The sequence below is a fragment of the Manis pentadactyla genome, chromosome 16 (assembly GCF_030020395.1).
Source record: "Manis pentadactyla isolate mManPen7 chromosome 16, mManPen7.hap1, whole genome shotgun sequence".
Classification (NCBI taxonomy): domain Eukaryota; kingdom Metazoa; phylum Chordata; class Mammalia; order Pholidota; family Manidae; genus Manis; species Manis pentadactyla.
Window position 1 is genome coordinate 29,580,291 of NC_080034.1, and position 70,196 is coordinate 29,650,486.

Genomic DNA, 70,196 nt, shown 5'->3' on the forward strand with positions numbered 1-70,196 from the left:
ATTTGTGGTTTTCATAAATTTCGCTAGAATAATGACCACTGTTACTTCTTGTCTGTGAACTGTGGTCCTTTATATGGCAGTGAAAATTCTTGCTCCCTCCCTCCCTGCACAAAGCTAGAGTTAGAGTGTCTGACCCTTGGGAGAGGCAGCCAGAGGAGCTGAGGGAGTAAAAACTTTGCTATCAGAGACAGCAGGGCATTTCCCTTCCATGGGTATGATCCTGAGCAAGTTACCTGTATCTCTCTTGAATGTCCATTTCCTCTCTGTAGAGATGATCTGCCTCCACAACGGTGCCTTCCCCACTTCCCAACCTGTGCTCTTCTTTCCTGCCCACCCCCAGCCCCAGGGCCTGGGCTTTGCCCTCTCCCCAAAGGAAGAAGAGTCCAGGCCAACAAAAAGAAAGGTCCACAGGCTTTTTAATGGTGTGATGGCTACTTCCCTTCCGAGACCCGATCTGATGATGACAGTGGCTTCTAGGGTGTTGGGGAGGCAATGGACAGATGCAGGGTGGGTAGAGGCCATGCAGTGACTGGGAAGGCATGGGGAGGACATTACATTCTGATTGGCATGTAAACATTCTTCAGGGGCTTCGGGGGTGGGGGGCAACTTCCTCCCCCCCCACCTCATACCCACCAGGGCTAGTCCCTGGAGCTGAGAAGACTGAGCAAGCCAGGCCTCTTCAAGGAGCTGGGAATGGGGGAAGCCCACGTGCCTGGGGCATGGCCTCTCTCCTGCAGCCCCTTTGTGCACAGTGCAGCTGGGGTGGGAAGGCGTGTTCTGGAGTGAGCAGACCAACACCTGAGCCAGTGACACAGGCTGGCCTGATGGGGAAGTACTGGAGGGGTGAGGTTATGGTGTGACACTCTCTTGCAGAGAAGGGACTCAGGACTGGAAAGACTGGGTGGAGAGGAAGAAGCTGAAGCTGGGGGTGGGGGTGGGAGGGGGCCACTGGGAGGTGTGGTTTCCTCTGCCCTGGATCCTTCCTGGGGAGAGGAGCAGTCACTCCCCTAGCTCCCTCTGGCACTCACCCCTACCCCTCCTCCCCATGCCTTGGTGACATTCAGTGATGCAGAGGCCTGAGGTCAGCTGGGAGCCCTAGGGAGGTCTGGAATCCCCAGGGCAGACAGGGTTTTGCATCTCTGCCCTAGAAGCTGGAGGGTGGGATGAGCCTGGGGCTCTCTCAGGCCATCCCTTTTTCCTCCCAACACTGAACCAGGGAGTTGTTGGTCCTGGGTAAGGGGCAAGGCTGGGGGCCCTACATTCACAGTTTGGTTGGTGGCAAGGAGCAGGCCCAGGACCTGGGCACCAGAGGTCATGCCCTGGTCCCCAGCTGGCACGAGCTGATTGTCATTCAGAGAAGCTCTAGGTGGGAGGGAGTGGCCCCTCCTCCACCCCCTCTGCTGGACCCAAAGGGTGGTAGAGGCCTTACAAGGGTCTTGGGTTGACAAAGAGAGCTCTGTCTGGAGAGGTTTCCTGAGTGTTCTGGGAGCCTCTGCATCAGCATGGTTGGACTTCAAAGGCTTGTCCACCCTGGAGTCCTCCCCTGGGCTGGTCTGCAGAGAAGCCACCACCTTGGGAAGCAGCTGCCCATGCTGCTGACTCTCCATGAAAGGCTTCAGCTGGCATCACCAGGCTGCTCCCAGGGCCAGCTTTCTCGCATTGGTGGCTGAATGTTGCCAGACCACTGGGGCACACTGGGCCCTTTCTTCCTCTTCCTTTGGTGGCCTTCCCTTGCTCTCTCTAGCCCAGGGAAGAACAGAGGGGCCAAGCCAGGGGACAGAGGCTGTGGGTGCTGAGGGCAGAGGAGGGATACAGGGGCTCTGTCCCAGATAGGCCGGGTTGGCTGTCCCTTCTGCAGCCAATGGACTGCTTGACCCAGATGTAGGCAGCTGAGGCTCATGATGAGGTGGGATGAGCTATGCAACAGCCAGACCCATATCCACTCACAGAGCAGCACAGCCCTCACCTTCTGCAGGGACAGCTCAGCCACATGGTTTGGGGTTAGGACAAGAAGGGACAGGCTGAAGGGTGAGCTGGGGGAGGAGGGAACTTGGACAGACCCATCACACAAGCATACAGTCTGGAGATTAGAAGGGCCTTTCTGCCTTGCTTTGAGTCCAGGGGCCAGCTGTCTGTCGGCCTGTTTCTGCTGTCTCTGCTCACTGGGGGAGATGATGGTCTGATCCAGCCCACTCCCCAAAGCCAAAAGGATAGAAAGAGTGACCCAGCCAGAACTGAGTCCCTGAATCTCCAAAGAGCCAGTGCAGAGATGATAACCAGCCATTTTCCACCTCCACTGAACTCACGACATAGGGAAGTTGGTTGAAACTGCAGACAGGATTGAGGTTAGATGGCAGGAAGGGATTCCTGATGGTGAGAGGTCCTGAGCACTAGAACACAGGGCCAAGGGATGGGGGGGAAGTTCTTTTCTAAAGCCCCCTCCAACTTCCCACTGGGAAACACCTGCCCAGAAAGGCAGCCCACAAACACTCTATGGTTCCCACTGAGGCCCCAGCCCACAATAAGAGTGGGGGGTCTTTGCATCCTTCCCATCACCTGCCCTCTACCTTCCACAGGGGTGATCAAGATGGAGCTGACTTCGGAGCAGGTCACACCTGCCCGCTCACACCTGAGTAGACCAACCACCACTAGGCCCCACCTCCCCAACCCCAGACTGCAGCTGAGAAGAGGCCTTTGGCCTACCACTGCTCCCAGGAGACCCTGGGCTTGGCCTCTAGAGGGAGGCTGGAGCCTCCACTTCTGGAATTTGACGCTGCCTTTCTGAAAAGGGAGCTTTGGCTGGAAGAGGGTTAGGGGGAGGGAAAGGAGCCTCAGGACGTGTAAGCAGAGGTCCCTGGGGAGGCATAGAGAGCAGCAGAGGCCTGGTGGGTGCGCAGGGCGTCCCCACTGGTGGCTTCCTCATCCTTGGTGAAAAGGGGCTGAGCCTTCCCCGGGATAGAGGTTGAGCCTGCCCCCGAGGGTCGGCGGGAGAGGAGGAGGAGGGGCTGAGGGGACAGAGGGGAGGCGGGCGCTCCCCCCCCCGCGGCGCGGCGCCCGCCATTGGCCAGGCCTGCGGGCGGCGCGGCGTGTGCTGGCGCGCGTCCTCGCGGGTGCAGGCGGGAAGCTGGGGCCGCGGGTGGCGCGCGTCAGGCGCGTAAGGCTGTGCTGGGAGCTGTTCCAGTGTGGCCGGCTGCGGGTCGGGGGCCGGGGTAAGGGTTGGGGGCCGCAGAGAGCCGCGCAAGTCATTATCTGGCCCCGGCCCGGCCCTCCGCGACCCCCGCCCGGCCTTTGGTTGCTGCGCGCTGAGTCTGGAGTTTCCCTCTGGGTCCTTTCTTGGGGCCCCCTGGGGTGGGGGTGCCGTCTGGCTGGGCCCGGGACTGCGGGGCGCCCCGCGGTGAGGGGCCCCCCGCCCGGGCCTGGTGAGAGGGGGAGGGGCTCTCTTTGCGGGACAGGGACTGGCTCCTGGGGGTCGCAGGGAGGCCCGCACTGCGCGGGGCAGGGGGCCTGGGGCCTGCTTGGGCTCGCCCTGGGCCCGCGGACTGTTTGGAGCGATGGTCAGCAGCAGGGGCCGACCCTGGGGGCTTCTGCAGCTGGAGCCTGCGGGCGAGACGGAGGGCGGAAGGCAAGAGAAAAGAAGAGGCCAAAGAGAGGAGAGACATTTTCAGAATCACCTGGGCACCGAGCCTTAGCATCCTGCATCCTCAGAGCTGGATGAGACTGAGACCGTGGCTCAGATGGGTCAGTTGAGGCCTAGTGCTGCATTCTCCCAAGGCAGGACCTCTGGGGGCCACACGCTCCCAGGCTGCAGCAAAAGAGCTTACTGCGGGCTTTCTTTGACCACTCTGTTTCATCTTGAAAATTCTCATCGATTTTATACTGTGTAATATACCCATGTTTATATTAATATGAATAATGTTTTCTCAGAATTATTCCAGGCTTTATCCTTTGGCTTCAAATGTCCCATGGCACACAGAGGCTGTGTGTGGACCCCAGTAGCCCCCCTCAACCTTTCCCAAGCTTGGACTCCCTGGCACCCCTCCAGATATGCTCACTGTAGCCACTCCCGTGAGCCCAGGGACAGGGCTGGGACCTGAGTCAGAAAAGAGATTTAGTTGGGGAGGTGGTGGACAGGAAGTGTACCTGGGGGTCCTTCCTGAATCTTCAATAGCCCCTGACCTTGGCTCTGGGGAAGTCCCTGCTGGGGGAGGCCTGCGGTCAGTCACCCTCTGCCCACCAGGCATCGGCAGCAGTTCTCACCTGCTGGTGATGGCTGTGTCAGATGCTGGAGCCGCGCCATGGGGTCTGCCAGGAGGCTGCTGGGCCAAGGCAGGTGTGGGCATGCGGATGCTGATGGGGCGGGGAATCCGGCTCCGGGTGGCAGCTGCCCGCCCAGCCTTCCTGGGCGCTGCGGGCTCAGAGGCGGGTGTGTCCTCCTCGGAGCCCGTACCTGAGAGCGTCTCAGAGGCACGGCGCTGCTCCTCGCTGGAGGAGGATGAGGCCCCAGAGGCCAGCCGCAACAGCAGGCGGCCCTGCCTCTTCTCCATTACCAGCCGTGCCAGGTCCTGCTGCGGTCGGGCCCTCTTGCCCCACCGCTCTTTGGCCGACAGCGAGCCTGAGGGCTCTGAGCCTGTGTCCTCCTCAGACAGCAAGACAGGGATACGGCTCCTGGGGCACGGGCCTGGTGTGGCATGGCGGCTGGGGGAGACGGTGGCCAGTTTCTCTGGGCCTGACTCCAGTGGGGCTGGCCTGTTGGCAAGGGCTGGGCCACCGGGCAGTGGGTGTGTGACCACCTCCAAGGGGGCACCCCCAGGGGGACCGGACAGGGCACAGCTCTCCAGCCCTGATGGGGTGATGCCATTCTCCAGGGGCACAGAGTTCCCCGCCTCCACAGCCCTCCCATCAGAGGGCACCTCCAGGCCCAGCTCACCCCCAGTGCCCAGATCCTCAGGCCTCGAGGCTTGTCCACTGGAAGACATGACATTGAGGTGAGTTTTCTCTGCGATGTGCACAAAGGTCCTCTCGACTTTGGTAAAGGGTGAGGAGGTGACTGCCACGCCCCCGGCCCCCGTGGCCACTGCCCCGGCCCCTGGCCCTATCCCGGGCCCAAGGGGCTTGGGCTCAGACTTAAGGACAGAGGACAAAGTGCCTGGCTCAGACACGTCCAGCTGGCTGCCCATGGGCTGGGGCCGTTCATGCTGAGGGGTGAGTACAGCCAGAGTGCCCAGGTCGGGGTCGGGGGCCAGGTCGGCAGTGACGGGCGACTTCTTCATGTCACCAGGGGAGACGAGCACCAGCGTTTTGGAGCCCTCCTCAGGTTCCAGGTCCCCGTCAGCCATGGAGGCCCGACCCCTGGACTCCTTTTGATCGTCAGCCAGCAGTGTGGATGGGGCGCCCTCTTGGCTGCGGTCAGTGCTTCTCTCACTCCCTTCACTGCTAGAGCCACTGCGTGGCCCCAGCACCTCCCCCAGGACTACCGCCTCCTCCTCCTCCTCCTCTTCCTCCTCCTCCTCTTCTTCCTCTTCTTCCTCCTCCTCGCCCTCCTCCTCCTCTTCTTCCTCCTCCTCCTCTTCCTCCTCCTCTTCTTCCTCCTCTTCCTCCTCCTCCTCCTCCTCTTCCTCCTTCCCATTAGCTTGAGGCTGAACAGAAGGCAGCGGGGCCTGGGGGGTGGTGAGCAGCATGTGCGAGAAGCCCACCCTCCGGACCCTGTTGAGCAACCGAGCCCGTTCGCGGTAATCGGAGAGGTCTTTCTTGAAGTCCTGGTAGGGCAGGCTGAGAGGCACAGCTCGTGGGAGACCATTCATCTCAAACGGGGATGCCACGGAGAATACCTGCAAGGGGCACACACAGGGTCCGCTGAGGCCACCCAGCCTCCTGGGCCCAAGAAGACCTGGACTGCCCCCCAAGCTAGGGCGCCCACATGCCCAGGTGGTCCACCAGATTATGACTCCATAAGGGCAGACGCTGGGTCTGTTTTGTTCATTGCTATATCCCCAGGATCTACAATGGTCCCTGGCACCTAGTAAGTGCTCAGTAAATCTCTGATGAATGATTGTGTCCATGCTCCAGGCCCCCTGAGGTCCCAGGCCCTGGTCCCGGTGGCTTTTCTGTCTCCCAATCTCCTACTTCTCCAGCTCCTCTCCTTTCCACGTGCATCCCCAAACCCAAAGCCAAGTCTAGTTCAATGAGGAGAGGAAAATGACAACTACAAGGCATCATAACCACCAGGTAGACCAACCCTCTCTTTTACAGATGAGTAAACCAGGCCCAGAGAGAGGCAGCAAGTGCCTGGGTCAGCCCTCACTGCCTCCTCACAGGACTCAGTTCTTCTGCAGCCAGGGAGCTGGTCACCAGGGCCACTAGAACCTACGAGGTTCTAACAGACAAGGGCAAAGTCTGGGTTGTCCTCCACCCTGCAAAGTGCACTGGCACTCCAGCCCCCTTCCCTCCTGCTCCTTTCTGGCCTGTCAGCCAGGTATTTTCCAACCCTGTACAGATGTTTTTTGAGCTTCCAGGAATTCGCAGCCAGCCTGACAGTTCTTTTTGCTCAATTAAGTTTTCCCCTTTGAAGCTTTATACAGAATCTTTGGCAATGTTATGGGTTGTTCTTGGCTTTCTAGACTCCTGATACAACTCTCATTAACCTTGTTCCTTCCAGACGGAAAGACCTGACCACCTTATCAGACTTCAGGTACTGTGCTTTCTCCAGCTCCACCTTCATCAATCCAGACACATCGCAGTCACCCACAATGCACCGGGCCTCATAGGGCTGACATGGCTTTGTTCCAAGTGGGATGATAATGATGATATCAGCACTTGGTTAGCCTTTTTGAATACACCAAGCCTCTGTCTTCCTACACACAGCCCATCCAGACCAGAAGCCCTGGAGACATCCCGACATCAACACCTTCAGGTACCATCCAGACTCTCAGGGTGTCCTGCCAACTATTGCTCTTAAACATCCATGTCTGCTGCCCCAGCCCCATGAGCATAGCCCTGTCCTGTCTGTCTAGTGGTTCTGCAGCCACAAACCTGTTTTCTCCATCCCACACTGCCCATCTAACCTTCCCACAGCCTCTCAAGTGATCTTCCTGAACTTAAATTTGATCCTATCTCTCTCTGCTTCAAACCTGAAGAAACTTACAATGGCCACCACAGTCCTCAGAAAACAGTTCCAGTCCTTGGTTTGGCACATAACAACCCCACTCCTGCCCATGGTCAGCCTCCTACCTTCTGCTCCAGCCTCACTTCTAGCAGCACCCTCTGATGCCTGCCATTCGCTCCAGCCTTGCTGACGCCCAGCCGCTCCCAAATGCCTCATTCATCCACACTGCTGGGTCTTTCCCTAGGCAGCTTCCTCTGCCAGGGGTTCCTCTCACTGCCCCTGCCCCCCTTCATGTGACAAATTCCTGTTCTTCCTCCAGGACCCAGCTCAAACAGCTCCTCTTCCAAAAGCCTTCCTGTCCACCTGCCAAGCAGACTTCACCACTCTCCTTTCTACTTTCCCACACCCTTCCCATACAGAACCTTCCACCCTCCATTCCACACTCAGATGTTTATATGGTTCTCTCTCCTGATAAACACTGAGCCCTTTGAGGGCTTTTTATTTATTCCAAGAAAAAGTCCTTGGATATCTGTTGTCTTGGCTACCATGGTAGAGGCTTAGAATCTGTAAATTCAGTGTTGAACAAGATGCATATGGTCCTTGTTCTCATGGAATATGCAGTTTCTATATTAGGAAACGAAATGGGGATAATACACACTTTACAAAGGCTGTGGTTATAAATAAGGTCATGTAAGCAATGAGTTTGGCCTAGGGCTAGCTCTGTAAATGTTAGCTCCCTCGCACCCCCACTCTCTACCCCCTGTCCTGCGTACTCTGGTTTGGAGGTCACTGCCTTCCTCCCAACCCCAGGCTCCCAGATGCCACACCTATGGGGGACAGGGGGGTGGGAAAAAGAGGGGCTCTTCTAGCTAAGGTCTCTAGCCCAAAGGCTGGTGGAGGGGAAGGCAAGAATCCCCAAGGCCCGGGATCTGCCCAAGGCTGTGACTTCTTCCGCCCCAACTGCTATAATCTTCTTCATAATTAGACCATCCATGAGGACTTGATGGGAGTGGATGGCAGTGAGGCAAGAAGGGTAGCATCAGTCCCTGGACGGGACCCCAGCACACCCTGTTTGAGCTAGGCAGGGAACTTTTTTAGAGCTTTGTCCCCTTCACATCCAGTCTGGAAGTCCCCAGCAATTGTTTTCTTTTTCTACACCACATTCACTCTTCATTTATGCACTCATTCACTGAACAAACATTAAGTGCTGGTTCTGCGCCAGGCCTTGTGCTAGGGCCCTTTGCCATGATTAGTTACGGTAAGGCTGGAGAACATGACTACACAGAGGCGGGGGTTCTGGCAGCTCCTGGGTGAGTGGGGAACACAGGGAGGTTGCTGGCCCTCAGAGCCTGGGACAGGCAGACACACAGCTCAGAGCATGTCTGCCTCCGTTCTGGCTCATAACTCAACCACCTAGTACCAGACACATCCCATCCAGCAGAAACTCCCATTTTCCCGTCCCACTGCTAACACTTTCAGGCATCCATGGCAGAACCGCCTGTTCCTCGGACCAAGCTGTGGATACCTCTAAGCCCCATCCACAGGATGGAGCCTCTGCTCACAGTGCTCAGGTTCGATGATCAGAGCTGGACCCCTCTCTCCTTCCATTGCAAAGCCTTCCTCTTCTATTACATGGAAGGGAAGAGGAATGAAAACTAAAGGTCAGACATTGGTGATAGTATCAGACTGGAAAATGGAAGCCTGGAGAGAGCCACTGACATGCCCTAGTCACAGAGCACATCAACCAGATTGGCCTAAATGCAGAACTCCTTCCATTGCCTCACTGGCCCCCCACCCTCCCATGAGGGGAAACTGGGGACCCTCTGGCCTTTAGCAAGAAGGGCTATGAACCTCTGAGTGGGAACAGCTTTGTCCTAAGGATCACTGCCAAGCCCATGTTGGCCTGGGCATGCTGGGCTTTCTGTTTTCAAGTCCCTCCACACACACCCCTGCCCCCACTCTGGCTCTGCGCTGGAGAGGGCCAGGCCTGGGCTCAGATTCCTCCATTCCTCAATGATTGGAAGTCCGTCTTCACCCTCTCCCTTTTTTCCTGGATGCCTGAGCCCAATAAGTATCATCCAGTTGTCCACCAGTCCTGTGCTCATTCACTCAGCCCGCGATCACCAGACAGCTGCTGTGTGCTTGGCCCTCTAGCCTGAGGACACCGTGGGAGGGGGACAGCAGTGACACCCTTCCATTCCAGCTCAGAGAGAAGCAACAGCGCCGACTGCCAATGAGGGGAAGTTGGGGCCTGGGGATGCTCACATCTTCCTGCCCCCTTCCCAGGGCAGCAACCCTTTGATTCCATTTTGCTTATTTTGGTTCTCCAGACTGGCTTGGCAGAGCCTCTGGGTGATTTTTAAAAACAAAGAGCCCTGAGTCCTACCTCCCAGATTCAATAGGAAAGACGTGAGGCCCAGAAATCTGTTTTAAGCTCCCTGGTGATTCTGATGGGAGTATGGCAAAAGGTGGATGTGGTGGGAGAGAACTGTGGGGGTAGGGGACGCAAGCCACTGGAGTTGAGCCATTCAGAGAGAATGAAAGTCCCAGCCCTCTGCTTGCCTCCACTGAGCCCAGCTTCACCAGCTTCAGAGCCCAGCCCAAGTCCCTCGTGACGTAAATGAGCAGGAAAGTGAGAGGGGTAGATAGCCAAGACTGATCTTCCCCCGCCACCAGCAAAATGGCTCTCCTCAACCTCGACTTCTCTGACAGAGACACCAGGGGCAGGTTAATTCACATTCCCCCATCCTCACATAGTCCACAGAGCAGCTTTTCTGCCTGAACGCAGGCCAAGCTAGACACTGCACACCACACATCAGCCCACAGTCCCAAGGTCAAAGAAGCGGACTGCCAAGCAACAAAAGCAGGAGGGTGAGCCCTGACACCCCACCCCACTGGGCAGGGGGTCCCCACCCTCTCATGCCTTTATGCATCTCATCTCCCCACCCCTTATGCCTCTCACAGTGACCCCCTTCCTCTTACCTCAGTAGCCACCTGTGCTCACCTCCCATCTCCCCTCCTCCCCAGGGGAACTCCCCCATTGCCATGATTGCTGAGCCTGAAAACTGGAGATGAGAAGTTGACTAGGTAAGTGGCTCCTCCACCCACCACAGCCTTTCCCAGATCTGTCACCTGTCCGTCTAGGTCTCCACTCTCAAACATCTACCAGGTCACGAGCCCCCCCTCTGCTCCTTCACCCCTGTGCAGGAGTGCTACCATCCCCAGGCACAGTGACCTGGGATGGCCATCTGGGTGGAAAGGACAAGATAACCTGGGAGGGTGACTGCCTCCCCTAGGCCACAGATCCTCACACACTCGACCCCAGGCCTCAGTGTCCCCAACCCATCCCTCCTGCCCCAGACAAGGGAGCTGACAGCCTAGGGGCATTCTAAATGTTGATCCTCAAGAAGTGGAGCTATAGTTTGCCCTTGTGCCCCCAAACTTGCTCTAGGCCCCAAAGAGAAAAGTGTCTTCCTCCTTTGGCCTAGTGGAGAAGGCTTGCAGAAGTGGATGGGGGACAGAGAGAAGGAGACAGAGGGAACCTCAGAAGTCTCTTCAGTCCTCTTCGCGTCCCAGCCCTCACTGAGGTGGTCCTTCCTCAACCCACATTCTATCCTTGCACCCCAGTCCCAGGCTCCGCACAATTCACACTCCCTCAACAGACCATTCTTCCCCCAGACCAGGGCTACCTCAGGCCCATCACAGAGGATTGGCCAGGGAAGCCTGCGCTCGTGGCATCCTGGCTTCCCATCCCCACCATAAAATTGGCTTCAATAGTCTGAGCCACAGAGAACTAACCGATGGGTGGGCTCACACCCCTACTCCCATCCCCCTCCACAAATTGGCAATTTGGAGTAGGGCCCTGGAGATCAGAGTCCACCCCAAGCCCTTCCTCCTGGTGAAAGGTGACTGCCAACAGGATGAGGTTTGTTCAAGTTCAAGGCGGCTGAAGCCTCCTGCCTCCTCCCCCCACCCCCTGACCCTCTATCTCTCCACCTGCCTAGGTCTTAGCTGCGGGGGTGGGGTGGGGGGGTGGGGGGTGGGAGTACAGGTAGGCTCTATCCGTTGATCTGGAATTTGTTCCTCACCCCATCCCTGAGCCAGCAGAAGACTAGCCCCAGGCCCCTGCCCAACTAGACGTCCACTGCCTCCAATGATGGGTTAAGAAAGAGGAGGGTGAAAGAAAGCAGGCGAGGCGCAGGTTCCTGGAAGGCGTCTTTAATCAGGATTTGGTAGTACACAAGCTCTCCGGATTGTCTGCATAAACATAAAGGGACTTAAAAAGGCACAAGATCCCTCGCACAGCGACGCACGACGGCAGGGCGCCTCCCCATTCCCGCCGGCGTGCGGCCTTGTGCGCGTGGGTGCGTGTCCGTGTCCCCCCCCCCGTGGCGGCGTCGCGCGTGTCCGTGTCGGATTCAAGTGTTGGATTTGTACAGTACTCACAGTCTAGGGGCGGGTACTCAGTGCATGCTTTTCCACCCGGGCCGGGGCTTCCCAACCTGCTCTGTACACTGAGGACGCACCCCCGGAGAGAAAGGGAGGGAAAACAAAGCGTCCCATCTTAGTGTGTGTGGTTTTGACTTTTTCGTGCATGTTTATGCTGGCCGGGGTCGGGGAATAGTGCAAGCTTATAATACAGTATTATTGCAGTACAAAACGGGGTGGGGGAGTGACAAGACGGGGGAGGCTCAGGAATAAACCGGCTGGGATTCGGGACCTCCCGGAGGGTCCTCTCACCAACCCCTTCCCATCCCTTGCTCTCCTCAACTCCATGGTTTGGAAGGGTCTCCCGCTGAGAGGGGGATCCTCAGAGTAAAGGAGCTCAGATGGGCCCCGGGGCTGACCTTCCCCAGTCCCACAAGCCTCATCGCTCAGGGGTCAGGGGAAAGCCAATACTGTCAGCCACAAAGGCCCTGAACCCTGCTTCCTCCCCCCACAGAAGCCCCTCCGAGGTCGGGGGTAGGGGTCGACGGAGCAAGTGCAAAGGAAGCAGATGTTGGTCCCTGAGTTTTATTTTCGGGAGTGGGGAGGAAGAAAACCTGGAAGAGGGGGCAGGCTTGGGGACCCCCAGGGCTCTCAGTAGTGGAGTGGGGTAGAGCATAAGATACCAACGATGGGGTGTGGGCAAAAAAGGGGTGTTGGTGGCTCTGAGAGACTTAGACTCAAAGCTTGGCTCCCCCTCACTCTGGGCTCTTTGGCATCCAAGTGCAAGGCCAATTTTGGGGGGGCGCGGGGTGGCAGCCCTGTGGGCGGTGAGGTAACAGGAATCAGGGGTGGGGCGACGGGGGCTCTTCGAGCCTGGAGATTTGGCCAGCTTCCCCTCCCAGCCCCTCGCCTGCACCCCCGTCCTGGAAGCACTGAGGGAGTGTCCCTACAGCAGTCCGCGGCCCTCCGGGGCCAGGGTCCCAGTGGCCGCGAGCTGCCGGAGGGGGAAAGCAAACAAAGTTGGCGCGGAGGCGGGGCGGCGGGTAGTGCTGACCCAGGGCAGTCCTTCGGTAGCGGGCAGCTCGGCGCGGGGGCAGGGCGCCGGGGCTGAAGTCCCTCCGGCCGCGCACGGAGGCGGGGCGCCCGGGCGGGAAGCTCAGGGGACGCGTGGGGCGGGGCCCTCGGAGGCCAGGGGATACCCTGCTCACGCCGCATAGCAGCTAGTTAAAAAGACGGAAGGTACATTCGTGGTGCGACGGCCGCTGGGGCAGGGGTTTGGGGGCGGGGCCCGGGGGCGGGATGGAGTGGAAAGTAGTGGTTGGGGGTCCCGTTACAGTTTTAAACTTGTGCGAGGTGGCCGGAAACGTGATCCCTGCGCTCCCCTGAGCTGGGAGCTGCTAGTTTACTGTCCGGAGAGTGGATGAAGTGTGCGCGCAGCTACGAAGTGTGTGTGCGCGCGCGCGCGGCTAATCGTGGCAGGATGAACCCCAGCCCCCTCACCCCTACAGCCAGTACAGGTAGAAGGGAGGGTGCATGGTGGGACTGACGGCAGAACCAAGTGGAAGGAGAGGTCTAGGAAGGTTCCCATAGTCCTTTGGGTTTCATTACCCCTCCTCCTCCACTGTTCTTAACTCTACTTGGAGAAGGAGGGGCCACGCTTAGGCTCAGGGGCTTCCTGAGCTGGGAAGCCCACTGGGGTGGTGTGGAGAACGATTTGGGGTATTTGAGGGATGTGGCAGGCTGGGAGCCTCTCCCTTAGGGAGAAGGATGCTTTAAAAATTTCAGAGGTTGACCCCAACAGTCCCAGGGGCTCCTCTGTTCCTAATGAGAATAATGCAAACTTTGGAGGCATGTCCCCCAACTTCAGGAGAGTGATTTGCCACACTCCTTGGTACCAAGGATGCCCATGGGGGTGGAATCTCAGTGAAGTTTGGGGTAGGGTGGGGTGGTATTCAGGCCCTAGAGGTCTATGCTTCCATCCGCAGGCAATAAATCAGCCCAAGGACAGCATAGTATACAGCATTCCCTGTGATCCCCCAGCCAGGGGCCTCACACCCTCCCTAAGCATGGTCCCCTCCCCTGGTCACCCAACACAGACACATCCCAACAGCTTCTTCTGCCCACCCCAGCGGCCCAGGCTTCACTAACTACTGCCTGGCCAGACAGCACCACCCACCCCAGAAAAAGGGACCTAGGCAGAGCAGAGGAGAGAAATAGTAAAGGGTCCTGGGACCCAACCCAGTGAGAGGACCCCTGGCTTTTCCTGGGATTGGAAGGGCATGCCCACCCCAACCTAGCCTGGGAAGCAAGGGTTCATGTGCCAGCATGGCTCAGAAGTACCATCATTCCCCCTCATGCTGGATAGGGCTATGCTTTTTTTTCCCAAGACTGGAAATCCAAAAGGAGATTGCAAGGTTCAGGGTGCTAGTGGTTGGGATGGGTGTTGAATGGTTATTGCTGTGACCTAAGCTGTCTTCAGTGCGTGGGGGTATTTGTTCATTTCTGAGGACTACTAAAGCATTTTACGCTGTCCTAGAGTCCTGTCCCACAGAGAAAACACTGGTCTTATGAGGAGGACCCCACTCACCACAAACAAGTCCACTGGCCCACACACACATTCAGTCACACATACCGTATGGTCACCAACATGTACACACAGCACTCACCACACATCTCCACTGGCTGTGAGCTGCCTCTTCTAAGAAGCCCACCTGGTTTGAGTTCCCAGGGAAGAACACTGCTGCCCTTTCAGCACTGCAGCCTTGAACAGAAAGAGCGATGGGGAGGCCTCAGGCTCACAGAGGTTGCAAACTGAGTTCAAGTTCTGCCAGAAACCGATTTTGTTTTGCTCACATGGTGATTTTTTTTAAAAGTTGTTTTTAAAAATTAAGTGCCAATAATTAAAAATCGGGAGATTTCACATAAAAATTGGAAGACAGTGGCAACAACTGGCTGAGCTGAGGATGATGGGGGAGGGGGCCTTCTGCCCCAAACCTGCCCACTTCCTGACACTGCTCGGCTCCTGTTGATGTATGAGTTGGTAACACCTAGCTCAAATTCCCTGGCCCAACTCATCAATGCCACTACTTGCCCCATCTGTGAGCCCAACTCCCAGGACCCCATCAATACAACTGAGGTCAGGGTTTTGAGCAGCTATTTTTTCACCATAACTCTTACTTCACCCACTAATCTCCAGAGCTGCTATGAGATGCTTTGGGGCCATGTGGGATTGAGAAGCTGGGTCCCTGGAGAGACAGAACCTACCATTTCACTCTGGAGTGACCCCCCCATTGGAACACCATCCCACACCAACATGGGAATGGAAAAGGAAGGAGAATCTGGCTCATAGAAAATTCCCTTCTTTTTTTAGATAGAATGAGGAGAGCCAACCAGAAAGGACAGTAAATAGAACAATACACAGACTAAAATACTCTAAAACTTCTATCAAACAAGACCTCAATTATTTGGCATTGGCAGGGGTTTTTATATGTAGTTGTAAATTAAATAATCTGGTTACTCCACTAAATGCACATAATAGTGGGATCTACCTCATAGCTATCATGAGGATTAAATGAGTTAATGTTATAAAGTGCTTAGATCACTGCCTAGCACATAATGAGCACTGTGTGCCAGTGACTGTTAAATAAAAGAAAAAATAAATAACTAGAAGCCACCTCTATGTGCAGCGTGTGCCTACAAAGTACAAAAACATCATTTTCAAAGTACAACAAAGAGTGCTGCCGCCTTTCAAAGCTGACCTTGGGAAAGCCATGCACTTTTTCCAGGCAGGGTATCATGTCTTGGAACATTCTGGTTTCCACTTTGACAAACCCTGCAGGAGAAAGAGCCTGACTACACTGCAGGCTCACACCTTCCCTACCTGGCCTGGGAACTAGAGACAGGCAACTCAGCTCCAATCCGTGCAGGATGCTGAAGAGCTTCACGTGAACTTGATCCAACACATGTGGCTTCAAATGGCCTTAGCTGTTTCCAAAAGTGAAAGCCACCCTCAAAAGATAATACCAAGATCACCTCCTGCTAGCTCAGAGCTTTATGGCTTACAAGACACTCCTCCACCATGGTGGGGTGCAGAAGGATGTTCCCAAAGAACAAAATATTTTGAATCATGAGCTTACTTTAAAGGACACACCCTCTCCCACAGGTATCAGTTCTGGAGTATGTGTGTGTGTGTGTGTTTGAAAATTCAGCTACCTTTAGAATGCTTAACAGGATTCCTTACCTCCAAAGGCTTGGGAAACAGAAATACGTATTTAATGCTAAAATGAGTCTGAAGCTAGTGCCATCATCTTTGATAAGTCACAAGGCACTTTTGGATCTTAGAATACTTCAGGGTCTGGTCACTGAGTGGGAGCTGTGCTCAGGGTTGCGCAGTGGAACCTCGGAAAGGGAATGCTGGATAACAGAGTACTCGGTTTCATCTAACCCAGATGCAGGGGCCTTCTCCCACTGCTGCTGACTTTTGGAGTGGCTGATGCACAGACTCCCCTTCACTTTACCCCCTGCCACTAGCTGGGAAGGATGGGAAGAGGGCCTGAGGGTAGGGAGGAGAATGTGGGGCAGTACCAGAAGGCAGGGAGTGGGGCTACTGTTCATTCCCCATCCCCACCTTTGTGCTTTGTGTTTTCTGTCCCTTCTCCTCAAAGGATCTACCCTGACCCCCTCTCTGCCTTCTGCCATGGCAGTATATGGAGCCACCCAAAACAGCCTGGAGGGCAACACAGACTTGAACTTGGGGAGGTTCAAAAGTGAACAGCCAGGATGGGGTTGGGGGAGGGGCTTGAGTACTGGCCCAGTAACTGGTCTGGCTTTCATTTCCAGATTGGGAGGGTGCTCTTGGCCCAGATATCCTCAAAAAGAAAGAGATTTTGGAGAAAGGAGTGTAGTGGGTGTGGGCATAACTCAAGTGAATGAACCATACCACATTGCTGGCCATGCATGAAGACAGTTCAGCTGAAGGACACTGCTCACCCACTTATGGCACCCCCACCCCCGGCTGGGGCAGGGGCTGTGAGGCCTCTACTTCAGCCAGAGATAGCTGAGGATTGAAAGGAGTTGAGTTGGGAGGGAGGCAGAGATCAAAAAGAGAAAAGGGTAGAGAGAGGAGCCAGAATGAGAGTAGGTACATAGGAAACTACCAAGAACTGCACAAATAATCTTTCTGACTTCCTAACACACGCACACACACATGCACACTCATGCACACCCACACATAAGGCTGCAGCACTGCAACTTTAGTGGGTACCATTCACATTAGAGTCTACGTAAATGGCATGCCCTGAAATTGTGCAGTGCACAGCCTGAGCATCCATCCATCGCAGCCCTGCCACATGCACAAATGTTCATACAAAAGCACACTCATAATCACAAGATGCACACAAGCACATACAAAGATACAGTCTCATGGTAATAAAAGTTTTGCAAACCTTCAGGCCTCCTCCCTTCCTATATAGGCACTGCCCTCCCTGGTGCCCTCTTCACCACTACCCCATTACCCAGGAGAACAGAAGTGCTGGCTGACATGGACAGGAGGGAGGAAATGAACCGTGGTGATCCCTACAGTGACAGGTTGGGGGCTGAGAAGTGGACATTCTGGCATCCTGACCCCCTACCCATCTCCAGATCCCCATCTGATCTGCCTATACTGTGTTCTGCCTTCACCACAGTCCCTGGCCCAGCTGGCTTGGCTGAGCACCTATAGGAAGGAGTAATCCTCTGAGAAGGGCAGTGGTGGGGCTGCTGCTGGCAGGAATTTATGCTGAGCTCTCAGGTCCTGCAGCATTCTTGACAACCACCCTTTCTGCCACTGCTTCTAGACTAGCTCCCGTCACCCGTAGGTTCCAGAGCCCTCTCAGCAGTAGATCTGAGGCCCCTCTTCATCCATCCTCAGCTCCAATCCCACTAGTGGGTGATGGCCCATGTGCCTTTGGAGAAGGGCAGCACTCAGTGGACTGAGATGCAAGAGTCAGGAACTCTGTCCTCTGTGGCAACGGCATGGCAAAGGCCCAGTGGGCCACAGGGCTGCTTCCCCCATATCTTCAAGTATAGAGGCACTCCCCTCCAAACCTTGAACCTGGCTGGCCAGGCTCCCATCTCATACACAGGACCACGCGCCTTGCACCACAAGACAGACAGACACTCACATCCCAAGGAGAGGGTCCTAGTCTTCTGCCACTCCCTTCAGGGATGGGCCAAGCCCAGACATGCCAAGAGATTGCAGATTAAACAGAATAAACCCTATGCCAGACTGACTCTGACCCAGCATGCCTCATTTCCCTAACACCTTGGTTTCCACTGGCCTCTAGAGCCACAGGTGGCCCCAGCTGATGCCCCTGTCCTGTCCTGGAAACTGCACCAACAGCCCCACCCCTCCCGCACCACGTGGCTGGCACCAAGCAAAGGGACAGATGTGGGGTGGGGATATTACAGTACCTTGGGCCAACGTTAATGGGGGCCGTATTGCCTGATGCGGTGGAGTGGGGTGTGTGAGTGAATGATTATTGCGTCCTGGGAAGGAACCATGGTCTCTGCTTGCTCCCCACCCCCCCCACCTGCCCCCTCCAGGAGGGGGGGGGCCCAGCCTAGGTCTTGTGGGTGAAGCGGGCCCACACCTGCTGTAGCTGGGACCGCGAGATGCGGAGCACCGAGGGCACGAGTCTGTGGTTGCCAGCGGCGAGGGGCGCGTGGCGCCGGTGGGGCGCCCGCACGGGGCTGCTCTCCGCCGAGCGGCTGCGCTGAATGAGGGAACCGGAGGAGCCCGAGGAGCCGCCGCCGCCGGGGTGAGGGTAATGCTCGGTCTCCAGCGTGGAGGAGGAGAACACGGAGGACGCCAGTCGTCGCAGGGGGCTGTACCGCGGGAGGGAGTGCCCCGAGAGTCTGTCCTCCTCCAACTGAAAGAGACCAAGAGAGTGGAGGGAAAAGAGGCGTCAGGCACAGACTCGACAGCTCCATCTCGGGGACCACCCACCGCTCACAGCCCCTGCGGCGCTGGCGTCCTAGGCAGGTGGGCAGGGTCGGGCAGGGTGTGTGTGGGGGTGCACAGCGCCCCCCCCCGTCCAGCTGCAGAACCTAGGCTCCGGCCTCCAGCGCCCTTCCCCCTCCTTGTCCTCTCTGGCACTTCTCACACCACGGCCTCCTTGCAGAGACCTTGGTCACTCACCTCCTCAGGGAAGCCTTCCTGGCTTAGCCCCACCTAGCTCAGCGTTCCCTCTGGGGGGCGGTGGGGGGAGATCCTCCCCCTCAGGAAGGCCCCTCTGCGACTGTTACCTGCCATGTGTTGGCAGCTGATTGCCATCTGCTTTCCAGCTGGACTGCATTCTCCTGAATTCTGGAGAACATTCCCTGCACACCCCCTGCCTGGGCACTCCCGCCCCCATCACCTGGTGGGGCCACAGGGTCTTAACAACAGAGTGTAGTAGACGGGTAGGACTCTGGAGCCCCACCACTCATATTTGAACCTCAACTCCACCACTTACTACCTCAAACAAGCTACCTCACTTCTCCATGCCTCAACTTCCTCACCTGTGAAATGGGGGCAACAGTGGTCCCCAGCCATAGGTTGTTGTGAGGATTACATGTTATTAGAACAGTACCTGCCGTGGAGTAAATGCTGTGCCAGGTAAGCTGTGTGGTTACCCTTCAAATCAAATCACTCTTGGGAATGAGGAACGGGATAGAGGAATGGAGGGCGGTGGCAAATTAAAATCATTTCTCCACAAAGTGTTTTTCTCCCCATCCTCTCCAAGGCTGAGCCACAAGGCAGCCCATGGGAGGGGATTGGCCACCTCGCTGCCATCAGGAAGAATCCCACCTTGTGCCCTCCTGCCTCATGCCCTCAGAGGGAAGGGAAAGTGGACTGAGTGTCTCCAGCACGTGGGGGATGGAAGTGGTGGCTTGGGCATCACCAAACCTTTCCCATCCTGACCCCTAGCTCTTCCTGGGGCTGAGGCCAGTGTAGATAGATTTTGGTGGGGTAGTGGGGACTGGCTGGGCCAACTGCTAGAGGCTAAAGCCCAGGAGGCCTGGAACACTCAGCTCCAGTGTCTCCCCTTGCATATGTCAAATGGGGACACAAGGATTCAGCATGGAACCTCCAGCAGAGAAGGGAGGAGAAAGAATTGTCAGATGGGATTGTCTCTGCCCCTACCCTCCTTTGCCTTCCAGCTTCTTTTTGGCCAAGTCTAGGATTCTTCTGAGCTGGTCCCTTCTGTGCTGAGGGTTAGGGGTCTGAGGACCCCCCAGGGATATCAAGGGACAGACGCACCCACAGTTGCCCACTCCCCTTGGAATAGCTCAAGGTTAACACCCCAGCCAGTTTGGTCAGCTACCAGGGGGATTTGATCCTATTCCTTCACACCAGATAATACCTGTGGCCACCTATGTGTCCTCAAGGCCCAGCTGGAGTACCACCTCTGTGAGGCCAGCCAGCTTTCTGGGCAGTCTCCTTGCTCCCAGTAGAGAAGAGTTCTCTGCGATCTCGCTTATGGCCCTTGATCATAAACATCCATGTTTACACCTTTGCATCCGTACCTTACCCCTCCTGGCTGTCCGAAAGGGCAGGACTATGAAGCCTTATGCATCTTTGTCCCACTTCCCTAGCGCAATGCCTGGCACGTGGCAGAGAAATGTCCTAGTGGCTGCCAAACAAAAGTCCATGTACTCAGGGAACGCTGACCTGCTGGGTTATCAGCCAGACAACCGGCAAAGGATGGCAAACATCCCTACCCCAAATAACAAACTCTCACTGCTTTCCCCTCTGCCCTTGCTTTCCCAGCCACTTTTAATTTGCAACTTTAAGTTCCCTAGAAAAAAAAGTGAGGTGTGTGTAAAGAAAACAATTTAAAGTATCATGGCATGCACACCAAAGAACAATAGATGCTCTCAGACTGTGCCTGGTTCCACATTATCCTTGTCCCTGCTTCCCATGGGGCAGCTGACATATCTTTAATGACTACTACTGTGAGGAATTCACACATCAGCACTGAGCAGTCAGCACGAGGTCTAGGAGGGGATTCCTTGCAGAAAGGTGGCAGGGTAGGGAGTCTCTATAGAGGCTTCCGGCCTGCTCTGAGCCACTTAATCCCGTTATGGGGGGTGCCAGTGTGCAGCCAGGTTTGGGAGCCCTCACACAGGCAGGGCTCAGGACTCCCTCCAGACCAAAGGATGACAGAAAAACACACCAGTCCATTTCTGCTTCTTCCCCTGCCCTTGAGGAAAGAGGGTCTCTGCTTCACCAAGTTGTACTGAAATACACAGCCAAACAGGCCTAGCCCATGTGCTCACACATGGACAAACACAGAGGGCGTCATGCACACTGACATGCTCACAGGCACACCTGCTGACGTGGCCCGGCCAATGGCCACACACACAAGTGTGCATGCAACACACACACACACACACCCCAGCTCTCTGACCCCGCATGAACCCTCTGCTCTCTCTGTCCAGTTTGCTCCTCTCCTAAACACACAGGCCTCAGACTGAGTGGTTCAGGGCACAACCCTGGAGCCAGCTTGCCTGAGTTCAAGTTCTGGCTCTAACATTTCCCAGCTGGTGACCCTGGGCTAAAGACTTAGCTCCTGTGAGCTTCAGTCTCCTTACCTTTTAAGTGGGGGTTGCCTATTCCCATTGTTGATGTGATGACTACTCATGTAAGATACGGAAGTGCCCAGAATGGGGCCAGCTATTATTAGTCCTTAGAATTATTGCTGTGATTGTTATGATCCTTCCAGCTCCAACATTCCAGGCTTTTGTACTTCTCTACACACTGAAAGGCCCAGTTCATCCTCCACACAGACATGTTGATGTGGACGCCCACATGGATGTACACATGTATGGGCACACCAACACACCAATGCTACACCAACAGAAATGCACACACAGTCGTGGTATACTAACCAACCTCGCTTCTATATGCTGCAGGGAAGCCAAGGCCCATGAACACTAAACACCCCTCCAGACACACACAACTCATGTCTGGCTGAGATGGGCAGCGCTAGCCCATGTCAAGAGCAGGTCCTGAACCCAAGATGGACTGACTGTACAACAGGCCTGTGCCCACTCCCCCAAATCTCTCTCCTTACCCCCTTGGCTGTATTTTCCCCAATGTAAGGATGACTTTCAGGACACGGGTGGGAATCTGAAGGTGAAAAAAACCTCTCAGATAACTCAGCTCCATTACTCTGAGACCCGACTGGCCTACAGTCACCAGCAAAGGGCCAGCAGAGCCCAGGTCCAGAACCTAGACCTCCTACCTTTAATTCTGGGCTTTTTCTCTACCCCACACCACCACTGCCTGTCTTCTTTCTAGACTCTGCACTTCCTGTGGGCATAACCTATTGTGCATATGATCTCTGATGCCTCTGTCCCCAGTATGGTGTAGATGCTCAGTCCATGTGGAACGCGTAGGTGGTGCATTATTAAATCCATGCATGCATGAATGAATGAGAGGGGGCCAAGGGAGCCCCAAACAGATCTTGCTCTTTCTCCTGCTTCCCAAATGCTGGTCCTGGTGCGAACAATGTCCAAGTCTGCAACACAGTTGTGCTAGCTCACACCCTGCTCTGGCTGAGCCTTCAACTCAGGCCTGCTAGGATCTCTCTGGGTGGGGGCTCATGGTCCCCAATTTTGAGCCCCCAGTTTTCCAGAGTCCTGGGCAATGTTGGGGTATACACCTCTTGGTTCAGAGGTCCTCTTTTCGAGACACAGGGATGGAGCCTGAATACAGCCCTGCTTGGAGCTACCTTTCTCCAGGGCACCTGAGTGCCCCCAGGTTGGGCCTCCCGATCTGAACATGCAGCAGAACTGGCTCCGGCCCTGCATGCTGGCATCTCCCAGAGCACCTGGGTGCATGCCCACCACATGGGACAGTCGAATGGAATGCAGCACAGCCCTTCCTTGGCCCTCCCCAGCTCCCAGCTTGAGGGAACACGGACCTCATTCAGCACTCAGAGCAAGAGCTGATGCCACTTCCTGGCTCAGAGGTCAGCCTCTGCCCCATGCAGAGAAGCGAGGCCAGTGGCCTTCTGCCTTCGGCTGACACCCCATCCTTGTCAGAAGAAAATAACCAAAATGCCATGAGACATGCTGCAGACCCTCAACCCAGCGTATGCGAGTCGGCCACCCTCTGGCCTCTCCCTGCCCTGCCATCCCTGTCCTTCAGTCCTCCCATATGAGAAGGTGTCCCTGCACACCCCCAGCATACCTGCCCCTGTGCCCACTCAGGGGGCCCTCCTGCCTTGGCTCTGCTTCTCCCCACTGCGGTCTGTCCATCCTGGCTCGTCTGCCCTGATGGCAGGAAGCCCCCTGCCCTCTCTGCAGCCCTGCCCCCCTCCAGCTGCTCCTTCCCTGATGCCCAGGGACCTCTCCCCGGCTGCTCCTCTCACACTCTGGCTCTTTTTTCTGTCTTTCCTGAGGGCTCCTTTTCCTCTTACCCCTCAGCTGTGAGTGTTTCCCAGCTGTGCGCTCCTCCTGGGGCCCCTCCCACCCCACACAGTCCTCTTGGGTGACATCACCCACTCCTGTGGCTTCCCAGATCCCCCAATCCGTATCTCCGATCGAGATCTCTCTCCTGAGCCCTGATGCCTCCACATGAGCATCCCGTAGCTACCAGGAGGTCACTCTGTCCAAGTCTGAATCCAAGCTCCCTTCAAAGCCACTCAGTGACACACCACCATCCACCCAGATGCCATCAGCCGAGACCCCCTCGGCTCTGTCACAGACCCTCAATACTCTCCCCAACACCTCTTGGCTTGGTCCACCTTGCCCCACGTTCAGAGCCCCGACTTTGTTCCAAGCCACCAGGGCATTGTCCCACTGGCACTGCCGTGCAGCCTCAAGCTTACAGTTCTGTGCCCCTTCGATCCATTTTCCACACAGCAGTCAAAGGGATCATTTAAAAGTATTAATGAAATCATGTTGCACCCATTTAAAAAACATCAGTGGCTCACCAAACCTTTAAAATCAAGCCCTAAGCCCTTAGCACAGCCCCGAGGCCCTCCAGGACAGGGCCCCAGGATCTACCTCACGGCACATGCAGTCAGTGCAGGGCTTCCCGACTGCCACCTCCAGGCCCTTGCACGAACTGTCCCCTTGGCCCGGGAGGCCCCTCTCCTGCTTACACCTGGCTGACACTGCTCAAAGTGAAAGACTCAACTCAGAACTTGGAGGGTACTTCCTCTGGGAAGCCTTGCCTCCTCCGCGAGCATGGTTTTGAACCCTTAAACCTGCCTACCTTCATCACAGCCTGCAGCTGTTGGGAGCTAGTCAGTAGCCCCCATAGCACACACGTGCCAGGACTGTGGGCGTCTGGGAACAGGGAGTGGGGTGCAAGCCCAACCTTACCTGTCTCTGCGGGCCTGTGGGATCCGACTCTCTCCGTCGAGGGCGTGGTCCCAAGTGCAGGGGCGAGTGGGAAGGGCTGCCAGGCGTTGGGGGCTGTGATGTCTCTGACCGGCCATCAGCCTGGCTCAGCTGGGGTGGTGGGGGCTGGGGTGGCACCTGCCGAGGGTCCTCCTCAGCCAGCGTCTGCATGCTGCGCCCCCAGGGCCGGGTCGCAGCCTCTGCCCCTGGCCGCCGCCGTTCCTCGCCCTCCTCAGGCAGCGGCCGCAGCTCCTCCGGCTCCTCGTCTGTGGTGCCCGATGTGCTGGGCTCAGCCCCCGGGGGGAAGTCCTTGAGCTCTGTCTCCTTGTCAATGATGACCCACTCCTTGCTATCGAAGTCCTCCTCCTCTGCCAGAGGCACTGAGCGGAAGGCATTGCTCAGGGCCTCCTGCTCCACGGAGGCTGACACGTCCATGCGGCCACTGGCCTGCCGGTCAGCGTGACCCGTGTCCACTGAAAGCATCTGGGCCGGCTGCGAGGAGCAGGCCTGGCGTGAGGGTGAGCCCGGCAGATCCATTCGTGACCTGCAAAGCCACCCCATGTGGAGCTCAGTGCCTGGCCTGTCTGGACCCCTAAGTGCCCCAAGTAGGTGGCAAGTGGAGCATGATACCTGGAACCTCCTGACCACAGCACCTCTTCCACCCTGAGCCAGGCCCATTCACCTTCTGTGTTGTCACCCTCCAACCTCACTCCCTAAAAAGATCTCATTCATTCAACATATTTTTTTGATGCTTATTGTGTTCCAGGAATATAAACATGCAGAAAAGAAAATCTGGTACTTATGCCCAAGTAACACTCTCCTCTGGATCACTCCAGGGAAACTTAGTCTTCCTAAAGCCAACGTTATGCTCCAGGTCCCGGCAAGGGCTCCTCCTGCTGCATCCAGGGCACACGCATCCACCTGGCCCTTGAGTTTGCAGGTGGTTTCTCTAGTCTTTCTATCACCACCCTCCAGGCCTGCCTGGCAGGTTTCACCACCCGCACAAACTCCAGTGGCTCCCAGCTCCAGGACAAAATCCACATTCCTTAGTTTGGTGCTCAGTCTGCCAGAGGAAGCTCAGTTTCCCTGTTCCCTAGCCAGATCTATCTCAGATTCACTCGTTTTTCCCCAAAAGGCCCACATACTCACATTTCTGTGCCTTTACACATGCACCCCCACGTCCCTTTGCAGTCTGACCCAGCCCTGGAGGGAGCCTGTCCATCCTGCATGGGGGCTTAGCATCCTCCCAGGGCTCCCTGTGTCCCCTTCTCAACACAGAAGGGAGCATGTGTGTTTATGCATCTGCTCCTCCAAGAGGCCATGAGCTTGGCCAGGCAGGGACTGGGTCCCCTCTGACCTTTTACCCTGGGGCACTGATCCTACCTTGGCACATCTTTTCTGTCATTATCTTAAACTGCTGTGAATTGCATATGACTTCCAGAGGTTCTCAGCTGGGTTGAGGGAGGGTACCAGCCCCAAGTAAGGGTATGTCTAGTTGCAGGATGCTACCAAGGAAGAATGGTCCTCTCCCAAACACCAGGGGGCCCCCACTGGGAACCACGGGCTTAGCTGCTCTGGGGCTGCGCAAACCCTCACACGCAGGCTGTGGGCAACCAGCTGGCTTCACTCTCTCCAGCATAGGGAGAGCAAGCCACCTGTGGGGCATTCTCAACATACTCCCCCACCCACCATGGCCCTGCCAATTCCTCTCTCTACACAATATTTTTATTGATGTTAATAAGGCTTAAAATAAAAACAGCCAGAGGGAGTCACCTAGGGTCTTACATTTATACTTCATGTAAATGGCTGGTGTCACTTCCTTTCTTGAGAGCATGGCTTGTTTTGATAAAGGAGAGGGGGATGCCAAGGGAAGAGAGGGACTGAAGGGGGCTGGAGGCAGGCGATCCAAGTCCCACCCGCTTCCTACTTCTTCCCACCCAAAGGCGCCAGAGTCCCCCTGGCCCTTCCGCCCTGCCTATGAGATCCTGAACCTAGAAAATCTAGATTCTAGAAAATCTCTCCCCGGCCCTCTCCTTTTCCCCACCATCCCTGAAACAATGGTTCAGCCTAGCTAAGCCAATGTGCTCTTCAGGGCTGTCTTTGTCCAGGGCATTTCCCACCTCTTTTCTACTCTTGTCCCTTCCAAACTACTCTTCTTCCTTTGTCCCTGTTTCCTGAACCCTCTGGGCTATCATGGGTGAAAATGTGGTCTTCTGTCCCAGGTGGGCCAGCCCACATGAGTGCGAGTGTGTGTGAGGGCTGTCAGCTCCCCGAGGGCAAGGCCCGCATCTCTCTGTCCTGGGATGGCCCAGGGACCAGCATTGGGCGCCCCTGTCTCGGGCATCTCCACACTCAAGGGCCGGTGCCCCATCCTAGAGGTGGCGTGCACTTTGGGGCAGAATCCGGAGGAGGAGCTGCGGCGGAGGTGGGGGAATGAGGAGGCGCACCACATGGATGTGGGGAAGGGTACCCACCCCAGAGCTGGGCCTTGGAGAAGGCCCCTTTCCTCAGTTTGTGTGGGGTGAAGTGCCACCCAGAGCCACAGGAAGGTGGGAGCGTCTCTCAGGGGCCTCTCCCACCAGGGCTGTCTCACCCACCAGATCTCAGGTGGGACCTGGCCCTGGTCCCTGACGGCCACTGGCCGCCTTCCCATCCCCCATCCTGAAGGCTTACCTTGGCTCTAAACTTTCCAATCCTCCCTCCCACCAACTATGTCCCTGACATTCAGATCCCTGAGCCCTGACACCCACGGTGTGGTCTTCCCCCTCTGGAGCCCCTCTCCAGTACCCTCCCCCAAAGCTGAGGGATTGAGGCAGGCCCTCGGAGGCATCTATAACAAGCCCCGAGGGAAAGCGTCCTGGAAGCACCCACTGACCAACTTGCCCTTCAGCTCCCCCCCGGGCCTGGAGGCCCAGCCTCTCTCTCCTACAGCCTGCCCCCTGCCCCTCTGCCCTTCCTGAGCTGGCACCCCTGCATCCCCCACCCCTCCAGGCTCTGTCACAGACTCCAACTGAGTCTGACCCCCGACCCGAGTGTAACCCTCTCAACACCCCAGGGTTCACCGCCACCACCCTTCCTCTGGCCTTTCCCCCAGACCAGCCATGAGGAGGCAGAGGGGACTGAGGCCTCTGAGCACCCCTGGGCTCCAGACCCACCTCCTCTCGTGCAGCTCCACCCGCCCATCCGCTGTGGACAGCCTCTCCGACTCAGGGCTGTTGACCCTCCGGTAGCGCAGAGAACGGACTGGGGTTGTAGGTGAGTCAGGAGGGGCACGCACAGGGGAGCTGGGGACCCCCACACCTCGGCTCTGCTCCTCTTCCACCACACAGGGGGTCTACGGGAGAGGGGAGTTTCAGGAGCTGGGGCTGACGAGGCAGCTGGGGGGCAAGTGGTTTTCCCATGGTGAGGATGCCAGCAGCCCTGAGGTGGGGCAAGGCCAGAGAGGCTGGGCAAGCAGCATGGGCTGGGAGAGGGCGCTCAGGTGGAATGGGGAGGGGTTCCAGGGCGTGGGAACCAGGTGGGAGGGGGAGGTCACGCGCATCCTTCCCCCTGGCTGCAGTTACTTTGCCGATGTTGATCCGGAGTTTGTTCCGGTTGACATCCGTCTCTTCCCAGATTTCGGCCTCAGGCCCCCCAGGGTGGGGGACAAGGTGAGGGCTGGGGCCCAGCCCCTCAGGGGGCCTCCCAGGCAGGATTGGGGGTGCATTCTCCTGGTCACTCAGGTGCTCGCCCTGCAGCACATCCTCGGTGTTCTCCCGGAGCAGGTCCCCTGGCACTGGAGTCACGTTGACCACCCTGGAGGGGCCAGGAGGGGCCATGTGCGAGTCTGGCAGGGGTGCCCTCTCCTACCCCGGAGATGACTGCCACCCACAGCAGTGGGCACAGGCGAGGTCTTGGCATGGAGGCACTCTCCCTAGGTCTGCCACCATGCATGGTTCACAAACTCTGAGACCAGACCCCCCTCAGGCTGGCAGAGTGCTGCCAGGAGACGTGGCTGCCTGGGACAGGCACAGCACTACCTCACTCTTATTTATTTAGAAGACCCCATTGCTTTTCAGGCCCTGCCAGACTATCAATCCAGTTCACTAGCCATCTTCTCTTCGACCAGGGGAAGAATCACTTTGGTTCCTTGAGCAAGTCTTCACAGAACTGGACACCATGACGTTCTGGCAAGTCCTGTTGAGTCTGCTTACTGACAGTGTTCCTGAAGCCCCTGCCCACATCTCTCCCTGGCTCCTCCCCCGGCTGGGTGGGGAGCCCCTTCTCACCCTAGCCCTTCCCTGGGCCACCTCCGTCTGTGTTTATCACCTGCCTGACTTGAATCCAGAGCACTTGGCACTTGGAGGGCGGGGGCTGCAGCTTTTTCCCCTGAGACCCCAGGGTTCCTGGTGCCTGGGCTCAAGACCTGTTTATATATGTGAGCACTGAGAAACAGACGCACTGTGGGGCTCAGGTAATTTCGCTCAGGACTCTCTGCCCCCCTGTAAGGTCCAAACTCCCAGTGAGGACACCCACTTCATCCCCAGATTGAGGGTAGAGATGTGGCAGAATTTCCTGGGGTTTGAGAACCTTGTTGAGCACCAAGAATGGGAGAGACCGCCAGGCATGTCCAGGTAGGAAGCGAGGAGAGGCCTGGCTTCTCTGGGGACAGCCCCAGGCAGTTGTCCAGCCCCGCACTGGGCCATTGCCCTCCTGAGACTCACCCAAACATGGCTGCCGTCTGCCGTGTGTTCTGCTGGGGCGGGGTAGAGGTGCTCGTGGACAGGAGAGCATCGGTGCCCGCCTTCTCCCAGTCAAAGGCCTCATTCTCTGCGATGCCCCGTTCCTTCATGCTGTTCTCAAACACCGACATGATCAACTGCAGGAAGTGGGGGTGGGGGGAGGACAGAGAGGTGACCCCGGGGCTAGTCAGGTGGAAGGGTCAGTTGCTAGGGTTGCAGGGTAAGAGAGGGGCCTTCCAGGACAGGAATTGGCCGACAGGGCACACTGGAAGGAGAAGGGTATATTGATTTTGAATGAAAACGTGCACATGATATGCAAATCAGCATGCAAATTATCATCTTGGTTTTAGCTTCACTAGCTGAACACAAGCCCTCTGCGATCTGTCCCCTGATTACCATCTGCGGGCTCCTCTGCCGTTTCCACCATCTCAGCAGAATCAGCAGCAGCCCAGAACCACAGGCAGTTTCCCAAACCCACCACCTGGGATCACACCAGTGCACAGGCCACTTTCTCTGCCTACAGTGCCCTTCCCGTTAGCCCTCTCCTCTCTCCAAAGCCTTCCCTGATTTCCCCTCCCACACAGCTCCCACGAGTGGCATGGTGCATTGGTTTGAAGTGTTCACATGCCAATTTGCCAACTCTACATTCCCAGCAGCCAGCACAGGGCCCAGTGCAAGTGTGCTCATGGCTGTATGGCCTGGGGTTCCCCATGAGGCTGAGCTAGGATTGGGGGGATGGCCTCCTACTGGCCCAAGTGAGGCTTCTCTGCTCATAACCAGGGCTCTGGGCTCAGGAAGTGGCAGGCAGTTAGAGACCCTCTGGCGCCCCGAGGCCATTCTGCTGACATGGCTCTCTTCAGAATGCGTGGCAGTTTCTGCTGGCAGGACCCACTGCACTGAGTACCCACTGCATGCCCAACACTGCTGCCCAGCATGGGCAGCCTGGTGCCTAGAACATAGTGCATCCTGAGCAGAACATTGTTGATGTCTCTCCCATTTTCCTGTCAGCTTTAGTGGGGCCCATACGGTGTGGTGATGGTGCCTTGGGCTTGGAGTCAGAAGATGTGCCTAAGCCCAGCTCTGCTTCTAACCATGCTATCAGGCAGGGCTCCTCATCTATGACATAGGGATAATTATTCCACTTGACAACCTGCAAAGTTTTGGTGTAAAATACTAGTAAGCACTGGCTTCATTAATTGTTAAGTGCTAGAATAATAACAAAAGGAACATACATTTCCACCAAAGGCTTATTTTGAAGCTTAAATGAGTTAATGCGTGAAAAGCACTGAGAACAGGGCAGCTCACAATAAATCTTAGCTATGACTACTGTTTACATGAGCACAAGACACTTTCACGCAGTTGGAAGAGCAGGGAGAGATGCTAAGACCAAGGTGGCAGGGGCTCCGGGCCTGGGACCTCAGTGGAATAGGTGCTGCTGGAGAGTCACCCTCAGAGGGGTGTCTGGGGTGCAGGGTCTGGGGACAGACTCCCACCTGGTAATCAGGCTTGGTGAAGTAGTCGAGGCTGGCGATGTGGTCCAGGAATAGGTGGAACTCAGAGGGCATGTGCTTCAGCAGCATCCGGTGCTCATATTTCTCCTTGATCATCCCTACCTGCTCCTGGAGGCAAGAGGGCACAGGGAGATGCAGCCCCAGCCCCGCATTCCATCTCCACCTCCTCAGACCCAGCTGCACAGGCCTCACCTTGTCCTTGATCTTTCTCCAGGGCAGCTGGCCCACGGCAAACTCCACCAGCATGTAAAAGAGGGACCACAGGTCATCATGGCGACCCATCTCCTGGAGGGGGAGAAGGGGGCCACCCATCATTCTCAGGTCCTTCCTTGGCAGTGGGGGCACCAACTTTCACTGAGGGACACCACTCAGGGAGGTCTGACACCCAGGCCCTACGTGCAGAGCTGAGGTCTCCCTGAAGACATGGCTCCCTCCCTGAGCCACCAACACATGTAGAATCCCACAGTCCAAACTTCTGTCTGTGCTTTCTCAGCCCACAGGGATTTGTGGTTGGAACAGAGAGGAGGGGACCCAAAAACACCAGGAAGGAGGTGCAGTCAAGGGGGACAACAGCACCGCCTTCCTCCGATCAGGGTCTCTGGAGTGGCGGCCTCTAGTCCCTGCCCCATACTCCTCTCCCCTCCTCCATGGCTGCCTGTCCTACCCCTCCTTAGCAGCATACTCCACCTGACTTGTACCCTTCCTGCCCCCACACCCCTCAGGCCTAGCTCTGCCACTCACCCGGTTCTTGTGGGCGTTGACAGAAGCATAGCGAACAGTCCCTCGAAACCCGGCCACATTCCGAGGCTGCAGAGGGGAGAACACCAGGAACTTCAGCCACTGCCCTGTCCTTGGCCACATCTCAGCTCCGCTGACCACGCCTAACCCTGCCTACTTTAACGTGGGTGGCCTTCCCATACCACCACCCTCCCAGTTGGCCTGATAAGGAGCAAGCCTGAGACACCAACCCCTGTCCTAAACCTGCCTCCCGACCCTGCTCACTGCCCCTGTGTCCATCCTTGACCAGAGTGGGCAGACAGCTCAGTCAGTGTGGGTGGGGCATCCACAAGGGCCTAAGCTAAGGGAAGGAGGGGAGCGGCCAAGAGTGGACCCAGAGTTGGGGGAAGCCGATACCGAACAGGGCTGGGCCCACATAGGCAGCTGCAGGGAAAAAAAGGGTCCCCAGATGAGGGAGTGCGGTAAGGGGCCAGGGGTCCTGTGAGTGGTGATACTCACAGGCCGAACGTCCCCCGTCGTGTTGGTGTACTGCCGGGCCAGCCCAAAGTCCAACATGTAGCACTTCCGGTAGGTGGAGGGCAGCCTGCCCATGGCAAAGTTTGACTGGGGAGGATGGGAGCTGTGAGCCGTGGGGCTCCAACCCCGCCTGGCCCACCTGAAGGGGCACCGAGAAACAGCTCCAATGGGGGACCCTCAGCCCCATGTACACCCATGTAAGAGGAAAATACCAACACACACAGCAGCAGGGCATGGCATCCAGAGGAGGGGCAGCTGTGATGGTCCTCATCTTAGAGATGGGGAACTGAAGGTCAAGTAGCTTAGGGGCTTGTCCAAGGTCACACAGCAAGCAATTACCCAGCCAGAAGTTGAACTGAGGTTTGTCTGCCTCTAAGTCCTTGAGACTCCCCAGCAGGGCCATTTAGCTGAGTGTAACTGTCCTGGTCTAGGGCAGCAGGAGACTGGCACCATTCTTGCTATGTGGCATGGGGCCGTTCAACCAACCTTTCGGAGCCTCAATTTTCACTCCTTTAAGCTGGAGGCTTTTTCCTGAACCAAGAACTAATGTGCCACAAAATCAGCTACTTGAAACTCCTTACTAAGCCCCAGCTTCCCTCAGTCCCTCTATCCTTCCCGAACCCCTGCACCTTTCCAGGTTCAAGGACTATCCAGGGCAGGGGTAAGGGAGAGGGAGAGAAGAACAGAGGAGCGGGTGTGGGCACGGCCAAGGGATGGGCAGGGGTGTGTGTTCCCCAGAGGCAGGGGAGAGGCTATTTCCCACCCCAGCCAAGGTTCTGGAGAAGAAACCAAGGGACCTAGAGAAGGAGGGTGGGGTGGGGAGGGGGTAGCCCTCACCGGCTTGATGTCGCGGTGCAGGAAGCCCACGGAGTGGATGGCCTCAATGGACTCCAGGATCTGCTTGCCCAGCCGGAGCGTGGTGCTCAGCGTGAAGGTGCCTCGCGGCTGGCTGCGGCGCAGGTCGGCCAGGTTCCGGCCCTGGGGGTGGGGATGGGGTGGGGGCTGCCGGCTCAGCTGCCATCCTGACCATGGCCACTGTGATACTCTGCCAGCCACTCCCCACTCCGCCCCTGGGGCCAGTCGTCCTTCCCCAGGCCCCACCCCAGGAAATGGGCTGCAGGGACTCACCTGGAGCTGCATCACTACGTAGTTAAACTTCTCGTTCCGGCCACAGCCAATGAACCTGCACACGTGGTCTTTCCCTGAGGGACACAGACAGGGGTCCCCCAACTCCTACTCCTTCCTTACTTCCAACCCTAAGGTGGCTCCTGGTGCACTCTTGATTCTCGGTCCCCCAGCCCTGGCCCCAGCACCACCTCTCCCCCCACTGCCCCCTGCCCTTGGTCTTCTCAGCGCTCCAACTCTGGCCCCATCGCCTCTCTTGGCCCCCTGGCTCCTTCACCTCTTCCCTCCCATCCTCCTGCCCTAAGCCCGCACCTTGCAGCTTTTTGAGCACAGCCACCTCCATCTTGAGGACCTGCTTGGGCTGCTGCGCTGACTCCACCTTGAGGGCCACGTTCTCCCTGGTCAGCAGGTCCATGGCCTCGTAGATCTCCCCAAAGCCCCCACCTCCGATCTTTTTCAGCTACAGACATAGGGGACAGGGAATAGGGGACATAGCAGCTCCTCATCCCACCCATTACTGGACCACATCCTTCACTGATGGGGCGGGGGCTATCCTCAAAGGGAACGACTCTAGGTCTCCCTTCGTTGCCTCATCCACCAGTGCCCACCCACCCCCAACCCTGGGGACAGACAGCTTGGCCCATGGATGTATAATCCCCCCCCCCCCCATACACACACACATACAGGGCCAAATGTTGGGGAGTGGGCGGTGGAAAAGACCTCTGTAGGATTCTGAAGAGCTAATGGGCTGTCCTGAACCTTTCCTTCTCTGGAAGGACAATGAATATCACACCCTCCATCCCCCGCCTAGACTGAGCCACCTCCATCCAGAAGAAAAACTAATTTCCGGAACCTCCCAGCTTCAGGGTGGATCCCCACTCGAGGCCGGCCCTTCCTGGGGCTGGCAGTCTCCTGAAAGGTGTCACAAGAGGGAAAGAGTCATTAGAGGGAAGCCTTTGGGGTAGGGGCCCCAGCAAAGGCTGCTCCCTGCCTGTGCAGCTACTGAAGCTCACATCACCCCCGAGGCCCCAGCTCAGATGCCAAAGGTGAGCCTCCTCCCGGGAGCGAGGGGGCTGTGGGAGCATGGTGGGAATGGAGGTACGGAGAGCCTCTGTGCATTCCAGGGGGCAGTGAGGGAGAGCTGACCCTCTGGGCCCTCCTCCTCCCGCCCACAGGCAGCAGTGAGAAGAGGCAGGGGAAGAGCTCTGGTGGGACAACTCAGTGGGAGATGAGCAAGGCTGAATGGCAGGGTGGAATCAAAGTCATTTCAAGTCAGTGGCCCAGGGTCGTGGAGAGAGAGGGTGCTGCTGGCAATGCTAGTGGGACAAGGGGAGGGGACTGCAGTCTAAGTTGGGGCTTGTTTGGTTTCAGATGCACAGCTCAATTCTCCCCTCCTCGGGGCCTGCCCCCCGTGGGTGGCCTGCCCTCTCTGAGCATCCACCAGAGCCCTTCCCCTTGCATTGATTCAGCACTCTGATGCCTAATAAATGTTTAACTCAGCACTCTGATGCCTAATAAATGTTTAACGGTGGTTGAAACATGGGAATAGAGGCAGGAAGGGGGCAGGGCAGAGCTGAGGACTGGGAGGTCTCAGCAGGTTACAACTGAAAACACTCTAGAAAGAGAGAGAAGGGTGAAGAGAGGATTTAGAAGAGAAGTGGAAGGCTGGCTGGGATTTCGAAGGCTCTTATGTCCAGGACCAGACAGGGAAAGACAAACAAGGGACATTGGAGCCCCTCTATTTGGGACTAAAGCTAAGGTTATACTTGTAGAAGAATTTCAGAACCAGGAGGGGACAGACACAGACTCAAGGGAAGCAATGGGATGTCTTCTTCTGGGGAACTTTAAACTAGGGAGCCATTCTAGTATCTTTTTTATGGTTTGCTAAGTTTGGAAGGAAGAGCAAGGGGGATGGGACAACCACCACATCTGGGGTACTATGCTCCAGACTCACAGACGTCCTCTCAGCTCATCCCCAAAGTCTCCCAACTACACAGCTGAGGAAGGCCATAGGAGTGGCCATTTGGCACAGAAGGAAAACTAAAGTACCTTGCTCCAGGTCACCCTGCTAGAAAGTAGTGAAACCAGGTTTCATTTCAATTCAAGCAAGCTAATGCAGAACCCACCCTCTAAGCACCAGGTCATGGGAACTGTTGATCCCACTGCAATGAAAAGTGTGAGGGGCTGAGATTCAAGCCCTGATCTGCCCGCTCCAAAATCCTTGCTGGAGATGGTAAGGAGGGCCTGGGGCAGCTAAGACATTTCTGACACCTACCTCACTGCCCTACCCCTTTCATTTCCAAACACAGGCTAGGCTGTTTCTCTTTTCTTGGTCTCTCTCACCCTCTCCCACTCATTACAGAATCTCTCTGGGCCCTTGTGGGGGGCCAGGGAGCAGAACATCTGTGTCCACCCACTCACCTCACACCCCCTCCTCCCAGGCCCCACAGCCTGGCCGCCTTATGGATCAGGCACAGCCTATAACAATAGTTTTAGGAGGCTATGAAAATGTTTTAATTTCTTTTAAAATCAGAAGAAAAGAAAATGAACTTTAGGTCAAAAAGAAAATTTTAATATGTAATAGTAATGCATTCCTCTTTACAACAGTGCAGTCATGATATACAATTTTTCATGCTTTATTATGGAGATGGGGCCCACAAAGGCAAAGTGCTCAGGGCCAGAGGTCATGACACAGCCTGGCCATAGCCCCATAACAAGACTATTCTCTCAACCTCCCTTCACAGGACCCTAATCCTCCCCTCCTAAATTGTTTACAATCTCCTCCCCTGCCAAAGGGCCTCCTGGGCTGGAGGAGTAATAAACATAATAGGACCAGCATTCACTTAGGAAAAAGGAAATCTAGTTTTTTGGCCCAGCTCTGGGTGACCTGGTGGGTGAGTTTCTTAAATTCTCTGAGCCTCCACTTTTCTTCTCATTTGTAAAATGAGAAAGTTGGACTAGAACTGGCCACAAAGATGCCAAAGCTGAGCATCTGTACTAGACTAGTCCTTGAGCTCCATGGTCCTGATTCTTAGATAGACTAATTCTCGGGAAGCAGTTTAGTTTGGTGACAGCCAGTCAGCCCTGGTTCTGCCTCCCAGTCATGAGAACTTGGCAGGCTAGCTGATCTCTGTGCCTCAGTTTCCACAGCTGTAAAATGGGGATAATAACAGAATCTACTCCCTTGGTTGTTGAGGTAATACGTATAAACATCTTGCACAGCATTTGGCAACAGTAAGCGCTCAAAACAAATGCTAAGTTATTATTGTTGTTGTTTGCTATTCTGATTTTGAGAAGCACTCCTCAAGAAAAATAAAATGTTATTAGTTTTAAATACTCTAGCTAGTGCCACTGACCCTCATTTTCTCCTGGCCACAGCTCGCCTCTGGGCAGCTTGTTCTTGGTTCCTGAGCTCTGCCTCCTGTCTCCACCCCATCCCTCACGGGGAGATGGCTGGGGGGAGGCATCCAGCACCCCACCTCCGCAGTGCTCCAGGGGCCAGGGAGGAGTGAGTGTGCAGAGAGTTCAGCCTGCTGAAGACTGCATGCTTGCTCCACCTGTCATTTATCTCCCCATACATCTTCCTTCTCCTCCCTCAAAAAAGCATGGGAAAGTTCTAACCTAAATGCAGTGTGTAAACACTATCATTTTCTCACCTCTTCAGTGCAAACGTTCCTCTCCTCCAATATGCCAGAAACTCAGCTTTGGTGCCAGGGGACCCAAGAGTCTTGGAGGAACTCGCCTCCCTCGGCCAAGCCCCCATTCCTTTGATTACTGCCCTGGCTCCTCCTCCTCCAGTTCTGTTCTGTTACTCTCCTCAGCGAGTCCCCTTCTAGGACAGACAGCCCCTTCCCTCAGCTCTGCAGCCGCTCAGCGCTCCGGGTCCCGGAGACATCTCTGATGAGGCTGCTACCTTCGCCCCTAAGCCTGGCCTCCAGGGGACCCGCCTGCTGTGTGTTTGCCGCCACGGTTCTCCTCTCCACCCCGCACCCCTGGAGAGGTGAGCCATCCCCGCCGCCCCCGCACTCCGCCCAACAGGCTCAGCGGAGACTTGACCTGTGCTGCTCCCCCTCCCTTCCCCCTGGCTCCGCAGCCGTGCACACCCACAGGCTCACACACTGTCATCCCGCAGTCAGCCCCACGCCACCCTGCCTCCACAACGACAGGAGGGCACTAGAGCGCTCTTCAAAGGGAAGGAAAGAGGGGGCGGGGTGGGACAAAGATTGAATTACAGTAGGTCCCGCTCCCCAGACACTGCCTTTCCCCAACCCTCAGGTGTACCCCTCCCGTCCAGACCATTAACCTCCAGGAGGCTGGGACTACAGCCCCCAGTAGGCTGAGCAGCCTGAGGTCCTGGGCTGAGGGAGCAAGGCACGCTGGGAGATGGAGTCTCAGCGTGTTGCACCTGCCGCAGGAACCAGTGAGGGGCGGAGGATGGATGGAGAAGATGGAGCGAGGATGCGGTGGGAGCAGCCTGCAGGGTCTCTTTCCCCTAACCCAGGCCTTTCTGCCCTCTGTGGAAGTGGAGACACACACGCTCACTCACTGCCCTTCTCCAAGGTCCGGCAGAGTCAGGGCCCTTCCCCCCGCCCCTCCCGCACTGAGCTCTGCAGCTCCTGCTCCCACATCCAACCAGGAGTTGTTCTGGTTGTTCTGGGCTCGACCAGCGTGACCTAGCGGGGAAAGGGGTGAGAAAGGGCGGGGTTGGAGAGAGGGCACTGGGAGAAAGCGACTGTCCACAAGTGTAGGCAAAAACAATGACCTGCAAGCAGTATGCAAAGGCGCTCAGGGACACCTTCCTCTTAGGGTTAGGATGCTGAGGGCACCTGTTTTAACAAGTCTCCAGGTCCTCTCCTCCCCCCATCCCTCCCTCTGCCCTACCGGGTCACTCACTCACCACCTTCCAGCGATCCTTGACCACGTAGTTGGCCGGCAGGATGTCGGCCTGCTCCCCTCCCCCACTCATGTTGGTTTCGTCCTTAAGAGCTGCCGCTAGGCACTGCATCCGCCAGCTGGAGGGGGGGTGTCCGCAGGGCCTGCCCTGGGGGGGCCATCTACCTGGGGGAGTGGCGAGGGGCTGTGAGCCAGACAGTCTACTGGCCCAGGACCACCTTGCAGCTATGGAAGAGGGGATCTCCATTCTCCTGGCGGGCATCCTTCCTGGGCCCACTGGGCAGATGCTCCAAGACTTATTAGAGGGGAGGTCAGAGCAGAAGGCAGAATACTATCCACAGGAAGGGAGATACAAACTACAAGCTGGGGATGCGAAAACCAGCAAGAGAACACACGGGTTGATGAAAACGGAGGTGAAAATGATGTGTGAACAGGCTGTGGGGAAAGTGGTTCCCAAAGAGACATGCTAACAAGAGCGGGAGCCTTGCTAAGCGAGAGGGCGTAGTAGTGTAGGACCCATGCTTGTGTAGGGGAGACCTGGGCCAAGGAGGTCCAGTCCGAGTGACTCAATCTGTGGCCCCCGGCACCTACACTTCCCCTGTGATACAAAATGCCCTTGGAGCTGTACATCTGAGGCTTATTGAAAGTGGGGGGCAACGGCTGACCAAGGGGTGACCTATATGAGACACACAGCAGGGTGACAGAGACCTGTTAGTTAATCAACCACAGGAGATGTGATAATCAAGAAGAAGAGGGGATACACAACAGCCCCTTGAGGGTGGTGCTAAGTGAGGAGGATGCGGCTGCTGAGAGGCACACACCATTCCGGGGCTGAGCCAGCCCCTCTGCCCAGCCATGGGATCAGGAGCAAGGATGTGAGGGGTGGGCTGAACATAAGGCCATGGACTCAAGACATGGATTTTAGAGGGACTGCAGCCCTCTGAGGGAGAGAGACAGGCTGAACTGGGAGGAGCTGGGGCAGGCGGAGAAAGTAGGAGTGATCTAATAGAAGGCAGGGGGAGTGACAGGGAGCAGCAGGTCCAGGTGGGCATGGGGTTAGAGAGCCTCTGACCACACCTTTCTGCATCTGCACAGGAATGAACAAGAGGGAACAGAACTCTTGTTGCACTGGGATAGGCAGCAGTTGGATATCAAGAGCTGTGTCCCAGCTCTGAAGGACAGAGGTGGGAGAAACCAGCTAGTGTTACCTAGGGAAATGCAAGTGTGTGCACATGGATGTGTCTGGGTATCAGCGCATGTAACCCTCTGTGTGAATGTGTATATGCCTCTGTGTGTCTTTTCTGTGTGTCTGTGTCTAAAGGTCTGTGTGTATGTGTGTCTTTGTGTCTGTATATATGTGTGCTTGTGTGTGTGTTTGTGTTTGTGTGATGTATGTGTGTGTAGGCAGGGGGCACTTTTCGAGATCTCTGCCAACCCAGTACAGGATTGGAACCAGAACCTTTTCTTCTCTTTCCTCCTCCATGTCTTTTACAAGCACACTGCTCTGCCCTCACAGTGACTCTGGAGAGTCACAGATGGAAGGAAGGTACTCAGGCTGGGGACGGGGGGAAGATGGAGAGGAGGAAAGTGCCCAAGATGTCTAAGGATGAGGTGGGAACTCCATAAACCTGTCTTTCCTCAGGACAGATAATTCCCCAGGGCTCCTGTGTCTAGCCAGACTGATATAGGGGCAATGTGGGATGGTAAAGGTGTGGAGACAACCTTTAACAGGTCATGATGGCTGTAAGGGATCTTCATGGGAAGGGACACTGCCACTCTTTCTGTCTTTCTTCAAATGACTCAGCTGACTTTCCTCCAATCCACACAACTTCAGAGTATCAGAACTGCAGGAACATCAAATAGGGCTCTACCCCTCTTCTGCCAAAGTGGCATAGGGTCATCAGGAATTCAGAGCAGTGAGGGCAATGTCTGGATGAAGGGAGAGGTAGGGATGGGGGGGGTTCTGGAGTAAACATGGAGGACACAGGTTGAGGACAGGACTGAAGAGGCAATTGAACAGGTAGAGAGGAGTCTTCAGGAGTTAACTCATGACCTTGGGTGGTCCCTGTATTGGTGCCCTGTGATGGTGGATTTTACAGGTTGATGAGGAAAATTTAGGTTCTGCTCCCATTTTATAGATGGGCAAGCCTAGAAGGAACAGGTGAGGAGGGAAAGAAGACAGTGGCGACAGGAGGATGGATGAGGGTCACCTGCCTCTCCCTACCCACCACACTTCCCACACTCTGTGCTACACTCAGCTCAGACGATATGGTTGGACAACACAAACACAGACACTTGGCTGCCCCATCACTGCCCCCTTAGGACCCTTTAGGTGTGTGGAGGCATGGGTGTGTAGTGAGAGAGGGTTTGTGGAAGTGGTTCTTATGAGAATCTGTCAGAGTGTGCATAATTGATAGTGTGGGGTCCATGGTGTGTGTGTGTGTGTGTGTGTGTGTGTGTGTGTGTGAGAGAGAGAGAGAGAGAGGGAGGTATACCCAAGTGGGTGGGAACCCATCTTGGGATGTGAATATATGTGCTGATGTGTAACTATGCAAGGTGTGAGCGATGTGTGTGTGTGTGAACCTGGGAGCCAGGTACAGAGAGGTGAGGGAGACCAGTAAGGATAATGGGAACAGGTGAAAAGAGGTGTGGAGGGGAGCAGAGGAGAATGGAAGGGATGAGGGGTAACAGGATCAGAAGAGGGGGTTGGGCAAGATAGAGACAGATGAGAGACCATGATGACACGTGAAGAAGCCCCGCAACCGTGAGAGGGGTTTCTGGACAGGGTTGAAGGGGTGAGGAAGTATGGAAGGGGGTTAGCGGGAGGAATGGAGGGACTGAGGACAGGGGAGAGAGGTTATGGAGACAACAGGAAACGACTTGTGAGGGGTGACAGGAGAGTGAAGCCATGGGGTCAAGGGACAGAGGTGAGAAGTGAGGAGCAAAACCCCCGGAGGACAGGCGGAGAGGGTGGGTCTGTCCGGGAGGAGGGGGCAGGGAGCCGTTCTGGGCCTCGGGATGAGGCCCAGGCTGTGTAGGCCAGCGTCCCAGCTCTGGCGGAGACGGCCCAGGGAGGGAGCTGGAGAAGGCTGCGCCTGGGGTGACCCAGGCCCAAGGCCCGCCGAGCCGCAGGAGCCCCCTCTCGACCCCCGCCCGCCGGCCGGCCGGCCCCGCCCCGCCTCACCTGCTCTGTGCCAGCTGCGGCTGCGGCTGCGGCGGCGGAGGCAGCGGCTCGGGGCGGCGCATCCCCCGGGGCCGGGGCGGGGCGGGGGGCGGGGGCGGCTCAGTGCGGCACTGGACTGCCCGCTTCCTCCAGCGGCGGCGGCGGTGGCCTCCCGACCGGGACCATCCCGGCCCGGCCCGGCCCGGCCCCGATCTTCCTCGGGCGACAGCGGCGGCAGCGGCGGAGCGGGGAGCTGCCCACAATGCACTGCGCCGCCAGCATCAGCACCAGCCCTGACATCACCTCCCCGCCGCCTCGGCTCTTACATCACGGCCCTTTCTCTGACATCGTTGTACTCTGCTCCGCTCTCCGCTCCTGCGGCCCTAGGGTTCCCCCCCGCCCATCTCTCTCAGATGGTCCTGCTCCAATTCTTAGGTCCTCCTCGCTGGTTCTGCCACTCGCTTGACCGCCATAAATCTCATCTGCCTCCATCACCCTTCATCTTCTCCACTCCCAGCATGTCCCTATCATGTGTTGCCTGTCCCCATCAGTCTACTTGTTTCCCCCACCGTATCCTCCCTAGGTCCACACGACTTTCCTCTAAACTCACTTTCCCTCATCTGTATCCATCCTCTGTAGTCCCCACAATCCATTTCATCCAACACTTCCCTCACCTATAACTCTCGCCCTCACCACACATATTCCTTACCTCCTAGCTCACCGATCCCTCTTTCTTTGGCTCTTTTTCCCATCTGTTGACAAACTCTGTCATGGTTTCTTATTGCTTACCAAATAAGAGGCACACTCTTTACTATGACATTAAAAATTCTTCCCAACATATTCTTCCCAAAAATTCTTCCCAATAATACCAGATGGAGGCTATTACTGCAATTCTGATTCAATTATTCAATATTCCTTGAACATGTTTTGCATTTGTCTCTTTCAGGTTCTTCCTCATCCTTCATGCCTTCAATAAATGCATACTGAGCACCTTCAATAACAACAACAGCAATAATAGTAACAGCAAATGTTTACTCCTGCCAGACACTGTTCTAACCTTACACACATTAACTCATTCAATCCTCAGAACAAGCCTATGAGGGAGTGGTACTAGTGTTATGACCATTTTATAGATGAGGAAACTAAGATACAGAGAGGTTGAGTAATTTGCCTTAGGTTGCCCAGCTAGCAATTGGAGGAGCTGGAATTCAAACCCTTGTTCCACAGTCTATGTTCCTAACCACTGTGCTGGAAGGAAGGACTATTGAGTCTGCAAGAGTAGTCAGAGGAGGTGTGTTCAACTGTAATTTGAAGGCTTTAAAGTTGTCCAACTAACACATACAGCCAGGGCAGAGGGTGGGAGAGACTTCTAGGCTGAGATGACAGCCTGAAGGTGAGCTGGGGGTGGGTATGTGCAAAACCTTGAAGGGCCCAAGTGCCCCCTGCTGGGAAGATTGGCTTTTCTCCACTTAACTTTCTGGAAGTGCAGTGGGTAATGCAGTCAGCGTTTCAGTTCTCCATTCAGAATCTCGGTACTCATTCCCCCAGCTGCTGGGGTGCTGATGGCTGACTGCTCTCAGCTGACTCCCCCTCTGTAATTGCCTTTGGCCAAGCGAGCTGCCTCACCCAAGATCATGCACCCTTCCTGGGGCTTTGCATATCCAATCAATGATCAGCCTAAGAGTGCAAAGGCCTCACCGCACACCCCAGCTCCAGACAGCTTTGAAGGGACATCCCATTTTCAAACTCCTAATCGTGTCAGTTGAGGCTTCTATTGAGATTGCCTCAGAGCTCAGCTTCCCTTGCCCAGTCCTTCTTCCTGCACTTCTCCACAGATACTGATCCTCAGAGCACTTCCCAATAAACCTACTACATATAATCTCTGTCTCAGTCAGTGTCTGGGGGATCAGACCTTTAGACAGGAAATCACTGAAGAATTTTGAGCAGAGATAAGACAGTCTGATCGGAGTACTGGGTTAGAATTCTAGGCTGACAATTTTTTCAATACTTTAAAAATGATGCTCTGCTGTCTTCTAGATTACATTGTTTCTGATGAGAAATGTGCAATTATCCTCATCTTTGTTTCTATGTAATGTCTTTTATTCCTCTGGCTATTTTAAGATTTTATTACTGATTTTAAGCCCTTTGATTATGATGTGCCTTGGTGTAGTATTTTTTTTTCACAGTTTCACTTAAGTCTTTAATGAAGCAATAAAGTAGTTTTTATAATAAATTTCACCCCTTGGGTACAAATCTTTTTTTTAATTGAAGTATAACTGACATACAGTATCCTATTAGTTTTAGGTGTACATTATAGTGATTTCATACTTTCACACATTACAGAATTATCCCCACAGTAAGTCTAGTTACCATCTGTTACCATACAAAGTTATGACAATGTTACTGACTATATTCCCTATGCTGTCTACATGACTTATTTACTTTATAACTGGAAGTTTGTGCTTCCTAATCCCCTTCACCTGTTTCACCTACCCCTAACACCTCCCTCCTTAGAATCCAACAGTTTGTTTCCTTTATCTATAAGTCTGTTTTTGTTTTGTTTTGCTTAGCTTTAGATATTCCACAAATAAGTGAAATCATATGGTATTGGTCTTTCTCTGTCTGACATACTTAGAATAATACCCTCTAAGCTCATCCATGTTGTTGCAAATGGCAAGATTTCCTTCCTTTTTATGACTAAGTAATATTCCATTTTGTGTATCTATGTGTTTGTGTGTGTGTATGTACATGTACATATACACACATTTTCTTTATTCATCATTCAGTGTTGATGAACATGCTGCTTCCATATCTTGGCTATTATAAATAATGCTGCAATGAACATGGGGCACCAATTCTTTACCAATTCTTATTTTTTGTCTTTTTGGTAATAATCAATCTGCCCTGTGTGAGGTGATATCTCATTGTGGTTTTGATTTGCATGTTCATGAAGATTAGTGATGCTGAATATCTTTTCATTTGCCTGTAGACCATCTATATCTTTGGAAAAAGTCTATTCAAGTCCTCTGCCCATTTTTTTGAACATTTTTTTTAATATTGTTTAAGTTCTTTATATATTTTGTATATTACTTTCAATTGGGTGTATAATTTGCAAATATCCTCTCCCACTCAATAGGCTTCATTTTCATTTTATTATTGGTTTCCTTCAGTGTGCAAACACATTTTTGTTTGATGTAACCCCACTTTAGTTTTATTTCCCTTACCCGAGGACATTGGTCGAAAAACATATTGCTAAGACTGATGTCAAAGAACTTATCACCTATGTTTCTTCTAGGAGTTGTATGGTTTTAGGTCTTACATTCAAGTCTTTAATACTTTTTGAATTAATTTTTGTATATGGTGTAAGATAGTAGTCCAGTTTCATTATTTTGCATGCAGCTCTCCAGTTTTCCCAGTACCATTTATTAAAGATATTGTCTTCTCCACATTCTTGCCTCTTTTGTCATAGATTAATTGACCATATGTATATGGTCTTCTGGGCTCTCTATTTTATTCCACTAATCTGTGTCTGGTTTTTTTTGTTTTTGTTTTTGTTTTTTGCCAGTACTATTCTATTTTGATTGCTATAGCTTTGTGTTATAGTTTGAAAACAGGGAGTGTGATACCTCCAACTTTGTTCTTCATTCTAAAGGTTGTTGTGGCTATTGGCTATTCAGTGTCTTTTGTGTTTCCACATGCATTGTAGGGCTCTTTATTCTAGTTCTGAAATCAATTCAGCTGGAACTTTGATTTTGGACTTGTAGCTTCTAGAACTATGAGAAAATAAGTTTCTGCTGCTTAAACAGACTCCAAAAAAGGACTAGTGCCTTGGTGTAGTTTTTACTCATTTCTTGTGCTTGGGGTTTGTTGTTTCTTGTATTTGTAGGTTTTTAGTTTTCATTAAGTTTGGAAATATTTTGGCAATTATTTTCTCAAAAATTTTTTTGCCCTCTCCTTTTCCTTCAGGGACTCCAATTATCCTGTGTATTAGACTGCTAATTATCTTATTATTAACTGTATGTTAGGCTGTTGTCCCTCAGCTCACTGATGCTTTGTTCATTTTTTTCTGTCCTTTATTCTCACTGTCTTTCATTAGGGATAATTTCTAATGCTATGTATTCAAGTTCATTAATCTTATCTTTTGTAGCATCTAATCAGGTATTAATCCATCTGATGTATTTTTCATTGTAGTTTACATCTCTAGAATTTCAATCTGGGTCTTTAAAAAATCTTCCATATTCAATTTTTCTTCTAACTTTTTAAACATATGGAGTAGTTATAATAAGTCTTTCAATGTACTTATCTACTAGTTTTATTACCTGAATAATTTCTGGACCATTTTCAACTGATTTTTCTTCTATCAGTCATATTTTTATGCTCCTTTCCATGCTGTAATTTATTATTGGATGCCAAATATTGTGAATTTTACCTTCTTGGGTCCTGGATATTTTTGTATTTCAGTAAGTATTCTTGGGCTTTGTTCAGGAATGCAACTAATTTACCTAGAAACAGTTTATTGCTTTCAAGCTTTACTTTTTAAGCTTTATTAGGTGGGACCTGAGCAGCCTGTACTCTAGAGATAATTTTTCCCCACCACTGAGGCAAAACTCTTCAGCATAATTTACCCCCATGCCCCCTGAATTATGAGGTTTTCCACACTGGCTGGAGGGAACAGGCATTATTTCCAGTGCTGTGTGGGCTCCGGAGATGGTTCAATTTGCTCCTTTTCCTGCTTCAGCAAGTTTCTTCACACATGTGCTCTTCAGTCCACTGCCAGAGAACCCTCTGAAGATCCCAGCACTCTCTCATTATCCTGTGTGCTGTCTCACAAACTAGCTGTCTTTGCTTCCATGGACTCCCCTGTCTGCCTTCTCACAACACGGAGACAACGAGGCTCAGTCTGGGTTCCTCCCACCTGCAGCCTGGAAACCCTGTAGACAACACACTGGAGCTTACCTAACTGTTTTGTTTTTCAAATATAAAGCTTACCTAACTATTTTCAGTTTTTCAGGGTTTTCTGTCTTGATGGCCAATGTTTAAACATCATTTTTAAAATATATTCTGCCGTTTTTTCCCCCCTCTGGTTGTTAAACATGGGGGGGTATACAGCAAAGGAAACTATCAACAAAATGAAAAGGGAACCTATGGGATGGATGAAAATATTTACAAATCATTTATCTGATGAAGGGTTAATACCTAAACTATATAAAGAACTCATAAAACTCAAAAGAAAAAGCAAAAAAAAATAATGCATTTAAAAAGCGGGCAGAGAATCTGAATAGATGTTTTTCCAAAAAAGATATACAAGTGGTACATGAAAATGTGCGTGCTGCTTAAAGTCATCTATGGATTCAATGCAGGACTGATCAAGAGTCCAATGGCATTTTTTACAGAAGTAGAAAAAACAATCCTAAAATTTACATGGAATCTTAAAAGATCTCAAATAGCCAAAACAATTCTGAGAAAGAAGAACAAATCAGGGGACATCAAACTATGTTGATTTTAAGCTATGTTATAAAGCTGTAGTAATCAAAACAGTATGGTACCAGCATAAAAACAGGCACATAGACCAGTGGAACAGAATTGAGAGCCCAGAAATAAATCCATACACATATAGTTAACTAATATTTGACACAAGAGACATGAATATAAAATGAGAAACTGGTGCTGGGAAAACTGGCTATTCACACATAAAAGAATGAAACTAGACCCCTATCTTACATCACTCACAAAAATTAACTCAAATGGTTACAGATATACATGTAGAATCTGAAGCCATACAACCAGAAGAAAACATACAGAAAAAGCTCCTTGATATGGGTCTTGGTAGTGATTTTTTTTGCATACTACATCTAAAGCACAGGCAGCAAAATAAAAAATAAGTGGAACTACATCAAACTGAAAAGCTTCTACCCAATGAAAGAAACCATCAACAAAATGAAATGATAACCTACAAATGGGGAAAAAATGTTTGCAAACCATATATCTGATAAGGGACCAATTTCCAAAATGTATAAAGAACTCACACAACTTAATAGCACCAAAAGCCACATAATCCAATTTAAAAATGGGCAAAGGACCTGATAGACATTTTTCCAAAGAAGACATACAGTTGGCCAACAGGAGCATGAAAAGATGTTTTACATCACCAGTCATCAGGGAAATGAAAATCAAAACCAGGTTGAGGTATCACCTTAGGCCTGTTAGAATGGCCATCATAAAAAGACAAGAGGTAACAAGTGTTGGCATGGATGAAGAAAAGGTAACCTTTGTGCACTGCTGGTGGGATTGTAAATTGTACAGCCACAATGGAAAACAGTATGAAGTTTCCTCAAAAAATTAAAAATATATCTACCATATAATATAGCAATTCCATTTCTGGGAATATATGTGAAGGAAACAAAAACAGTGTGTTGCAGAGATCTCTCCACTGGCAATGTTCACAGAAGCATTATTTACAGTAGCCAAGACATGAAAACAAGCTAAGTGTCCATTGATGGATGAATGGATAAGGAAATTATGGTATAGATGTATAATAGAATGTTTTTCACCCCCAAAAAAGAAGGAAATCCTGCAATTTGTGACAACATGGATGGACCTGGAGGACTTTATGCCAAATGAAATAAGTCAGAAAGAGAAAGACAAATACTATATGAACTCACTTATACGTGGAACCTTAAAAAAAAAACAACTAATTAGATGTAGAAAACAGATTAGTGATTACCAGTGGTTACCAGCAAAGAGGATGAAGGTGATCAAAAGGTACAAAACTTCCAGTTATAAGTCCTAGGGATGTAGTGTGCAGCTTGGTGACTATAGGTAACAGTACCGCAAAACAGTATTTGACAGTTGCTAAGAGAGAACATCTTAAAAGTTCTCATCACAAGAAAAAAAATTATAATTATGTGTGGTGATGGATGTTAACTAGATGTGATCATTTCACAGTGTATACATATATCAAATCATTATGTTATACACCTAAAACTTATACAATGCTATATGTTAATTATATCTAAATTCAGCAGTGAAGCCATGTGGTCCAGGAGTTTTGTTCTTATGTAGTGTGTTGATTACAAATTCAGTTTCATAGCTGGTAATTGGTCTGTTCAGATTTTGTTTCTCCCTGGGTCAGCCTTGCTAGGTTGTATTTTCCTAGAAAGTTGTCTATTTCTTCTAGGATATGCAGTTTGTTAGCATATAATTTTTCATAGTATTCTCTAATAATTTTTTTTTCTGTGGCATCAGTAGTGATTTTTCATTTCTCATTGCTGATTTTGTTAATGTGCGTAGACTCTCTTTTTTTCTTGAGAAGTCTGGCAAGGGGTTTATTTATTTTATTTTCTTGAACAACCAGGTCCTGCTTTCATTGATTACTTTGTATTGTTTTATTTTTCTCAATTTTATTTTTTTCTGCTCTAATCTTTATTATGCCCCACCTTCTTCTGACTTTGGGCCTCAATTTTTCTTCTTTTTTAGTTTCATTAAATGTGAGTTTAGACTGTTCATATGGGATTGTTGTTCTTTCCTGAGGTAGGCCTGTATTGCAATATACTTCCCTCTTAGCATGGCCTTCGCTGCATCCCACAGATTGTGCGTTGTTGAATTACTGTTGTCATTTGTCTCCATATATTGCTTGTTCCCTGTTTTTATTTGGTCATTGAACCATTGGTTGTTTAGGAGCATGTTGTTAAGTCTCCATGTGGTTGTGGGCTTTTTAGTTTTCTTTGCATAATTTATTTTTTGTTTCGTACCTTTGTGGTCTGAGGAGGTGGCTGGTACAATTTCAATCTTTTTAAATTTACTGAGGCTCTTTTTGTTGCCTAGTATATGATGTATTCTTGACAATGTTCCATGTGCACTTGAGAAGAATGTGTATCCTGCAGTTTTGGGTGTAGAGTTCTGTAGATGTGTGTTAGGTCCATGCTGTTCAGTGCCTCTGTGTCCTTACTTATTTTCTGTCTGGTTGATCTGTCATTTGAGTGGTATGTTGAAGTCTCCTAAAATGAATGCATTGCATTCTATTTTCCCCTTTAATTCTGTTAGTATTTGTTTCACATATGTAGGTGCTCCTGTGTTGGGTGCATAGATATTTATAATGGTTATATCCTCTTGTTGGACTAACCCCTTTATCATTATGTCATGTCCTTTGTCTCTTGTTACTTTCTTTGTTTTGAAGTCTACTTTGTCTGATACAGGTACTGCAATACCTGATTTTTTTCTCCCTATTGTTTGCATGAAATATCTTTTTCCATCCCTTCACTTTTGGTCTGTGTATGTCTTTGGGTTTGAAGTGAGGCTCTTGTAGGCAGCATATAGATGGGTCTTGCTTTTTTATCCACTCTGTAACTGTGTGTCTTTCGATTGGTGCATTCAGTCCATTTACATTTAGGGTGATTATCGATAGATATGGACTTACTGCCATTGTAGGCTTTGGATTTGTGGTTACCAAAGGTTCAAGGGCAGCAGTACCTGCAGGGCCTGCTGCACATCCCTAGGGGGCAAGGCGGTGTAGGAAGCTGCCCAGGGCTCTCTGGTCTGTGCGAAATTCCAAGCGGGCAGGTCGGCGAGTTAGAACACAGGCGAGGGGTGGGGGAGGGCGCAGGGCCAATCAGCGGCCGTAGCGGGCGCTGTGGGGCCGCACTTTCTCCTCTGCGCCTGGCGGGTAGGACGTCGGAAGCGGCGTCTCCTCAGCTCCAGCCGGACTCCTCGGGAGCCGCGGCGCTGCCCGGGCGCTCTGGCTGCGGGGCCGCTGAAGGCGGTCTGACGGGCATTTCCGTGCTGACACCTTCACCGCCTCCGCCGCACCCCTCGAGGCCCGCCACCGCCCGTTAACGGGGCGCTCCGCGAGCGCGTGAGGGCCCCAGGGCGGGGGCAGGAGGCGGCGTCCCCTCAGTGTGGCCCGCGGGGGTCCCCGCCCGGCCCCGAGCGGTGGCGGCGCGGCGGCTGCACCGTGGAGCCCGCGCGGCTCCCGAGAGCCCCGGCCAGGACGCGGGGCTGCGCGGCCGACTCCAAATTTGAGCACAGGCCGGCGGCGCGGGTGGTGGCCGTTCCGGGCTCTCCGGCTGCACTTGCTCCAGACGCTGCTTCAAGGTAGGACGGGGCGCGGGCGCGGGGTCCCCCTGAGGAGTGGGGCAGTGGTGCGCAGGGGTCCCCTGAGGTGCGGGCTGGTGGGTTTACTGGGACGTGGCCGCCAGGCGGGGGGGTTCTGTGAGTCTGCTGCTGTTTTGTTCCTTCATTTTTTTCTTTGTTGTTATACTTCACAAATGAGGGAAAACATTTGGTACTTGTCTGTCTCTGCCTGGCTTATTTCACTGAGCATAATACCCTCTAGCTGCATCCATGTTGTTGCAAATGGTAGGATTTGTTTCTTATAGCTGAATAATATTACATTCTGTATATGTAACACCACCTCTTCTTTATCCATTCATCTACTGAAGGAAACTTAGGTTGCTTCCGTATCTCGGCTCTTGTAAATAGTGCTGCAGTAAACATAGGGGTGCACATGTCTTTTTGAATCTGAGAAGTTGTTTTCTTTGGGCAAATTCCTAGGAGTGGAATTCCCGGGTCAAATGGTATTTCTGTTTTTAATTTTTTGAGGAACCTCCATACTGCTTTTCACAATGGATGAACTAGTTTACATTCCCACCAGCAGTGTAGGAGGGTTCCCTTTTCTTCTCATCCTCACCAGCATTTGTTGTTCCTAGTCTTTTGGATGTTGACCATCCTAACTGGCACGAGGTGATACCTCATTGTGGTTTTAATTTGAATTTCCCTGATAATTAGCGACGTGGAGCATCTTTTCATGTGCCTGCTGACCATGTGAATGTCTTCTTTGGAGAAGTGTCTGTTCAGATACTCTGCCCAATTTTTAACTGGATTATTTCATTTTTGTTTGTTGTGGTGCATGGGCTCTGTATATAATTTGGATGTCAACCCCTTATCGGATGTGTCATTTATGAATATATTCTCCCATACTATAGGATACCTTTTTCTTCTATTGATGGTGTCCTTTGCTGTACAGAAGCTTTTCAGCTTAATATAGACCCACTTGTTCATTTTTGCTGTTGTTTTCCTTGCCCGGGGAGATATGTTCAAGAAGAGGTCACTCATGTTTATGTCTAAGAGGTTTTTGCCTATGTTTTCTTCCAAGAGTTTAATGGTTTCATGGCTTACATTCAGGTCTTTGATCCATTTTGAGTTTACTTTTGTATATGGGGTTAGACAATGGTCCAGTTTCATTCTCTTACATGTAGCTGTCCAGTTTTGCCAGCACCAGCTGTTGAAGAGGCTGTCATTCCCCCACTGTTGTATTTGCTGTATTTTCAAAATATATATGGTTTCGGGAGGAGATTTCCACCGCTCTACTCATGCCGCCTCTTGAGAAAAAAAACGAAGATGTGTGTTTTAATAAGAGAAAGTATAAGGAATGGAAATTCATTTTGTTGAGGGTAAAAGGAAGTAATTGTTCTAAAGGACAGCTGTTTATTTAAAGAGAAAGTACTCTAAATGTAAAAAAAACTAGAAACTTTGTGGAAGAATTAGAAAACTTTTTCGATTTTTCAACATTAAGAGCAGACTAACAGTTTAAGAATAGACTAACAGTTAATCTGTTAATGTTGAAACAGATTAACAGTTTCAACATTAACAGCAAATTAGAATTTTGTTTTTAGTGAAAAGAACAAGTTTTCTCAAACTGTTAGTCTGGTCTTAATGTTGAAAAATTGCAGAAAATTTTCTAATTATTTTATCAAAGCTGTTTCTCATGCTTAAAGTCTCAATGAATTGTCTGAGTATTTAAGAAAATGAAATCTTAATATTAAAAGGACTAAAAGCTAGACTTTGCTAACAACTGTGTAACCTTCTGTATCTGCCTTTGAAGTATTTTGTTGTCATTCTAGTTAAATGGATAAGTTTTGCTTCATGGCAACCTACAATCTTATTTAAGCAAGTGCCAAAGAAACTTTCTTCTGACAACTTCCCAAAATCAAATTCAAAAAGGTGCTTTTACCTCTAGTTAACTCTGATACTTTCTAGTGGGGCCCTGGAACACATCAGAGGAATTTTTTCTCCTCATCGTGGAAAATATTTGGCAAATTTGTCTTATATATCTGATATATATTTACCTGGAAAGCACTGTCAAAAGGGATGATGCTAAAATTTGTTACTGAATGTTTTGTGTTACAGAAATATCCAAATTTTCTTATGTCAACTAACTGTCTTATAGTAAGCTCTGATCAGCTCTTTCACCATTGTCATTTGTAGGTCTTTTGTCATTTATAGTAACTGTTTTATTACTCCTAAACTAGTAATGAACTAGATTTCAGAACAGGTATTGGTTACATAGGATTAACTAAACTAAGGAAAATGATCTTGTGACTTTTTGTTTCAAATGTTGCTGATACGGTGTTTTAAGCTTTTTCTCTTAAACTGACAACAGTTTAGTAAATGACATCTTTATAGGCAGAATTGGAACATTTATCTTTCTACCTAATCCCTCCAGAATTTAAAAACTCTCAGTGACTATTTTCATATTTCATGGCAGTATGTTTATTTGCATAAATTCATTAAGAATCTGCTTTCCTTGTAAGAGGACCAATTAAAAACACAGGTTATATTACCAAGGCTTTGACTGGAATGACATACCTGAGAGACACGTGCATAAACTCTGATATGAACAGCTTGAAGGAACTAAGATTGACTTTGGAGAGCCAACAAAGCCCCTTCCAAGAACTGGCCTGGTACCTTGCTTACAGGGTTCCCAGCAGCCTTACCAGGTGAGTAAGGAAGTTCACTTTCTGGCAAGTTCAAGAACCTCAAGATGTCTTGGGGACCTCGGGAAGAGAAGAACTCACCCAAATCTACAGGTACTGCAGGCAAAACCTGAAGGCAAGTCTGGCTTGGCTTTCTGGCCGCGAGAGGCCTTTAAATGTCCAATCTGAAATTCCTTACAAAAAGTTCCTTCAAAGCACATTGAAAGGATCCTATGTAATCAATTGGTCTTCTTGCTGCACTTATGCAAATAGTCAAGCCAAGTGTTAATTATTTTCTTAATCTAGTTACTTCTAATAAAAATGAGGGTGATTTTAGAGAAAAGTATTGTTTCAATAATGCAGCCTTATCTATACTAAATCCTAATACTAGTCATTGAGACATAGACTAGATCCGGAATTCTAGTTTCCCCAAAATATCTAGCTGTGATTCTCCAGATGTTTTAGTTTTCTCCCATCATTTCAATTAAAGCTTTACTATTTCTAGTTCTCATATTCAGCCATGCATTCTTAATCTTGTCAAGTTGCTCCAAAAAAGAAAATCCAACTCCTGATGTTGCTACTTAACCTAATAACACAATTTGTTCTATCTTGCCTAGAAGCCATAAAACTGCAAATAGTAATAGAAATGGAACCCGGAATAGGAGCGCCAATCTTCCGAGGCCCTCTCAACTGACCATTTATGGACACCTAACTGCACCCCTTACTGCGCCCCCTCTCAGCATGAAGCAACCAGAGCGGTCATGGCCCCTTTTCCCTAGCAGCAGCTAGGGTCTCTATCTATAGAGGGGGGAATGAGACAGGGACCGTGAGCTTAGACAGAATAAGGTGAGGGCCTCCGGAAAAAGCAAGGCAGGATATTTGCAGTCAGAGCAATTGTAGTAACTACATGCAAGGAAACCCCCTACCAAAACTCTGTGTTAAACATTAAGCTCTAGAGTCATTCTTCAGTGAGATCAGTTAAAGCTCAAAAGGCCAGGAGAAACTTGTCCTGGAATGTTTGAGTGTTCCGCAAATAAAGAAGGGTATCTCAGCATAACCCGTGACTTCACTGTAAACAGCGCTAGCAAACAGACACAACCCAGCCCACCTTAAGGGTCGGGCAGGTGGTACAAGTCCACACCCTAAGCCCTATCTTCACATTATCAAAGTATGTGTGGCGTGGGACACATCCTTCCTACTCTAATAGATTATCCCAAAAATAGTCATAAAAGATTTCTCCGAGCTCTGCCATCTGATTGTGACAACAACTTGAAACTTTTAGATCCTATCTCTGTTGTAGTTGCAGCGGCATTCATCCTGCCAGTTCCTGGACTTGTCGGTGGAATGCAAAAAGAGACATCTAAGCTGGCTGTGCATATAGTAAGACAACAAATTTGACTGCTTCTATATTATCTGAACTCAATCAAGAGCCTAGGAGAAGTGCAAGTTGCTTCAGAATCATGCTGTTAAAAGAACATATGTTATGTGAACAGTTTCCAGGAATGTGTTGTGTTAATTTGTCTGATTTTTCTCAAACTATTCAAAATCGATGAGACAGTATTCATCGTATTATTAATAAGTTTTCACAAATGCCTGGGTTACCTAACTGGTTTTCTTGGTTTCATTGGATATGGCCGGTAATTGTAGGTCTGCATTTGTTATGTATCTGTATTCCTGTTCTGTTAATGTATGTACATAATTTAGTTAGTAATTTGTTAAAACCTATACATGCTTATGTTACTCTACAAGAAGTTATGTCAAAGAAATAATCTTCTCAAATTTTCTTCCTTTGCTGCTTCTATAGCTTTTCTTTTTCCTTCCTAAATACAGCCCTTTACTAGAATTCGTGCCTCATATTTAAAATTACCATGTATCATAATCCTTCCAGCTGGTAAGGATACCTCAAGACAAGTGCTGGGCATAGGAGCCACGGGGCATAAATCTGCAAAGAAGTAAAAAGCTTACTTTTTCAAAGAATATTGCTTCTCTCTCACCAACTTTACATCTCCCTGAATGGCCCCGGAAGATGGCTGGTTAGCCAGAGACGGGTAAGATTCCTCAAGGGAGGGACAACCTAAGACAGGCACAGTCGCAGAGGGGCCATCAGGTGAGAAATTGGGGGTCAACAGAGGTGAGGCTTAGAACCTCACCCCCCCAGTTTTGAGAGAAATCTTCTGCACCAATGGCTGTTTTGTTGCCCTTGTCTAACTCAGATCAATACCTAGTCTGTAGGCACCTGACCACCTACACTTGCCTTCCTACTGCACTGAACTCTACTTACCGTCTTTATTTTACATCACAAGATTTAAAAGATAGATTATCTCTTATGAAAAGGTAAACTGTTAAAAAGCTTTCTATTAGAAACTGTAATCTTTATTATGTCTACCTACTACTTAAACATTTTATTAAAATATAAGGGGGAGATGTGGAATTAATATAGAAATCAAGTATAGAAATCAAATGTATAATCATATATGACTTGATTAATAATCATACATTTCCTGAAATTCCTGATATGTGATCAAGAACAGAACAAACAAGACCAAAACAGTTTCTGTGACCTAATTGCCCTTGCTGTTGTTTCAATACCATGTAAGACGTCACACCCCAAGAGACTGGAGACTGCGGAGGATTAAGTTTCGAATTAGTTAATGATTGTGTATTAAGTCCCCCACACAGAATTCTACTGTTGTTAACATGTATTTTCTCAGTAAATATGAAGGGTGCCCTCTAGCACCACTCTTACACTGTTAAGTCTTGAGTCCCCTGGCTGGTCCTTTCAGATCTTCCATATCTCATCGTGTCTCCTCCCTTACCTGCGGGTCAGAAGCAGGGAGGGACTGACACTTTTTCCTACATTAATTGAGATGGTCATGTGTTTATTTGCCTTCATTTTGTTGATGTGGCATATTACATTGATCAATTTCCATATGTTCAGCCATCCTTGCATTCCTGAATAAATCCCACTTGCTCATGGTATATAATCCTTAAATATACTGTTGAATTCTGTATGCTAGTTTTTTTTGAGGCTTTTGCATCAGTGTTCATAAGAGATATTGGTGTGTAGTTTTTTGTAGTGTTTTTGTCTAGCTTTGGTATTAGTGTTGTGCTGGCCTCAGAGAATGAGTTAGGAAGAGTTCCTTCTTCTTTACTTTTTTTTGGAAAAATTTGAGAAGGTTTGGTATTAGCTTTTGTTTAAATGTTGGGTAGCATTTACCAGTGAAGCAGTCAAATCTAGAACTTTTATTTGTTAGGAGACTTTTATTGAGATATAGCTGACATATAGCATTGTATTAGTTTTAGATGTACAACATAATGATGATATATATATGTAAATAGTATGTAGATATATATACATGCACATTTTTTTACTGTATACGTAAATAATTTACTATATAGTATCTCTCTTTCTCTCTCTCTATAAATCATTACTTTAATAAGTTAGTTACCATCTGTCACCACACATAGTTACAATTTTTTTGATGAGAATTTTTAAGATTTACTTTCTTTGTGACTTTCAAATATATAATACAATATTGTTAACTATAGTCACTATGCTGTACATTACCCCCCAGGACTTATTTATAAATAGCTGGAAATTTATACCTATTGCCCACCTTCACCCATTTCACCGCCCCCTCCATCCTTGTCTCTGGCAACCACCAACCTGTTCTCTGTATCTATGAGTTCTGCTTTTTGTTTTTTGTTTTGATTCCACATATAAGTATGCTGGTTCACAAGCTCTTTGGGATCTTCTTCTCAGGTATAATCTGAAAATGGTCCCATACTTGGACGGCAGGGAAAGACCTACAAAGGACGCAGGCATTCCAGAATGATAGGTAGCAAAGTTAATAAGCAAAGGAATTTACAGATGAGACTTGTCTTGGGCAGCCACAAAATGGGTAGATCTCCATACCCACCCACCAAATCTTAAAGTTTACATAGAAGCTGTAACTGGGTTCGGTCATGTATACAGTCCAGATGGTATCAAACCCACATCGCTATCTCAAGGTTATAGCCTCAGGCAGCTCCTAGGGGCAGAAAAGGCAGGCAGAACCCACATTTTAAGGACAGGGCAGGGGTGAGGAGCCTCCAGTTGCCTGGGTCACAGGTCAATTGGTGGTCATGTCTTCTTGATGATTTCCTTCTACCCTCCATCCCTTGTGATTGGCTCTTATAATCTCATATGCTCCCTCCCCTCCCCTGCCCCTTGCATTGTGCCCTGAGTGGTCAACAAGGGATTTCACCAGCACAGAGGGGGCTCCTTTGACAGCTGTCCGGCTGTATTGGAGACATATGCTGCAGCAACAGCACGGGTGTGTGCAAGAAGAAAACCCAGATTAGGACAATGACTCCCAAAATCAACTACAATTTTTTCTACCAGGAGCCCCATAATCCAAACTACTGATCTATTAAATCCCTTAGGCTGAGTGTTGGATCACTTAGGGCATTCAACTGTGTCCTCAGTAAATGTCCTTAATAAAGACAATATAGTAGACTCATCAGTTATAAATACGTAACATTCTGCTTGGATAATGGCACAGGTGTCTCCTTGTGAAGCCCTAATAATATGCAAATCCATCCCATTTTGGAGGACAGCTTATCTCTTAAGGTCACATCAGTGTTCAATAAGGACAGGCTTTCTTGGCTATCACTTAAGGCTTGTTGAATAAATTTCATAAGAGCTTTTATATATGCTATAAATCCTCCAGGCCAATGTGTGGAGCAAAGAGGCCAAATGATCATACCAGTGAAAGATAGATTGTGCTCATCTAGCTTAAAAGAGAGGGACTTTGGCAACTGTGGTTACACTGGGGTTGATTCTCCCCTATGCCCAGGGAAAACCCAGGGTACAGCAGCCCAACCACCTAGGTGGAGGCCTCGGACAAAGATCTGTGCCACATAACCATGGGTCCCATTTGGGGCTACCTAGTATATACCTGGGCAGTGCAGTCAGTCAGCCCCAAACCAGTTGCCATCCCTTAATGTGGCAGAATGACTGCAAAGGTTCAGTGATATCCATCCCAGATTCTTGGTACAGTTGTGCTGGTTTTGTTTAGAGTGATTTTTAAATTTTTGAACAGCCAACATAAGGGTGACCCGGGGCTCAAATGTCCATAACCTGGGGTAAGCCACATAAACTCATCCCACATCTGGGCATAGCCACCAATAGTCCTGATGGTGGTATTTTAGGGCCCTTGTGTTCAGTGAGTTGATGGGCTGTGTCTGCAGTTTAAGTGACAGGAAGAGTATCCATGCCCAGTGTTACTGATAGTGTGTGTACCCCAGGCCATGTTTCTGGATCAGTATTGGTGACATCACATGATTTAGGAGTACTAGTTCTAGGTTGTTCCTTCTTATTTATTTATTTGTTTGTTTTTTTGTTTTTGGTATCATTAATATACACTTACATGAACAACATTGTGTTTACTAGATTCCCCCCATTATCAAGTCCCCACCACATACCCCATTCCAGTCACTGTCCATCAGCATAAGAAGATGCTATAGAGTCACTGCTTGTCTTCTCTGTGCTATACTGCCTTCCCCAAGCCCCACCATCCCACTTTATGTGTGCTGATCGTAATGCCCTTTATTCCCCTTTCTCCCTCCCTTCCCACCCATCCTCCCCAGTCCCTTTCCTTTGGTAACTGTTAGTCCATTCTTGGGTTCTGTGAGTCTGCTGCTGTTTTGTTCCTTCAGGTTTTTCTTTGTTCTTATACTCCAAAGACGAGTGAAATAATTTGATACTTGTCTTTCTCCGCCTGGCTTATTTCACTGAGCATAATACCCTCTAGCTCCATCCATGTTGTTGCAAATGGTAGGATTTGTTACCTGCCACTTGAGGAGTATCAGACCCTTAGGTACCACCCCAGGTTGCTGTGGGACTTGGTGTAAGTCCCTTTTATTTTTTTATTTATATATACACTGTTATGAAGGTTTCACATGAAAAACAGTGTGGTTACTCCATTCACCCATATTATCGAGCCCTACAAAGAGATCGATAAAGATCTCTTTGTGAATCTTAGAACTTGTTTTCTTTGGGTAAATTCCTAGGAGTGGGATTCCTGGGTCAAATGGTATTTCGATTTTTAGTTTTTTGAGGAACCTCCACATATTGCTTTCCACAATGGTTGAACTAGCTTACATTCCCACCATCAGTGTAGGAGGGTTCCCCTTTCTCCACATCCTCGCCAGCATTTCTTGTTCTTAGTCTTTTCTATGGAGGCCATCCTAAATGGTGTGAGGTGATATCTCATTGTGGTTTTAATTTACATTTCTCTGATAATTAGCGATGTGGAGCATCTTTTCATGTGCCTGCTGGTCATCTGAATTTCTTCTTTGGAGAAGTATCTGTTCACATCCTCTGCCCATTTTTTAATTGGGTTATTTGCTTTTTGGTTGATAAGGCATGTGAGTTCTTCATATATTTTGGATGTTAACCCCTTGTCGGATAGGTCATTTACAAATACATTCTCCCATACTGTAGGATGCCTTTTTGTTCTGCTGATGGTGTCCTTTGCTGTACAGAATCTTTTTAGCTTGATGTAGTCCCATTTGTTCATTTTTTCTTTTGTTTCCCTTGGTGTTAAGTCCCTTTTAGAGCATCCAGTGCACTCCTGCTGGGCTCTGATGACTTCTTCAAAGGTTAAAGTCCAGACCCTGCTGAAGGGCTACAGCCCACATTGTCTTTTGCCCCGGATGCAACAAACATTTTTGTAACCATTGAGTCACATCAGAGTCAGGCTTTCCTTCTAACCAACATACCTGGGCCAATTCATCTGCTTCATCAACTCATGGGGATGCCAGCAGCAAATGGTATCTTCTTCTTTGGAATTTTGACCAGAATTCGATAAGTTGGTGAGCCCATTCAAGCTACTTGCAGGGAACCCAGCCTTAACTGTCTATGGTCACATGGCCATCCATCTCACAGGGTCTTGACAGGTCTGTCACACTCAAGGCCTAGAAGGCTTTGACTGCCCATTTTGCAATGGTGAAAGAAAATGCACATGTCTCATCCTAGGCCCACCTGATGCCCTTTCATACCACGTGGTATAAGGGCTTCATCATTTGTGCCAAGTGCGGGATAAACAGTCTCCAGTAGCCTAAAAGGCCCAAAAACTCTTGCAATAGTGTGACAGTTGTGGGGGTAGGAAAATCCTGAACTTTATCTATAATCACTGCTTCTGGAATAACTTAAGTCTTACCTGACCAGACAACCCCCAAGAATTTGACTGACAAACCAGGTCCCTGAAACTTGGTGCTGTTCACAGCCCATCCTTTCTCCTGTACGTGTTGCAGGTGCTGCACAATGTTTGTTGCATGCAGTACTTCTCGTAAGAAAAAAAAAGTAGGCATGATACCATCAATGTAATGGTACAGCTGCACCATTGGCAGGTTCTCCCATGCTGCAAATCCTGGGCTCCAAGTCCATGACAGACAGTGGGGCTGTGGAGGTGCTCTCGTGGAAGGACAGTGACAGCCCACTGCCATCCTTCCCATGTGAAGAAAAACTGTTCCTGACTGTCCTGTGCTGTGTTTATGGAGAAGAAAGCATTAGCAAGATCCACAACATAATATGTCCCTAGTTCATGACTTAGGGTATTCATGAGGGCTGTACTAGAGGGGACAGCAGCCTGCAGAGGGGTATGACTTACTCAGTTCTCTGTAACCTACGGTCATATGCCAGGAGCCATCTGGATTTCTTAGCAGCCACACCAGGGGATTAAAAGGGCTATGAGTAGGCTTTATAATGCCCACTTTTCCAGTTCCTGGAGGGGTTCTCCAATTTCTTTATTCCTCCAGGGAATTTGTATTGCTTGGCATTAGTCACCTGCTGATGCACAAGAAAAGCTACAGGCAGGTGCTTTAGCATGTCCACTCAGAACTGCCTTTACCACACATATCCTCAGTCTGTACTCACCTGCAGTGGTCTGTAAGCATAGGCCCTGGAGGATATCAATCCCCAAAATATATTTAAGGATTGGAGAGATATACACACTATATTTCTTCAGGTATAGATGCCCTATTTCTAACGGGATTCAGGCTTGTTTCACTCTGATAGCCTTACCTCCGCATCAAACTATAATAACGGAGGTCTCTGAAAACCGTTCAGGGTTGCCATAAATCAATGAACATTCAGCTCCTGTGTCTTCCAGAGCTGGGATGTGTTGAACATTCACTGCATACCAATGAAATAATATTTGAACATGTGGCCTCTGGTCCCCACCTGGTTCCCCAAGGTGGGTGCCTTGACCCTCCACTCAGTAAAACTATAGCCCAATCACCTTCCTGTGTGGGTTCAGGTGAGGACAGCTCACTGTCCAGCAGGAAGTCTTGCAGGCTCACAGGCAAGACTTGTGGCTTTGTCTCCATTTCTTGATCCTCAGCTGCTGGAACCACTGCTCTGGCTTGAATTGTTGCCACAGCTCCAATAAAATTCTGTTCAACTTCCCATAAAATTTCTCTGTGCACTCCTGCCCCTCTCAAATCAATCCATATCTGGGTCCTTATGACATTCACGGGGCCCTTTAAGTCCTTCCTCTCAGTAGTGGACTGCACTCCCTTCTGTGCCTTCATCACTTCAGCTTCCCCCAAATCTGCCACAATATGGGTAACCTCATTTATTGGCTGCCCTAAGTGAGGGGCAAGAATGGCTACTAAGGGCCCAAAGAGGGTTCAGGGAGCAATTTGAAGCACCATACCCTTATCTCCACCGTAAACAGCTCCCCGTTTGGGTCATAATTTACTGGGTTATAAATGGTATTTTTCATGCCCAACTTCTGTAGCACTTGTTAGAGCTTGGCACGCATCTGCCTTCTAGTGGGGAAGATGGTAAGTCACTGGATTGGGCTGTGCAGTGAGAAGTGTGGCCATCAGCCATTTGAGTAGGGAATGGGTTCCAGGGGTCTGGTGTACATTCTGCACTGGCTGTTGCAAGGCAGGATGAGTTGTCAGGGAAGCCAGATTTCCCATCTCTGATTCAGACAGGAGGATACTCTCCACCTCTATGTCCCAAAGGTACAGGAGCCAGGCTGATATGGATTCTGAGGGTTTCTGCTGAGACTGGAGGCCCAAATCCACCAGCTCTGCCTGTGTCTAGGGGAGCATAGAGTGCACTGTGCCCTGGAGAGCGGGCTGTACCTCTCCTGGAGGAACCTGCAGTTGCTTTCTCTTTATTCACTTGGTTACAGCTGGGCAGGCTTTCAATACAGGAGGGTTGGGGCCTCCAGCACCACCTCTACCTCTCATTCCCCTTCAGTGTAGCCTTCTCCACTTCCAGAGCTGATGGCAGCTATCTTGCTCCACAGAGCATGTCCTCTGCTACATCCTTTACCTTCTGCACAGTGTCTCTCAGGAATGCTATCTCAGTGTGGGGAAATGGAAGCTCCTGTGGCCAAGATCCTCACCTGACCCTAAACTACTTGATGATCTAATTGGCCTACTGCTAGGCTAGTGCTTGCGCATCCATAGGCAATAAGCTAAAATTGACTGAGTCACGATCTAAAGAGCTCTGCCCAGTGCTCTGGGTGGAGGCAGAGATGGAGGAGGATTATTGACCTTCAGGTGGTTGGATGCAGATGTGATTCTAGTACTCAACCTATTGCCAGGAGAGTAAAGCTGGGCATAACCCTCTTACCCCAAGAACGTTCCATTGTCATTTCCTGGTCTCACTGAATCCATAGTGAGCTTGTGTGGGACTGAAACACTCAGTCAAGACAACTGGTTTAGACAGCAGGATTCATTGTAGACCAAAGAATGGAAAAGGCTATTCTCATGGGAGGGTTTCTTCATCGGGATACCCCTATGAATGGGGAGACATTTGAGTGTCCTCAGTGGGCATGTGGTCTGAGGTGGCTGGCCTCCTAGGGGACTGGACCCTGTCCCAGGACTTGAGGAAGCATAATAAGGAGGTCCTTTGAGAAACAGAGTGGCCATTGGGTAGCAGGGACCATGGTTTGGCTGTTTCTCACAGTATTAAAAATGTCTACAGTTGAGAAGAATGTGCTCCTGCAAGAGACATGAGAAATGGCAGCACAAGAATGTGAACTGAGAAGGACACTGCATATTTACTGAAGAATAAAATGGCATTGATATGGGAGGAGGCAACTCGAGAATGCAAGCTATAAGGTACTGTGGAGGACATAAAAGATTTGTTAAAAAATCTTGCCAGGGTCCATGGATGTTTTGTTGCCCTTGTCTAGCTTGGATTAATACTTAGTCTATAGGCACAGACCTGATCATCTACATTTGCCCTCTTACAGCACTGAATTATGTTTTCTACCTTTATCTTGCATCTACCTACCACTTCAGCATTTTATTTAAAATAATAATAATAATAATAACAATAATAATAAGGGTGAAATATGGGATTCACATATAAATCAAGTATAAAAATCAAACGAATAAATCATATCTGACTTGATTGTTTATAGTTCATGATGCGTGATCAAAACTGAAAGTTTCTGCGATGACTGCCCTTGCACTGTTCACCATGTAAGAACTTATTCACTATGTAAGAACCTGTTCACCATGTAAGAACTTGTTCGTTATGCTTCAGAAGATTGGAGACTGTTGAGAATTAGGCTTGGGGTTGATGAATGATTGTGCATTGAGTCCCCTATACAGAATTTTATTGTTGTTAACAACCATTTCATCAATAAATATGAGAGATGCCCTCTCAAAAAATAAATAAATAAATAAAATAAAATTTTGATAGATGTTGGAAAAAAAAAAATCTTGCCAGGGAGCTGACCTCTTTCAATCCCCTGTCCTTGGATCCCAGGCAGCCTGGTGTATAACTTTTCTCCCAGAAAGAATGCCCTCCCTTCCAGAAAGGATCTGCCTCCCATCCTGGGGCTGCAGGTCCCTCTGCGCTCTCAGAGCTGGTGGGCAGCAGGAGTATAGTGGGGGAAGTACAGCTGCCTGCAAGCTGGCCCTGCTCACTCTTGGATTCTCTTTCTTGGGGTTTTTGCTGTTGGAGGAACAGGGTGAGGGCAGATAGAATGTACAAGGAGCAGCTGTCTGGGCAGAGCACAGTCCTTTAACTCAACATCTCTGCTGCTCAAAACCCTGAAACCTCATCCTGCCCCCACTTGCCTACAATTCCCAGAGTGAACCAGACCCCTGAGAGCTGTAGTTCCTGCAAGAGGACAAGTGGCCAAGAGCAGGGCCTGAAGGGCAGCAGGGACACAAGGCAGGGTATGACGCATGGTGCAGAGGGGTGCTGTGCACCGTTCCCAGGAGTGCCGGCTCCTTCCGTGCTCCGGGCTCTCAGCCCTGCCCTAGGCTGCCACACTCCCTGCGTGTCACAGACACGGGAGTGGAGGCTGTTGCCAAACTTCCCCACGAGGCTCAGGCCAGCTAGGTCCCCTCTAGGGTTTCAGGCTCAGCAGTCACAGCCCCATGAGTTGAAATCCAGAGGAGCTGCATGGTAGCTGTTCAGCTGGGTCTAGAGCAGAGGTGGCATCCTCTGTGGTCCTCGATTGGGCACTGAGATCAGATCCTGACCCTCTGACTGCCAGGTGTTGGGGGAAGCCACGTACCCTATTGAAACCCCACATTCTGTTTCCACAAGAATGTGCCTGGCTTCTCGGGTTTCCATTCTGCCATAGGCCCCCAGAAAGAGGGGAGGGCAATAGAGAATTGGCTCCAGGTGGCAGAAAGTCCCCAGGCCCCCAGGTGTGCGTGTGCAGCTCAGACGTGACACAGGGCTGACTCACCAGGATGTCTTGGCTCCTCTCTCAATTACATAAGGGTTGCCTGGTCCCTGCCTGTGCCCATTAGGGGCACCTTAGTATTTCAGAGCATAAACCCATGGCTGGGTTTGCCCCTCTGGAGGGAACTAGGCTGGGTGCCTTAATGGATGGACTTCATGGGTCACGGGAGGTGGGGAGGGGCCCCTGAGTGCTCGAGGCCCAGCCCAGGCTCCTGAGAGTGGGCCCTCAGTGACCCCTGGGGAGGATCTGGCCAGGGGGTTGCCCAGATGTGGGTTCAGCTACAGCTGCCTCCTCCCTAGAGTTCGGGAGGATTCTGTTTTGGGGGCGGCCTGCCATAGTTGTGATCTGAGGAAAATACCTCAGCGCTCCCTCACACAGACATATTGATGATACTCTCGCAGTTAACAAGAAATTGAAGGTTATCGGAAAAGGCTTTCAAAATGTAGACAACACGGAGGAAGTTATTTGTCAATTCAGATTTGGTAGCAAGAAATCCCCAGGTAAGTAGGCCCTCCTTTCCTCCAGTGACAAGCGACCCACATCAGGCTGCCTCCCCACAGTGAGCCCAGCCTGGACACCTGCCGGTGACACCCAGGAATGAATCCGTCCCCAGCACCACTGCGCACCTGGGAGTAGCCTTTACTGCAGCCCACGCTGGGTTTGGGGCAGGGTGTGCCCTCAGAGCTGTGTCCCCCCTCTGTGCGCCCCTGCCTGCACCCATTAGGGGTCACCTTGGCTTTTCAGATCAGAAACCCATGGCTGGTTTTGCCCCTAAGGAGGGAAGTAGGCTGGGTGCCTGATGTTCACTAGTAGGAGAATCCAGACAGCAGATTCAAATCCCTCCAAATGTACCTACATATTTAACTTTATTTTGCTAAAATACTAAGAGAGGTTTAGGTGAGTGGAGAGTTTATGATATGATTTCAAAATTTACATGAAAGAGCAAGTGGGTTTCCATGGAGGAAAGTCAGCCCATGCCCACTCAGACATCTCTGAATTTCTAGTCCACAGAACCTGTGAGCATATGAAATTGTTCTGTTTAATGTCCCTAGGTCTGGGATGGTTCAGTACTCAGCAGCAGATAAGTGGAATGCCCCTCATTCACAAAGGACACTGGCCTGCTTTCACAACCTTCTTCCAGATCCTTCTATCCCTTGGGTGACTTCAGTGTCCCCACAGATAAACTTTACAGCACTCTTGTCTCCAGCTGCTCACACTCAGTGATGTCCGTATGTCGGCCCCCTTAGCTGCCCTCTTTCAGTTTACCAAAGGGCTGGGTTTCCTTGAAATTGTAAAGACCCTGGGAGGGTTTGGGATAAGGGACAGATGAAGGCCTCATCTGACCACCCCTTCAAACTCCTGCCTGGGGTTGCCCACAGGGAGAACAGTGAGCAGAGCTGCAGTTCACAAGGTCACCATGGCAACCTATTGTCCATCATAAGGGACATACCTCAGCAGGGTGGGGTGAAGGTGCATAAGTAGTGGGGCCATCACCCCACAGCCAACCACTTGCTACTTGGACCCACAGGGCAGGTATCAGGTGGCTGCTTGCAGGTGCAAGATATATTGATTAAAGCGTGAGTAGAGCTGAGGTTGGGAGTGCCGAGGACCCTGAGCACGGGAGGAAGCAGAGGAGGTGTTGGCTTGAGATGGCCTGAAGTTTATGGGCCCCAGGATGCTGGGTCCCATGTACGCCATCTTCCTGCTGCTGCTGCTGCCGTCTCCGCTCCTGACCACCAGGAGCACCCCCAACCCCTCCGTCACCCAGGACCAAGGTCACCACCCCAGCTCCAGGCTCCAGGAGAGCCCAGCAGATGGGGAATCCTGCTGGAGCACTTACGACCTGTACTTCGTCTTGGACTCGTGAGTGGCCCTCCTGCTCTAGTCAGTGCCATAGAACAGTGCTGTCCCTGGGGTCAGTATGGGGCCCCAGGCTCTGAGAGGGGGAAGCAGGGACTGTCTTGGTCACATTCAAGGAACAGACTCTCTGTGGCCTCCCTGTTCCTGGGGCAGAAAGAATGCCCCAGGCATTTGTTCCCTGGGACTTTTTCTCCTGAAAAGGATTAAAGGCCCCCATCTGGTTTCTAGATGACTCAGTCCCTCCAACCACATGGCCCAGATCTGTGACCTGCAGGCCCCTTAGTCAGCTGGCAAGGAAATTACTGGGAGCAAACTTCTCAGCAGTTAGTTCCCTCTGGCTTTGGCTTTTGGTTTTTGTCTGTTGGCATGTTTTGTTTTGTTTTGTTTTTCACACCAATGACTATTGTGTAAATGGGCCCCAGGGAGATGGCCAGGTGGCTTTTGGGCATCCCCAGTGTCACTACTTAGAAAGTCCTTTGCTTTCATGCTGCCAGTGTTTTGCTTCTTTCTCAGACACCTTGGAGACCCAAGTTGCAGTGTGTGCACTTCCAGGACACTTTGGTTTGTCCAGAGCCTGGGGGAGCTAGGCTGTGGGTTAGGCACCTGCAAGCCCTCAAAGAAGGAAGGGGTTTGGGGGTCTCAGTCTTTGGGGGAGATGACCTTGCTTCCATTTTCACCTCCTGTGTGGGCTGTGAATAAATGCTACTTATTCAGTGTTGACAGTGGTATGACTGTCAATATATTTAAAGGACTCTCTGGTGTCCAAGGACTTTCTTGACCTTTCTGTCATCCTTAAAACCATCCCTGGATGGAGAGCAGGGCAGGCCTGTGATGTGCAGTATCCTGAAAGGGGGCAGCTCCTGGAGGCTGGAGGAAGCAGCCCAGAGGCTGGAGGGGCTCCAGGACCCAGGCTCCCTGAGCTGCCTCATTCCATCCCAGGGGGGACTGCCTCTGACTCACCCTGGTCTCCATGGAGACTGCTGATAGGGGGTGCAGGCCCAGCTGAACCCGAAGAGCTGGGAGCCTCCCCTGCCAAGGAGGAAAAGTCCCTCCTCGCTGTCTCGGGGAAGGACTCTGAGTTGCCCTGGGCAGCTCTTGCCTCACTGATCCTCAGCCTAGCCCAGGGGGCTAGTGGTTCCCACCTTGGGCTTGGGTTGGGGTCTGAATGGTCCTGGGGGACTGAGAGCCTCCTTGGGTCAGTCTTCCCAGAGAGGGCCAGTGAGTCTGAAGGGTCCTCTCAGCTGCCATCCTGTTCTAGTGCCCCTGCCCACACCCCGCTCTCTGCTGGTGGGCCTGCTCAGGCACATCTAGGCCCTGGGATGGATGGGGAAGGGCTCAGGGTGCAGGAGGGGCATGTGTAATAATAATAATTGGGCATTATGTGCCAGGCAACGTGCCCTCCCATTTAGGCCTCCCAAACCTTAAGGCAATGGATCTTTCCTTATTTTGGGATGACAGAACTGAGGCTGAGGTGCAAGTGATTTATTCAGTGTCAGCCAAGTTAATTTGCTTCCAAACATTAGACGGTGGGAAGATACTCCCCTCTCCCCCCCAAGGAAGTGTGACATGGGCCTGTGAGAAAGGCACTAGAGCAACAGCTTTTGAGCCAGGACCTCGCACTCCTGCCCCTTTCTTCCCACTGCCTCCTTTGGCTTCTTAAATGCTGGCAGGCAGCCCTCGCCCCTCCGACCACAGCTGGCTCTCCCGGCAGCTCAGGGTGAGGAGTACAGGCCTTGCCCTGAGAGTGGAGAAGGAAGGAGAGGAAGGGGAGCCACTGAAGTCCCTTGTACCCCACTCAGGCTCCAGGACAGGCTGTGCCACACTGCACTGTGCTCCCTACCCCCCACCATGGCCGTCGCCTTGACACTTGCCATTTTGGTTGGCCAGGACTAAATCCTGCCAGATTGTGCAAATGGGAGGAGGAGCTGAGGGTGCCCAAGAAAGCATTTACACACCCACTTCCCAGCCCTGGGCCACCCGTGGGGAATGTGCCTAGAGTGTTGCTGCAGCCACCAGGCAAGACCTGAAACCACGGCAACCTCAGCCCCAGGTCTAATGGGTCAGTTGCTGCCACTCACACTGACTAAAGTCACCACGAGGGTAACCCACTGATTTTACTTCAGGAGCTGTGCTGGCTTTAGCTATTTCAGGAGCTGGGGGCTCTCGTGGAGGAGCTTGCTAAGGGCCTGCAGGAAGGCAGGGAAGGCAGAAACCATGCTCACATGATACATGCACCTCCATCTCTGACTCATGTCTTCTTGTTTTTCAGATCACACAGTGTAAATGACAACTGGGAGTTCACACAGAGCTTTGTGCAGGATTTGGTGAACAGATTTAAAAAGTATGGCTTTTCAGCTCTGTGTTACAGAGCATTTTCCTCTCTGAGTACATTGCTATTTAGATGCAGTGGACATGGGACTGCCTCAGGTCGCAAAGCTCAGGGCAGTGTTCTGAAGCAGGAGAGAAAGACACATCCCATTTGTTTCCTAAGATCTCTGCAGCCTTGCTTGGCTCCTTCCTGGGAGCCAGGCCTTGTTTTCAGGGGCACAGTGTTCCCTGGAGGACCTCATAGATTAGGAACTAGGCAAACTACTTAACACTGTAACTAAACATCTGGACATGGAAATTTTATCTAGATCTTGAAGGATGAGAAATACAGGGTAACAAGAACCATGAAGGTCATTTGAGCAGTAAGGGGTGTATTTGGCTGAACATGATTAACATGGGAAGGCTGGGGGATGAAGCGAGAGGTCAACTTGTGGCCAAGGCAAAAGAGGCCAATAATGCCAGGAGGCAGGTTTGGATTTCCTGCTGTGAGCCATAGGGAGCTCTGGATGATGCGTGATCAGAGACGCTGGTGGCACTCCAGAAAGACAGGACTCCAGCTGTACTCCAGGCTGAGAAGTCTCATAATGGTGGGCAAGAGCCAGGACCAGTGGGGAGCTCATATAGGGACCTGTGGGAACAATGTAACTAAAGGATAATGAGGGCCAGGCGATCAGAAGAGAGGGGCCAGAAGGTGAAAAGGGAGGGGAGAATATGAATGGCTGATGAGGGAGGATAATTTCTTTGAGATGCGGGGGAGGGAGGTGGGGAAGATAGTCCAGGGAGGAGGAGAAGTGAAAGTACCAAGAATTTGACAGGAGAGGAGAGGCCAGCTTGGGAGGGCCCTCGTGGAAGAGCACGAAGCTGCCTATCTCCTTGTGCGTGCAGCAGCCCTGTGTGCGTGTGTGTGTGTGTGAGAGAGAGAGAGGCAGAGAGAGCGAGCAGGCTTTTGGGATTTGGGTCTACAGGGTGCTATGCCGCACTCTGACGAGAGGGCTGCACGCCTTCCAGGCCTCATAATCCTTCACTGAAGTGATGAGAACTTCTGGAGTCCAGAAAATGGACTCCACACGAAAAGAGACAGAATGGAGAACAGGGAGCTTGGTGGGCACCCCCTCCCCGTCGCATATCAGCATCACTTCCAGCCTGTGTGTATAGTTGCTCACAAGCCTATGTTTCCTCCCAAGCCCCAAACAGCGTATGTCGTTCATCACCTACTCGACACATGGCCACATCTACATGAAGCTGACCTCGAACAGGTAAGTGTTTGACTGATCCCCTAAAGCAGACCCAGCGATCAGGCCACAAGGAGGGCCAGGGAGCAGAGGGGGCCCCTGAGCCCGCACTGAGGAACCCACTGGTGTGCAGGCACGGCTGCCCTGGACCCTCCCCTCACTGCCCTCCCTGACCTTCAGCCCTGGCCCCCTGGGCCCCGCTGCCACCTCTGCACTGGCACTGGCTGCACCCCGTGCTAGTAGACAGACTCCTCCCCTCAGAGCCCAGCCCTCCACCTGACCTTAGTCCTTCCCTCCATGCTCTATGCTTTCCCTAGAACAGGCTGACTGTGAAGATTCCCTAATCAGGTGCAGCAGATGTGGGGGGGCCTTTAGGACATAGCCCGGCACCTGCTGTGTCACCTTCTGTCCTGGGCCGCTGGGGAAAGGGGGAGCCAATCAGAACCAGGGAGGAAGGGATGGGTATCAGCCAAGTGTGGGTGCTTCAGGAGGGGAGCACGTTCCCAGTGGGTCTGGTCAGGTGAGCCCAGGAGTGGGTCCTGATCACCAGGCTGGGACAGGGTGCTGGAGGAAGGCCCCGTGGGCCTGCATCCCAGGAGGGTCTAGGTGGGAGGTGGGACGTAATGGAGCTTCTGAGTAGCAGGGAGGTTAAGATTCTCATGGAGGAAAATGACTGGAACCCCCCTGAGAGTGGGAGGAGCACCAGACAGAGCCTGAGGACCCTGCACTGGAGGGTC

The 70,196-nt window shown here is 51.4% G+C and overlaps 2 protein-coding genes and 1 long non-coding RNA gene across 10 annotated transcripts in view; 2 read left to right on the forward strand and 1 right to left on the reverse strand.

Annotated features, from left to right (window-relative positions):
- Nucleotides 1-597: 597 nt before the first annotated feature.
- Nucleotides 598-41,144, reverse strand: TTBK1 (tau tubulin kinase 1). Its single transcript, XM_036916797.2, has 15 exons — nt 40,594-41,144; nt 37,414-37,574; nt 32,829-32,976; nt 32,520-32,593; nt 32,229-32,369; nt 31,374-31,478; nt 30,879-30,944; nt 30,330-30,422; nt 30,120-30,245; nt 28,609-28,763; nt 27,469-27,700; nt 27,061-27,239; nt 23,888-24,449; nt 4,258-5,828; nt 598-3,597 (listed from the first exon to the last, which is right to left on the reverse strand). Exons 2-15 carry the CDS (start codon nt 37,519-37,521, stop codon nt 3,246-3,248), a joined length of 3,912 nt encoding a protein of 1,303 aa, XP_036772692.2. The 5' UTR covers nt 37,522-37,574; nt 40,594-41,144; the 3' UTR covers nt 598-3,245.
- On the forward strand, nt 4,847-6,834 carry LOC130681285 (uncharacterized). Its single transcript, XR_008994328.1, has 3 exons — nt 4,847-4,985; nt 5,279-5,405; nt 6,656-6,834. It is a non-coding gene; the product is annotated as an uncharacterized LOC130681285 (long non-coding RNA).
- Nucleotides 41,145-49,205: 8,061 nt separating the features above from the next.
- Nucleotides 49,206-70,196, forward strand: part of LOC130678906 (anthrax toxin receptor-like) — a 39,120-nt gene continuing 18,129 nt past the window's right edge. The window contains exons 1-5 of one of the 8 annotated variants that reach the window (XM_057493653.1): nt 49,206-49,662; nt 62,314-62,450; nt 65,568-65,902; nt 68,169-68,240; nt 69,412-69,483. In XM_057493653.1, the coding sequence (XP_057349636.1) occupies nt 65,703-65,902; nt 68,169-68,240; nt 69,412-69,483 (344 nt within the window). In that variant the 5' untranslated portion in view covers nt 49,206-49,662; nt 62,314-62,450; nt 65,568-65,702. Of the gene's footprint in view, nt 49,663-62,313; nt 62,451-64,239; nt 64,540-64,858; nt 65,903-68,168; nt 68,241-69,411; nt 69,484-70,196 lie in introns of those variants that run through there. The other 7 variants (XM_057493656.1, XM_057493654.1, XM_057493655.1 and 4 more) reach the window with 7 other exon arrangements.

Bases quoted from the DNA above. Each gene is read 5' to 3' on its own strand.
- TTBK1 (XM_036916797.2), bottom strand. From the start codon at position 37,521: ATGCAGTGCCTAGCGGCAGCTCTTAAGGACGAAACCAACATGAGTGGG. The intron at 24,450-27,060 runs GTGGGTCTGGAG...GTGGCTTTGCAG, and splicing joins GTGGAGCTGCACGAGAGGAG to GTCACGAATGGATCTGCCGG. The intron at 3,598-4,257 runs GTGAGAACTGCT...TCTCGCCCGCAG, and splicing joins GACACAGCCATCACCAGCAG to GCTCCAGCTGCAGAAGCCCC.